General features: G+C 33.9%; 5 protein-coding genes, 1 long non-coding RNA gene and 2 other non-coding genes across 12 annotated transcripts; 2 read left to right on the top strand and 6 right to left on the bottom strand.

The window, feature by feature from the left end:
- Nucleotides 1-5,186: 5,186 nt before the first annotated feature.
- On the bottom strand, nt 5,187-7,685 carry LOC107889749 (transcription factor MYB1). Its single transcript, XM_016814300.2, has 2 exons — nt 7,230-7,685; nt 5,187-6,420 (listed from the first exon to the last, which is right to left on the bottom strand). Exons 1-2 carry the CDS (start codon nt 7,555-7,557, stop codon nt 5,552-5,554), a joined length of 1,197 nt encoding a protein of 398 aa, XP_016669789.2. The 5' UTR covers nt 7,558-7,685; the 3' UTR covers nt 5,187-5,551.
- Nucleotides 7,686-23,312: 15,627 nt separating this feature from the next.
- Nucleotides 23,313-24,881, top strand: LOC107889751 (L-type lectin-domain containing receptor kinase VIII.2). The gene has a single exon (XM_016814301.2). The coding sequence runs from the start codon at nt 23,662-23,664 to the stop codon at nt 24,733-24,735; it is 1,074 nt and encodes a 357-aa protein (XP_016669790.2). The 5' UTR covers nt 23,313-23,661; the 3' UTR covers nt 24,736-24,881.
- Nucleotides 24,882-25,752: 871 nt separating this feature from the next.
- On the bottom strand, nt 25,753-27,530 carry LOC107889752 (tubulin beta-2 chain-like). Its single transcript, NM_001326766.2, has 3 exons — nt 27,060-27,530; nt 26,709-26,978; nt 25,753-26,621 (listed from the first exon to the last, which is right to left on the bottom strand). Exons 1-3 carry the CDS (start codon nt 27,451-27,453, stop codon nt 25,948-25,950), a joined length of 1,338 nt encoding a protein of 445 aa, NP_001313695.1. The 5' UTR covers nt 27,454-27,530; the 3' UTR covers nt 25,753-25,947.
- A 483-nt stretch (nt 27,531-28,013) lies between these two features.
- Nucleotides 28,014-31,366, bottom strand: LOC107889754 (uncharacterized). Of its 3 annotated transcripts, none has more exons than XR_001681841.2 (4): nt 31,254-31,366; nt 29,621-29,677; nt 29,429-29,546; nt 28,014-28,601 (listed from the first exon to the last, which is right to left on the bottom strand). It is a non-coding gene; the product is annotated as an uncharacterized lncRNA (long non-coding RNA). The 3 variants fall into 3 exon arrangements; XR_001681843.2 differs by having other exon boundaries at nt 29,429-29,567; XR_001681840.2 differs by having other exon boundaries at nt 29,429-29,567; nt 29,621-29,720; nt 31,254-31,323.
- LOC121206954 (small nucleolar RNA snoR27) lies at nt 28,952-29,045 on the bottom strand. The gene has a single exon (XR_005902122.1). It is a non-coding gene; the product is annotated as a small nucleolar RNA snoR27 (small nucleolar RNA).
- Nucleotides 29,244-29,331, bottom strand: LOC121206952 (small nucleolar RNA snoR26). The gene has a single exon (XR_005902120.1). It is a non-coding gene; the product is annotated as a small nucleolar RNA snoR26 (small nucleolar RNA).
- LOC107889753 (fructokinase-like 1, chloroplastic) lies at nt 31,307-34,007 on the top strand. 3 transcript variants are annotated; one of them, XM_041076852.1, is made up of 3 exons: nt 31,438-32,278; nt 32,530-33,248; nt 33,695-34,007. In XM_041076852.1, exons 1-2 carry the CDS (start codon nt 31,529-31,531, stop codon nt 33,220-33,222), a joined length of 1,443 nt encoding a protein of 480 aa, XP_040932786.1. In that variant the 5' UTR covers nt 31,438-31,528; the 3' UTR covers nt 33,223-33,248; nt 33,695-34,007. The 3 variants fall into 3 exon arrangements, with proteins under 3 accessions (XP_016669792.1, XP_040932786.1, XP_040932787.1); XM_041076853.1 differs by having other exon boundaries at nt 33,756-34,007; XM_016814303.2 differs by lacking the exon at nt 33,695-34,007 and having other exon boundaries at nt 31,307-32,278; nt 32,530-33,469.
- Nucleotides 33,763-37,293, bottom strand: LOC107889755 (O-fucosyltransferase 19). The gene is made up of 8 exons (XM_016814304.2): nt 36,514-37,293; nt 36,226-36,298; nt 36,081-36,151; nt 35,875-35,963; nt 35,663-35,795; nt 35,335-35,567; nt 34,776-35,252; nt 33,763-34,697 (listed from the first exon to the last, which is right to left on the bottom strand). Exons 1-8 carry the CDS (start codon nt 37,033-37,035, stop codon nt 34,436-34,438), a joined length of 1,860 nt encoding a protein of 619 aa, XP_016669793.2. The 5' UTR covers nt 37,036-37,293; the 3' UTR covers nt 33,763-34,435.
- Between the last annotated feature and the right edge of the window lie 17,075 nt (nt 37,294-54,368).

Below are 54,368 nucleotides of genomic sequence, written 5' to 3' on the forward strand. Positions count from 1 at the left end.
AAGAATTCAACAAGAAATCAACTTGGAGCAAATTTTCAAGGGTCTCGCGACATTAAACCCACAGTCGCGACACCAAGCTTCCAAGACCGCGATACCACTACTATTTGTTAAAGTGGAGAAGTCATGGCCACTGATAAGGATGTCATAACATCAACCAGTCCATGTTGCGATATCGAGAACCCCTAGAGCTAAGAGTGTGCCACTGTTATGGGTGTCATGTCATCGTTGCTTGATGGGTTGAAAAATATTACAGAGGTAGTTTTATATCCAACACAAATCCAAATCAACCCATACACTCCAAAGGCAATTTTGTAAATTTTAGGGTCGAAATTTCTGTTATACAAAAGATACTTTTGGTTGTCAACCTTAAAAGATGAACCTTCATCTTTATATCTTTTTAGCTAAGTAGTTATTCTCTACACCATTTTTAGGTTTTAGTTCTTTACTTTCTTAAGCTAAGTAGTTTTTCTTTTCTTTGCACTGAAATACACAAACTTTACTTTGTATTTTGATTTCTCTTTGAACCCTTTAATATATTTCGACTTTGTTAACCTTCAAAAGTGTAAAAATCTCTGCTTTAGATGTGTTTTCTTCTTCATTATTACTGTTGTCATCTTCTCCAAAGAACTCATTAGGAGTCCCTAAGATTTCTCTAACATTCCTTTTTATACTTCTTTCGTGAATCATTTGACATGTATTTGACTGATGTTGTTGTGTTGATGATGGATAGTAGCTAAACTTCATGTTGTTGGTTGATGGAAATGTTACATGATTAGTTTTTGGATCAGGGACTAAATCGTAAAAACTAGACTAAATTGAATAAACTTCAAAACCTAGAATTTACGCTTTTAGGTGAACAATTAAATAGGTGAAACTAAGAGGAGAACCTATTGGGAACCAATTTGATTGTCCCGATTTAGTTTAGTGAGATTAAGAGATAAATCAGACGAAATCGTTAAATTAGATAAAATGGTAACCGAAATGTAAAATTGAACCAATTAAGAGTTTAAACCTTTTAGATTCCTAATCCAAGAATTAATTAGCAACATGGAAGTCAACCGATCACTTTAACTCTTTGAATTATTTTTTGTGCACTTTTGATTATTTTGCAATTTAGTTCTTTTAGGTATTAGATAGCTTAGTTAATCCTTGATAATGATTTTTCGTTAGCTGGACTTTTTGTTTGTATGCATTTTTATTGTTAATCACCTTTTCACTAAAACTCTCTTGAGTTCAACCCCATAAATACTTAATGTTCAGTTGTAACACAAAAATATTACAATTGGGCTATCACACTCGCAGATAATTGCTATATTTCTGATTATTTTTGTGTCGATTCTCCTTACCTTGGTGCATGCAAGTCGAGATGTGGTCAATGACTTGCAAACGCTTCACAACACGAATTTCCAACTCCTCGGCCTGGAAAAGTAAGGAACTATAATAGGAGATGGGAAACGACTAGGCTACAAGAAGAAACCGAAACACCATGCAGCTCCCCGTGAAGTTCCGCTTGCCTAAACAAGAAACTAAACCCTTCCACGCATAAAATGAACAAAGAGAGAGAAAGCAAATCAACTTAACGGAGACCCCGATAAGGAAGAATTGGACCCATCTCATCGCCATTAAAAGCCACAGAGTATTGAACAGTAGTAACGCACATCATAACCCATTTGACCCAAGAAAATTACAATTAAACAAATAAGAATTAGTAATTTAGTGATAAATTATCATTATCATATTATTATATATCAATTAAAATTAAAATTAACACTATAAATAGATGCATCACCATCTTAACACTTTCAAGCAGCACTTAAAAAAACAAAATTTAGTATTATTTATTAAATTTCTCAGAAACATCTCAAAAAGAATAAAATATTAAAGTACAAAATACTGAGTCATGTTGAAATGGAAATAGGATAGGAGTAAAAGGTTAGTTGAATTGATGCTGAGGCAATTTTAATATATTTATTCTTTAAATTTAATTTATATTTATATTTAAATTTTAAGGAATCAAAGTTCAAACTATGAAGTTTAATGTTGAACTAAAATGATACATTAAAGTAAATTATTAAAATTTTACATATGCAACATTAATAATAATATTAAAATATCATTTTTTATTAATTGAACTAAGAATAAATTTATGTATTATTTGTAATATTTATAATACATAATATTCTAAATTAAATATTTTCAAATTAAGGGTATGTTCGATAAATCATTGAAAATAAAAAAATTTAACATTTAATATTTTTAATATGTTTGATAATTATTATAATTTTTTTACTAAAGCATAAAATTTTCAACAAAAAAGTGTTGAATAAAATAAGTAGGTATGTAGCTACTTATCACTTAATGTAGATAATATTAAATTGATTTTATTTTATTAAAAAAATTGAAATGCATTAACTTTTTTTTTAAATATTGAAATATTTCAATTTATCATATTTATCTTTTATCCAAAATTATCCAAAATAAAAAAATTTAGATTAATAAGATAAAAATTAAAAATAAATAATATTTTTAAAATAAGTATTTATTTTTATCAAACAATAAAATTATATTTTGTACTTATATATTATATTTTCTAAATTACTAAACAATTTTTTAAAATAAATTTAGCACTTATAAACTTTAGTATTAAATATTTAGAACCTAAGTTTTCAACACTTAAAATTTTAGTTTATTAAATATTTCCTAAATTTTGAATAGGAGAAAATTGAACTTGTAGAAAGTTTAAAACCTTAATGCTTTGGAATAATTAATTGCATCAAATTAAAGTATAAAGATTAAATTTTAAAATTTAATATAATAAAAGTATCGGGACCAAATTTTACTCATTTAAATTTATACTATGATCTGCGTTTGCGTGAATAACACAAAAGCTAGTGTATGAAATTTAGGATGTAGGTAAGTATATATATACGCAAAAGAAAATGAGGAATAAATAAAAAGAAAAAGAAAGCCACAAAAATTAGAAAAGAAAGAAAAAGAAAATTCCAAATGGAAGAGTTTTGCAATAAAGTAACTTGAGAATGTAATGACAATAAGAATATGATAAAGATAGGAGTAGAGACTAGCCGACGCCGTATTAAGAAAACGACAGCTTATTTTTATATTTTTAAATATAAATCAAGAATAAGTATCATTTTAATAATTTAACCTGTATTTCAATATAAGAAAATATATATATCAGTACTTTGTAGTTGAATGAGAATAATGCCTCATTTATCTACCAATTGCTAATGTAATTGTGGGAATTCTGGAATTGAGATTTGGGGATATTGTCAGAATTAGATTAAATTAATAGGATGAATGGAATGAATTGAAAAATTAAAATTTTAACCAATAATGTACGGTTTTGAATTGATAAAAAATAAAAAGTCTATTCGATGTTGGATTCCATTGTTGAAAATTTGGGTAGTGCCTACTTTGGATCCAAAGGCACATGTTTATTTGCAAATAAAGGCAAAATGGGTCAGTACAAATATTGCAATCTAAGTAGAGGTTGAAAGGACTATTTTTTTTTTCATTTTTCAATGTATTTGTGCTGCAACTGAAAATTATTTGCACTCAACAACCCCCCAAAAGTAACAAGAGTCAAGTAAAAACCGTTTTGGATTGCTTTCAAGTGTCAAAAGTTGAATCTGCCATCCCAATTCTGCAATTTCCACATAGAAACCAAAGTGGAGCAAGTGAAAAAACAGGGTTGGGGGGGGGGGAGGGAGGTGGTGGGGGCTGGTAACCCTGTTGTTGTTCAATCTGCCATCTTTGTTTTTCCTTATGTTTTCTTTTTTATATTTGCTTCTTTTTGTCCAGGGAATAGTTTCTTTTTGAGCTGTTAAAGTAGAAGACAAGCATCTAACAAATTGACCAAGAATTCTCTCCCTTTTATTTTTTGGTCTTTAAATCAATAATATATTATAATAACTCAAAGTTGTACCTCAATCATCTTGAAATATTTTAGAGCTTATGTATGAACATGTGTATTGGTTTTGGTTTGATGATGAATCATTGTTAATCTATTATTTCCTTAAAGGTATTCCATGGTGGTTTTGTTGAAACACAGCAGAGTAGGCATAATCCATCAAGTTTGATGGGGTCCATTATAAAAACAGGCAAATATTCAACTCATTTTGGTTAAACAAACGCCAAATAAAGAAAAAGGATCCCTTAAGTGCATAAAGTTGAACCTTTCTATTCAAAAACCATCAGAATAAGCACTAAAATGGACTTGATAGGTATTTAGAGTTTGGCACCACATTCTGATAATTCACATTTGGTTTCAATCAGAAAGCAGCTCTGCAAATGCAATACCACATGTTTCTCTTTCAAGCAGCCCCCTAGCATGTGTCTTTTTCAGGGTTTGAATCCTGGAAAGATTAAAAGGGCATTCCCTTTTTTGCCCTTATTTTTTCTAGTTTAAGGGTTTCTGAATCACTGAAACCTGAAAGGGTACATCAACATGTTTCTTTCACTAGCGATGGGCACTCGTTATTAGTGAACCAGATGTCTTCCACATCTATATCAGCTCCCTCACCACCTTTAAAAGCCATTCAATCTCATTTGCTACCAAAGACAATAAACATAACTGGCCCTGATTACCTGTTTCAATCTAACATGACTAAAACATCAAAGTAGCTTTGTCCTACACCCCATGTTAAACTTTGGTACCCAAGGTCATTCAAGCACTAAATACCATCAATTCACCTAGGTGACTACTTGTTATGTCCCATGTTCTCATCAACTTTCTGCAACCTAAATGCCATAGAGTCCTAGTTCAATATGAATCACAATTAGGGGCTTTTGCCACTATGACTCATTCTAGGATAAGCCATGCCTCTGCCACATACTTATCAGCCAATGAGTTATTTATTTGGGCAGGCTTAAGTATCAAAAATAGTCCTCATTAGTAGGCAGAGATGTCACCATTTATTGTTCTAACAAGATTAGAAAATGAGATGGGTGAAAGATATATACATATAACATATTAAGATTGTTTTGAGGCTCTCAAAACAAACTATACAAGATCTAAAAGCAGGCCCAACAAAGCTGATAAACGAGGCTTTAGTTTTTCAAGAAGGGAATGGTAAAACAGGATTATAAGGCCAACATGGATACTTGGAAAGATATTTAAGATGCTAAGAAAGTTAAGGGAAATGTCAACAGAAAACAACTACATAGGAGCAAAAACGATGAATAGTAGTAATTAGATTGTAAATCAATATTTTCCAAGCTTCATCATCAATTCATGCTGGTACAAGGATGTTAATAGGCATTGTTTGTAAAACGAATACGTAAACAAGCTCCCCTGCATCAAACTTATCAGCCACTATGTCCATTTAAGCATCTAGGTCAAGCATAGCAGTGAACATGAAACAATTGAGCCCTTCTTATAATTCAGTACCATATGGCGATTACCTTGAACACAGGAAATCAGGATCCCATTCCAGCATCACTCTCTAGCTAATTTGAAGGCCAAGACTACCATCTTTCATAATTTTTTTGACCACCTTCTCTCGACTTAGAAGTAGAGTTGCCTCATATTCTATGTTGACAGCAGGTTGGTCATAGTGCCCATAAACTTGCTGTTTCTCTCTTCAATACGTAAACGATCACTCATTTGGCTCTCCTCAAAATGTCCCATGTGCACTTGAGATCTATGAGATGTACCAGCAGTTGCATCATCCATTGCCCTGACGCTGTTATTTTCCAATCCACTTTTCAGCCATGCAAGGTTGCTTATATCAGTGGCTATTGCAGCCAACTCGTAATTTGGAAAAGATGGAGGTTCTGAAAATTCCACAAATTCTGGCCCCAGCAAAGACTTATTTTGACCATTTTGAGTTCCACAACAGCCATGACCACAATGCAGAGGTACTAAACGATCAGTGTAAACTCTTTCAAGCAATTTGCATGTCCCAACATCTGGCTTTGATGTTTGAATGGAAGGGCCTAGCACCGGAACTGACCTTGAACGTGGTGAAACAAATTCAGGTGCATCCATGTTATTATAAACATTAAAAGCACGGATACGGGCCACAGGACGGAAAAGAGTTGGTGGTTCAATTAATTCATGGTCAGATTGAGTCCCTGTTAGTGCTTTGCCCTTTGATTGATTATCTAACTTTTCCGAGGAGCTTGCGTCTTTCCATTCCAGGGATCTGAAAGAACTGTCCTCCGCACAAGACAGAGTTTCTTCAGATGATGCCTTGGTTTTGTCCAAGCAGCCACCATCTTCCATCATATTTGCAGATTCCGTGTTTATTCTACCAAGATCCATGTACCGGCGCCGCAATGTGGAATTCCAATGATTTTTTATAGCATTATCTGTTCTTCCAGGTAGAAGCCTTGCAATCACAGCCCATTTGTTCCCATGTACTGCATGTGCTGAAATAATCATCCGATCCTCCTCATCTGCCACAGACATGATGATCAGTTCCATTTATCAGAAAGAAGTAGATACATTCTTGTTAAAATTAAATGTTTATAAACCGAAATGCACAAGCTAACTAAAGAAATGAAAAGTTATGTTTAAAGGTAAAAAAAAACTTATAAAGTGAAAGTTGCAAACTAATACTGACTGCTGCCATGTGAGTATGAGTAGAATGTTCATTGACACTTATATGTAATGACACTTCCCCAAGTTACAAGCAGTTTCTCTAATGCTCACCAAAATTACTGCCATTTCCGAACAACTAGACTTCTGCCCAATTTCAATAAGACACGTGTGATTCAAGATTTGACATCAAAAGGCTAGCTACTTTGTTTCAATTTGAACATTATCATCTCTGTTTCTCGATTGAACCAAAGGTAGGGTGGCAAAGGACTTGTGTATAGGTCTTCAATTGACACCAGCCCTAAGTCCAACCCTTAGTAAAAGGAAAAAAAAAAAAACATCTTTGTTTCTCTCAAACATTTCCCTAAAATCTCCCAAAAGTACAGCATTGAGAAATTTTGGGAATTGATATGATTGGTTACTTGAAGCATAGTTCTTAGGAGATTGTGGGTTCTAAACACATTTTAAGAAAAAAGACACTAAATTTTGCTAATCATTAGATGGCATAACTTGAACATCCAAAAGCAAAGCAGTCTAAAGTCTAAACTTGAAACTGTTACACAAATCTAACATGCAAAAACATCCGAGCAGGTACTAAAAATTAAGAAAAATAGATAACCAGATCGACAGATCGAAAAAAAACAAAACAAAGGTGCAGACTTGGTACCAGTAAATGGCTTGCGCTTAACGGCCGGGTCAAGCTGATTACACCAACGAAGCCGACACGACTTCCCAGAACGACCGGCGATTCCACGCGCAATCAAGCTCCAATTCCTCGCCCCAAACTTGCTCACAAGTTCACTCAGAATCGCATCTTCCTCAGGGGACCAGGGCCCCTTCACTCGCTGTTTACGAGCTCGCCCTCCCACCGCCGAATCGTCGCGGCTTCCACAATCGCCCCCTTCGCCGCCATCTAGGGGCGGTGGTGATGGGACGTTGATTTCAGCAACAGTGGTGCCGTTGCCGTTATCAACGGCTTCCACTTCTGTTTCCATTTAGTGGTGAGAGTGATGACGGTCCCCTCGAGTACCAGACTTAACGGCAAAGAGTCTTTGTTACGTGAAAAATGAAGTGACAACTTAGAAACAGATTTTATCGAGCAAAATGTTGTTGGGATCCTTCTTATTTGACAGTTTTATCCTCCAAAATTGTTTTATCTTGACGAATTTGTCCTACCTTCGATTCACTATCAAATTCAAAATCAAAAATTGTTTTATCTTGACGAATTTGTCCTACCTTCGATTCACTATCAAATTCAAAATCAGGGTATCCTTTTTCTCAATTGCACTTGAATTTAGAAATCTCTAAGAATTAAAAAAAAAATTGTTCCCAAATTTTACATTACTTGAACTTCCTCTTCGTTATAGCAACATGCTTTTAATTCCTTTTTTTTTTTGACAGAAAACATGCTTTTAATTCCTTGTTAATGGCTTGAGGGACAAAAAAAAAAAGAGGAGGATAAAAGGGAGGGGCGTTTTGTAATTTCAGTCTGATAATTCGGACAGTTCATTCATAAAACATAGTAATAATAAAGTTGACCCTGGGCTGGACAAGCACAGCACAGCAGGGTTTTATTATATTGGCGGGAAAACGGAGAAGGTAAATGGCAATGGGCCAAGGTTCAAATGGGTTGATCATGGGTCAGTGAGCTTGCTTCTCATCATGGTTAACCACACCTTCCATGCCCATTTCTCGGATAACCTTAGATTAATTTGTCAATTTTATTTTGATATAACCACACAATATACCATTTTTTTTATTTTGATACTTAAATTTTTTTTTTCAAGTTGGTACTTATACATAGTTAAACTTTAAATTTATTTAAAAAAACTTAACTCATAAATTAGTATCTAAATTATACTTTTAACTCATAAATTAGTATCTAAATTATACTTTTTTTTCTCAAATTGATACCTACATTTTTTTCTTTTTGCCATAAGTGGTACCTAAATTATCCTTCCATCAACCATTTTACACCTAACTGTTATATCTATTAAAAAAGTTTTCATTGAATAATAGACTGTCAGATCATATAACCTTTTAAAAGATGATTTTTTTTATTATTTTCTTTTGCATGATTTATCTCTTTATTTTTTCTTCCTTTATAATGTCTCACAATATCAATAATGCTCGAAATTTGCCCTCTAAAGATCGAGATGTCAACAACTAATTATATTTTCGAACTTCACCTCCTAATTCACTTGTTAGGATAAAAAAAAGTTATTTCATCAATCAAAACCAATGTTTTTTCAAACAGAATCAGCTAGTCGAACTGAGGACTGACAAGGTACCGATCAAGAGATTGGAATTGAACCAATTGATTCATAAGCCTATACAGATAGGTTGAACCGGCTAAAAACTTGGTTGAACCGATTCAATCATTTTCTCTACTTTTTAAATATATATATTTAATTGTTTTGAATATTTAATAATTTATTTAATCAAATTGGACGAATTGATCAAACCAAAAAGTGGTTACCTGACCAGTTCGACCAATGGTTCGATTTTGAAAACCTTGATCAAAGCATGAAGCCCAAAATGCTTACACTTAGTGAAGAAACCATGCTTTAGTGCTTATAGTATATATTATCTTTCCAACTTTGATCCTTAAAAGGTTTTATCGGCCAACTTCACTCCTTAATATTATCAGACATTCCCGATTCAATTATTTGGGTATTAAAAAATCGGTCAAGATAGCCAATTAATCCTAAATTGTCACATGTCACATCGTCATTAAAGAAAAATCTTTAAAAAATCTTTTAAAATATAAAAAAATACAAAAAATAGAAATAAATTATAAGAATATGAAATGATCTAAAAAAATATTTAATTTTTTTTAAAAAATGATAAAAAATATAAAAGTATTAGAAATTGTAAAAAATATTATATATTTTTTTTAAAATAGAAAAAATTATTATATTTTTTGAATAGAATATACCTTTGCTAATCACGTTTAAAATATAAAAAATTGGTTTAAATATTGTATACACATAAAAACACAATTAATTTTTATAAAAATTGTACCAATGTTTTTTAGAATGGTCAAGCACTAACGAAGGTTTTAACTTAGAGAAAAAATGTAGTTTAAGTATCACTTGTGATAAGAAAATGTTGGATACCAATATGAAAAAAAGAGAGAGAGTATAGTTTAGATACCAATTTGTGAGTGAACTTATATATAATTAAAACATTCACATAATACTTTACTGGTATCAGTAGCGGAGGGCAATTTTCAGTTTTAATCGAAAAAATCAACTCATTTAATTTTTTTATTTTGATTTTGTCGAGTGGAACGAGTTGGTCGATTTTAACCTCGGTTTAATTGGTTAATTCAATTAATTATTGATTTTTGAATTTCGAAATCAATTTGACAAAAAAACTAACTTATTTTTTAATGTTATTAAATTATTTAAAATATATTTATAATTTATAATAGATATATAACCATATAAACCTATCCTAATGACTCATAAAATCTAATTAAACCTAAATCAATTAAACTCAAATAAAAATAAAAATAAAACGAAAAACTTTAAAAAAACTCAACCAAAAAAAAAAAAAGCTCTCAGCATTCATTCCCTTCTCCAAAACATCCCTGACATTTCTAGCAAAAAGAAAACCCTAAAAATCATTACCGTTCATAGTCATTCTGTAGGAGCTTCACTGTTGTTCAGCTCGGGGGTACATCTTTCTCTATTTTTTGCTTGTGGTTTAAAAAAAATGTTATATTGTACCAGCTGTTATTTGTTCTCTCTAGTTTTTTATTGTGGGTTAAGGATAATGTTGCATAACCGTTCTTGTTATACTATATGTGAAGAATAGTAGTAGGAATTATCATAAAATAATAAAAAATAAAATAAAAATACATAAATTTTAAGTGGAAAACTTTTATCGAGAAAAATCACGAGCAAAGATAAAAAAATTCACTAATATTAAAAAACAATAATATTAGAGGCTTTTATCTATGTACAATTTCGAAGGGTTAAACAAGTTTTTTTTATTATTATAGATTGTCTAATAGAATAAGTATAGTCCTATACGGATTCAACTTGTGTGGCAATGTTTGTACGGGTAGAGGTGTTCGGCCCTTGGACCTTCACCCCCACATATCCCCAATTTTGCCTCTTTGTTTTATTTATTTAATAAATGAGTTACATATCGAACTTTTTAGGTCAGATCAAACGAGATTCGAATCACACAACTCTAATAGCTCTTACTTGCAAGAGCTTCCCCGCCGTTTAGCTTGTTTGTTCATTATAAGGAAACAAAAAAGGAAAAGAAAAAAATTGGGCCAGTTAACTCAAAAAACTAATCGTATCGACTGAACCAAAGTTTGTTCCATTTGATCGATTTTTTCAATTAGAATTGGTCAAATCAAATTTTTCTTGTTAAAATCGGTTTAAAAAACAACAACCAAACTAATCAATTAACCTAATTCTTCTCTCTTAAGAATCAAAACATCTACAAATATAAAATAAAAATAAAGAATATTTAATTTTTATAAAAAAATAAATTTATAGTTAGAAAGTTTTTAAAATTGTATTTCACTCAAAAAAAAATCATTAACCACGGTATATATTATATAAAGTGTTGTGATAAAAGAGAAAGAGAAAAAAAAGAAAGTGAAAGCCGGTAAGAATAATAATATATTTTTTTAATAGTTGTTTATGCTAATAAACAATTACTATCTATATTTTTATTACTTTTAAAGTATTTAAGTAATTTAGTTTATTTTGTTGATATTATTTATGTTATGTTTGGTACAATTATTATTAATTTTATATGTTTTAGTCGTGGATTAGTTATAAACTACATTCACATAATTTATTTGTGACAAAGAGAATAAAAACCCTTTACTTATTTTTAAGAGTACTTTCTTTCTTTTTTTACAAAAATTATTATCCATCCTTCTAATTTCAAATTTAAATTCATACAAATTATTTTTTTATTTTATCTATTGTAAAATATATATAATAAATAATTTTTTTATATTATTACATTAATAACCAAACATAGTATAATTCATACCATTCAATTCAAAACAATCAAAATTTATTATATTAAAGATAGAATATACGTTGCGGTCAGATATATATGCAATAAAGTTAGTTTATATATGAAAAAAATTTATTTTTACAGAAAATGTACATACATAAATACAATACTATAGCTAAATGTGCTCTTTAATTAGGAAAAGAAAGAAAATATTAATGGATGTAGGTAGCTAAGTGTGTGACATCAATGGGCTTCAGTGGCTGACTGTCGGTTGAAATCTAGGTATAAACCAAAGTTTAAAATTTTGGGTAGAAAATAATTTAAATATGGAATTGACAAGTCACTGAAAAAGAGCCGAATCATCATCTAACTAAACACTAAATGGTCCTGGTGGTGGTTCATTTTCATCTTTGCTTCCATTTGATGCCCATATGATAATCTTGTAAATTTTCTTTTACCCATGAATAGGAGTAGCTATCTCCCTTCCCCTTCATTGTCTGTCTCTATCTCTATGGTTCAACATTGCAGAGGTTATTTACTTATTTGGTTGTCACATACATTTAGCTTGGATGAAAATTATTTGGGTAAATTGTATTAGTGGTTATCTAATTAATAGTAAATTTATTTTTTAGTTATTTAATTATAAAAAGTTACAAAATGATTATTCAATTATTGATATTTTTTTTAACACTAAGCTATGAAAACAATTTTATCTTTTTTCATCACCAACTAGCTAATGATGTAGCTTTTAAAATTGACATAATAGTAACTTTAACTCTCAATATTTGTATATAATGTCCATTTAGTCTTGATTCTAAAAAATTTAACACTCAACATTTACACATTATGTAATTTGGTCTTGTTGTAGTTATGTTTTTTTCTTGACACTTTCACTTAAAAATCTAAAAAATAAATTTAACAACTAAATTTAATTGAAAATATAAAAAAAATAGAAACACCCAAAAATTCAAAATAATAATATATTTTCTCATTCTTTTAAAATTAACCCTCAATATCACAAAGAAAAACAAAACTGAAAGAAAAAGAGAGACCGAATTACATCATGTATAAATGTTGAGGACTATTATTTTTAGAATCAACATAATTTATAGTTATTAAGGGTTAAAGTTACTATTATGCTCATTTTAAAAGTTGCTATCTTTAGTCAGTTGGTGATGTAATAGCCCGATTTTAGGCTTAGTCGGAACAGTGGTTTCGGGACCACAAATCCGACGAAAAAAAAAATGTAATGGCTTGAATTTTCAGAGGTGTCAGAACGGTGATTCGAGATCACTAAATTCGACAAATGGGTAGAAAATATTATTAATTTAGTAAGTATAAGTTAAATATGAAGTTAGGAAAATTTTTGAAATAGTGAATAGTGCACTAGAAATAAATATTAAAATAATTAGAATCGAAATGAGGTATCAAGACCTCGGGGATTTTAAACTGAGCCATAAATATTTTTATAAATATTTATGGAGTGTTAAAAAGTTAGTATTAAAGTTTCGTTAAGAAATTTTAAAGTTCCGATAATTAATTGAACAAAAAGGACTAAATTGTAACAAATGCAAAATTTTGGGAAATGATTAAATAGCTTAAATGATAAAAGGAAGAGGGCTTAAAAGGCAAATAGACCCAAGGTCTATTTGGGCTGGACGGCAGAGGCATGAAATCAGCAAGAAAGTAAGGAGAATTAAGGGCAAAATTGGAAAATTGCAAAATTTGCTTAATAAAGTTAGGACCCAAGTGGAATTATCTAGATTTCTCTTCATTTTTTCTGAATTCTCATCAGCTAAAACACCATGGAAGGGCTTCTTCAAGCTGGTTCTTCATATTTTTATTACAAGTAAGTTCAATTCTTGACTATTTCTTGAAATTTTTGTATTTTTATGACTTTTACAACTAGGCCCACTTGTTAAATCCATTAGTTTTTGATTTTATGAAAGAAGTTGAAAGTTGATATGAATATGTGCTGGAAGTATATGATGATTTAGCATGAAATTAGAGCTTTAAATTGTTCATATGCTGATTTTATTGAAAGAATTGAATAGAAAGTGAATGTTTGGGACCTAATAGTAAAAGAGTTTGAAGATAGAGTTATATGTGGAAATTCTGAATTTCAATAGTTGTGTAACAACTTATAATGTCTAGTAAAGTACTAATTGAGAAAATTAGATTAATTGAGGGGTTAATTGAGAAAGGACCGAATTGTATAAACTGTGAAATTTGGGGCAAAATGGAAATCAACATTTTGCACTAAAGCAGTTTTGGACAGCAGCAGTAGTGTAACTTTGAAAAATCACCAAAAATTGTATAGATTGAATTAGAGGATGAATAAAATATGAAACTAAAGCTTATTGAGTCTAGTTTCTTATAAAAGAAATGACGTGAGCAATGGAATTGTAAATCATGAGATATAATAGATTTTGTGAGACAAGGTCAGAATGAATTCGGGTTCCCCTGTTCTGACTTTGGAAAATCATTAAAAATTGTACAGAAATGATTATGATTTATAGTTTATATGGTTAGAATCCTTAATGAGTCTATTTTTAGAATAAACAAGCTAAAACATCATCCGAATTCTGTACAATGAGATAATTAATTTTTAGTGAAGAGTGGTCGGAACTGTCAGACAGCGAAACAGGGGAAATTTTAAAGAATAAACTGTACTATTTGGCTGAACCAAAAATTATGAAAATTTTATGGTATGAAGATATGTGAGTCTAGTTTCAGGGAAAATTAACGGATCTTAATTTGGAGCTCTGTAGCTCCGGATAAAAATAATTTAGTGACTCTGACTTGGATAAACAGCTTTGAATATACATGTTAGTGAATATTGAAATTATGGTTAATGTTGTTTAAGTGTGTTATACACATTAAGGATGTGGAATGGAGAGGAGGAGGAGGAAAATTGGGAAATATATGAATGATTCGTGTATAAATGGTCATATGTTTGATTATAACTCATAAACGATGAAATATGAATGATGCTTATTTTTGTGCATTATTGGTCATGGTTTAAGCTCATGTGTGAAAATAAAGTTTCATAGTATGTGTGTATGGTATATTCAGTATATGATTTGGCATGAAATAATACCATGAATGGTTTATGAATTAACACATGTTGGTAAGCCTGATATATGAATAAATGATCAAATTGAGCGGAACGCCGGATTTGAGTACTTCTGATCAAGTGACAAAGTGATAAGTGGTAGCTCTAGCTACACTTATCTGATCAAGTGACAAGTGGAAAGTGATAAGTAATAGCTTCGGCCATACTTATCTGATCAAGTGACAAAGTGATAAGTGATAGCTTCGGCTACACTTATCTGATCAAGTGACAAGTGAAAAGTGATAAGTGATAGCTTCGGCTATACTTATCTGATCAAGAGACAAAGTGATAAGTGATAGCTTTAGCTACACTTATCTGATCAAGAGACAAAGTGATAAGTGGCTACACTTATCTGATCAAGAAACAAAGTGATAAGTGGCTACACTTATCTGATCAAGAAACAAAGTGATAGGTGGCTACACTTATCTGATCAGGGACAAGTGATAAGTGATCATACGTAAGACCATAGTTATACTATGGCAAAGTGAAAGTGAAGTACTCAATTTTCCGTGACCGTTCCCTAATTTGATTAAGGATGGTAAGTGACAAATGGGCCCAAAAGAATTAAAGTAAATGGATAAGTGGTAGTGTATTTATATCAGGACGATGTTGTTATTCAAACTAAAGTGATATTTTCATTGCTAAATTGAGAATTTCATAAATGTGTTATTGAATGGTATAATCAATAAACATTGAGTTAAATGGTAAATACGTATTAGTTTTGAATTTGATGTCATTGAATTGTACGTGAATTAAATGGAAATTGCTAGTGATATGATTTAAATTATGAGCATGAGAAATTGCGAATTGAATGAAATGGAAATGAAGCATTAAATTGCATGAGTATGTATCGGGTCTCGCAGGCCCTAATTATTATGATTATAATATTTTGAGGATATATTGTGAAAAGTTATAGAAACATGTTAATTATTTTGAAAGTTTTAATTTTGATGAAATTTTATAACTCGGTTAAATACGTTTACAAGTGTATGTGTTTTGGTAATGCCTCGTACCCTATTCCGGTGTTGGATACGGGTAAGGGGTGTTACATTTAGTGGTATCAGAGCTACGGTTTAGTCGGTTCTCGGACCAAACGTAGCATATGTGAGCCTAGCTATACATGCCACGTTATTACTCTTGATGATGTGATATCTCCGGGCTCTAACGAAATTGCTTTGTTAAGACAGAGATGATTTTCAATCGAGCTATTTTCGATAATGCTAAAAATGATATTGAGATAAATGAAATATGCTCACGTTATGTTGGAATTTGGAAAGGTAAGTATAAAAATTTGTGATATGGATGTGTTCATGTATGAAAAGAGATGACTATAAGTTAAAAAAAAAGTTTATGTTGTGACAAGCTCATCCAAGTATGTTGGTGATTATATAATGCTATGTGCTCAACATATTTGATTAAGTGAATATGATAAGCAAATTTACTTAAATAGATGGAACGTGTGTATGTACATCTGCTTGAATAAGTGAAATTAGTATGTTCATATGATAGAATCTTATGTTTAATTGTTAAATTAAAGATAATAAGATATTTTGTTTTATGTCTAAACCATGAATATTATAATAGTATGAAAAATTGAATTGGAAGTCAAATTGAGTAGAACGCAGGAATGAGTACTTTCGTTCAGTGATATGTGATGAATTGACGGAAAAGACCATGGTTTGACCATGGCAACATGTGAACATGTGATTATGTGATTCCGTGTAAGACCATAGCTGGGCTATGGCATCGGTAAGTGATATGTGTGATATGTGATTCCGTGTAAGACCATAGCTGGGCTATGGCATCGGTAAGTGATATGTGATTTCGTGTAAGACCGTAGTTGGGCTATGGCATCGGTATGTGATTTGTGATTACGTGTAAGACCATAGTTGGACTATGGCATCGAGAAAACGAAGTACTCAATTCCGTAAGACGTTCTCTAATTTGGCAAATGTCGGTAAGTAAAATAGAAGCCAAGTATTGGAATTTAATTAGATATTAACGTTGAGCTTGAGTAAGTAAATTCGTTGTGTGAAATTGTGAGTGACAGAAAACATTTGTAATAAATAGATGTGTTAATTTGCTTGGAATGAATTACGTGGTTATGATGGTATTACATTGATGATGAATACAAAATCATATATATATATGTATCTATGAGAGCAAGTTGAAAGATTTATGACTTCACCATCACCCCCTTATCAGTATTGTTCTATGACGAAAATTATCTTGATGAGACAGATATGTTTTTCAACTGAGTTAATTCTAATAGTATAGAAATAAATACTAAAATGTTTGAGTGAAAATGTATTGATTATGAGTTGAAACTCATAAAGGTATGGATCAAAGAATAAAACATTTTTTTTATTGATGAATGTTATAATTATACAAGCATATGAGTTATGATATTAGGATTATGATGCTATATAGAAATTTTGATTGTGAATTAGTGATTTGAGTTAGAATTTTGTGTTGAGAACAAAAGTGATTAAAAGCAAATGTTTATTAAATGCTTTGAGAATGTGAACTTAGTAATGAATTGGCTATTTGTGATGGTATGTGTTATGCGCATTTATGTGTAAGATAAATTTGAGGCTTTACTACACTCACCCCCATATTAGTAAAATGTTGCAATGAAATTTGTGAGATTTTGGTTGAATAAGCTTACGAGTGTAGTGTTACAGAAGTTCGTGTATGGGAGAATAATAATGTGGTCGGAAAAGTGAATGAATTAGAAAATGAGGACAATATAAAAAGAGAGAAATATTTGATAGTTCTGAAAACTACTCAGGTTATCAAAATGGATATCATTCTATATGGATTGTAATTTTTCGATACTTTGTGTAGCTTCAGATGCTGAAATATCGCTATCCTGATTTTCTTATGAATCTATGTGATTATCTGTAAAAGATATGAAAATCCAAAATCATGTGTGAATTTGAAATATACTGTGGAAGTAAATCATTAACCTACCATCTGGTAAGATTTTCGGGGACGAAAATCCCTAAAGGGGGGGAGAGTTGTAATAGCCCGATTTTAGGCTTAGTCGGAACAGTGGTTTCGGGACCACAAATCCGACGAAAAAAAATGTAATGGCTTGAATTTTCAGAGGTGTCAGAACGGTGATTCGAGATCACTAAATTCGACAAATGGGTAGAAAATATTATTAATTTAGTAAGTATAAGTTAAATATGAAGTTAGGAAAATTTTTGAAATAGTGAATAGTGCACTAGAAATAAATATTAAAATAATTAGAATCGAAATGAGGTATCAAGACCTCGGGGATTTTAAACTGAGCCATAAATATTTTTATAAATATTTATGGAGTGTTAAAAAGTTAGTATTAAAGTTTCGTTAAGAAATTTTAAAGTTCCGATAATTAATTGAACAAAAAGGACTAAATTGTAACAAATGCAAAATTTTGGGAAATGATTAAATAGCTTAAATGATAAAAGGAAGAGGGCTTAAAAGGCAAATAGACCCAAGGTCTATTTGGGCTGGACGGCAGAGGCATGAAATCAGCAAGAAAGTAAGGAGAATTAAGGGCGAAATTGGAAAATTGCAAAATTTGCTTAATAAAGTTAGGACCCAAGTGGAATTATCTAGATTTCTCTTCATTTTTCTGAATTCTCATCAGCTAAAACACCATGGAAGGGCTTCTTCAAGCTGGTTCTTCATATTTTTATTACAAGTAAGTTCAATTCTTGACTATTTCTTGAAATTTTTGTATTTTTATGACTTTTACAACTAGGCCCACTTGTTAAATCCATTAGTTTTTGATTTTATGAAAGAAGTTGAAAGTTGATATGAATATGTGCTGGAAGTATATGATGATTTAGCATGAAATTAGAGCTTTAAATTGTTCATATGCTGATTTTATTGAAAGAATTGAATAGAAAGTGAATGTTTGGGACCTAATAGTAAAAGAGTTTGAAGATAGAGTTATATGTGGAAATTCTGAATTTCAATAGTTGTGTAACAACTTATAATGTCTAGTAAAGTACTAATTGAGAAAATTAGATTAATTGAGGGGTTAATTGAGAAAGGACCGAATTGTATAAACTGTGAAATTTGGGGCAAAATGGAAATCAACATTTTGCACTAAAGCAGTTTTGGACAGCAGCAGTAGTGTAACTTTGAAAAATCACCAAAAATTGTAGAGATTGAATTAGAGGATGAATAAAATATGAAACTAAAGCTTATTGAGTCTAGTTTCTTATAAAAGAAATGACGTGAGCAATGGAATTGTAAATCATGAGATATAATAGATTTTGTGAGACAAGGTCAGAATGAATTCGGGTTCCCCTGTTCTGACTTTGGAAAATCATTAAAAATTGTACAGAAATGATTATGATTTATAGTTTATATGGTTAGAATCCTTAATGAGTCTATTTTTAGAAGAAACAAGCTAAAACATCATCCGAATTCTGTACAATGAGATAATTAATTTTTAGTGAAGAGTGGTCGGAACTGTCAGACAGCGAAACAGGGGAAATTTTAAAGAATAAACTGTACTATTTGGCTGAACCAAAAATTATGAAAATTTTATGGTATGAAGATATGTGAGTCTAGTTTCAGGGAAAATTAACGGATCTTAATTTGGAGCTCTATAGCTCCGGATAAAAATAATTTAGTGACTCTGACTTGGATAAACAGCTTTGAATATACATGTTAGTGAATATTGAAATTATGGTTAATGTTGTTTAAGTGTGTTATACACATTAAGGATGTGGAATGGAGAGGAGGAGGAGGAAAATTGGGAAATATATGAATGATTCGTGTATAAATGGTCATATGTTTGATTATAACTCATAAACGATGAAATATGAATGATGCTTATTTTTGTGCATTATTGGTCATGGTTTAAGCTCATGTGTGAAAATAAAGTTTCATAGTATGTGTGTATGGTATATTCAGTATATGATTTGGCATGAAATAATACCATGAATGGTTTATGAATTAACACATGTTGGTAAGCCTGATATATGAATAAATGATCAAATTGAGCGGAACGCCGAATTTGAGTACTTCTGATCAAGTGACAAAGTGATAAGTGGTAGCTCTAGCTACACTTATCTGATCAAGTGACAAGTGGAAAGTGATAAGTAATAGCTTCGGCTATACTTATCTGATCAAGTGACAAAGTGATAAGTGATAGCTTCGGCTACACTTATCTGATCAAGTGACAAGTGAAAAGTGATAAGTGATAGCTTCGGCTATACTTATCTGATCAAGAGACAAAGTGATAAGTGATAGCTTTAGCTACACTTATCTGATCAAGAGACAAAGTGATAAGTGGCTACACTTATCTGATCAAGAAACAAAGTGATAAGTGGCTACACTTATCTGATCAAGAAACAAAGTGATAGGTGGCTACACTTATCTGATCAGGGACAAGTGATAAGTGATCATACGTAAGACCATAGTTATACTATGGCAAAGTGAAAGTGAAGTACTCAATTTTCCGTGACCGTTCCCTAATTTGATTAAGGATGGTAAGTGACAAATGGGCCCAAAAGAATTAAAGTAAATGGATAAGTGGTAGTGTATTTATATCAGAACGATGTTGTTATTCAAACTAAAGTGATATTTTCATTGCTAAATTGAGAATTTCATAAATGTGTTATTGAATGGTATAATCAATAAACATTGAGTTAAATGGTAAATACGTATTAGTTTTGAATTTGATGTCATTGAATTGTACGTGAATTAAATGGAAATTGCTAGTGATATGATTTAAATTATGAGCATGAGAAATTGCGAATTGAATGAAATGGAAATGAAGCATTAAATTGCATGAGTATGTATCGGGTCTCGCAGGCCCTAATTATTATGATTATAATATTTTGAGGATATATTGTGAAAAGTTATAGAAACATGTTAATTATTTTGAAAGTTTTAATTTTGATGAAATTTTATAACTCGGTTAAATACGTTTACAAGTGTATGTGTTTTGGTAATGCCTCGTACCCTATTCCGGTGTTGGATACGGGTAAGGGGTGTTACAGGTGATTAGAAAAATAAAACAAAATAAAACTGTTGAATGATCATTTTGTAATTTTTCATAGTGAGTTGACCAAATTTTTTTACTAATAATTGAGTGATCAAAAAATTTTATTAATAATTAAAAGACTACTAATATATTTTACCCAAACAATTTCTCTTATTATAGGAAATAAATGTATTTACTAATGTATATTTTGTTAATCTAATTACAACCCCATAAACATATGTAAAGATGGTAGAATACAAGGATGTAGGCAAGTGTCTTGATTTTCAAAAATGAAAAATGTAATTTAGTCTCGTTACAAATTATTAAATTATAAATTTATGACAAAATTTTATTTTAAAAAGAAAATTATATAAAATTTTTTAACTATAAATTCATAAACGATAAAATTATATTTTAAATTCTTAATAATTTATAATTTAATTTTAATCCGTAAAGAGTTAATTGAAAACCAACAAAACCGATAGGGTTTTAAATAACAGCGAATAAAGAAGCAGTGGTCACAAGATTCATTTAAGACCTCAAAAGCCAATGGTCCCCTCCCCTTCCATGTTTTCAAATTCCATGCACAACCCTATCACAATGCTTCTAAACTTTGTTGCATTGTGCAATTCGTTTAATTTATTCTTAAAAATTTTAATATAAAATAATTTACTAACGGCACATTAAATATAAACTTATATATATATAAGAGTTGCTGAAATGGATGAGGCAGGAGAGTACAGGCGAGTAGTTTTAAAAGCAAGTACGATTAATGAATGCAAAGGTCCCTTTACCCACCAAAAATCCGCAGATTCTTTCTCACGAATCATATCATCCTAGGGCTTGAGTGATGTCATTAATGAAGGGCTCTTTAATGCAACAAGTGACTGCCAACCCTTTTACCCAGTCTCCTATTAAATGCTGCTGAGAGAGAGAGAGACAACAAGGGTCAATTTCCAAACACATTGTTCAACCTTCTTTCCAATTCTATGTTTCAAATGGATACTAAAATTCAACCTTACTTTCCTTCTTAATCATTAACAATGAATTCCATCAATAAGATTTTATGAATAAAATACCTATTTTCCATTTAATGGTTTAATTTAAGTGTACTTACCGAAATTTCAAACCAAAAAAGAAAGATAAAAAGTTTGTTTCTTTTTTAATGTTGGTTGGTGGGTTTATCGAAGCCTGACCCTTCGCACGTTAGAAAATGGTCCCTCTCTTCCAACAACAGAGAATCTCATTCTTTTCCTCTTGTTAAAATAAACGCTAAATTGTATTAATATTCATTTAATTATAATTTTTTTTATTTTTATATATTTAAAATAAAAAATTTATAATTTAAGCACATTACATAGTTTAGTAATTTTGATGACTTCTATTAAAATCACAAATGATAAGTTAATGTGATAGTACAATAATAATTTTAACCCTTAATTTTTACATATTATATTAATTTAATAATGATTTAAAAAATTAACCATCAAAATTTATAAATAATATTCTAATTCTAAAATTAAAAAAGTAAAAAAACACAAATATTTTCAAAAATATAATAATAAATTTTAACACACTTGTCTTGGTTTGTCAATAACCGCTAAACATATGGGTTGGGAGTCGAATTTGGCTTTTAAGCTTTTTTCGATTTTCCCATACCATAGCGGGTGGTGAAGCAGAGCAGAGAGGCAGCGGAGTTGTTTACAATTCCACTGGATTCGTCAACGGAATCAATCTTCCCTAACAACAAATTGTTGGGTATCTTCCTTTTGATTCAATCTGCGAGTTGCAGGCATTGGAGAAGATTGATGTTGAGAACAATTCTTTTCATGGCAAGATTTCCGAGGACCTGAAAAAATGTTATGGCCTATACTACTTGGATTTGGGGTGCAACGCTTTTTTTTTCTGGAGAAGTCTCTGATTTGTCTTCTCTAAATGGATTGTAAGTTCTTGAATTTGAACAACAGTCGATTCCGGGATTTTTCCATGGAAATCACTGGTGGGGGTGGGGGTGGGAGAAGGTCCGGTGGTGGGGCGGGGGATTTTTATTTTATTTAATATTAATATTAATATTAATATAAAATTTAAATTTATTATTATATTTTTTAAATATTTATTTTTATACAACAATATTTTTTATGTTTATTTATTTTTAAAATTTATTATATTTATGTATTTTATATTATAATATGTAAAAATTGAGCGTAACTGTCATATTAACTTTCCGTTTATGATTTTAACGTAAATGATCAAAATGATCGAATTATATAATGTAAATGTTTAAATTATAAAAATTTTATTTTAAGTAATTAAAATAAAAATTTTTGATAATTAAATAACTATCTTTATAATTTACCCTAAAATAAAACAAAAAAAAATCAATTTAAAACAAAAAGGGAAATTAAAAGTGGAGGGATTTTGCTTAGAATTGATAAAGACCTGAGAATTGTGACACTTACTTTTCACACGCATTGTCTATGCTTTGACAAAACATTTATCTTTCCTTTTTAACCTCCTTTTTTGTTGTTGCGCTTTAACACATTGGTAACTCTTCATTCCAATAAATTCCAAATTTATCCACATTTGTTTCCAAATTTTTTAATTTACGACCAAAATGATTTGTAAGTTGGAACTAACAAAAAATGAAATCTGGGTTTTTAGAAAAAATTGTAAATTGTGAAAATAAAAATAAAAATGAAGTAAAATTTGAGAAGTTAGAAAAAAAAGTAGCAAGTGCAAAACTGAAAAATGTTGATTATAATAATATTCCCTCAGTCAGCAACCACTGACAGAGGGAGAAAATGAAAAGGAGTTGCAGAAACGAGTAAAGTTTGTATTTAATTTTCACAACCTCCAAACCAACCTCTAGTTTCTTTTCTCTGCTGCTTCTTCACCCATAACCCTAATTTGTGAAGGGAATCATCAACCGGCAATTTCTAGCAGTCCAACCAAAACGAAGTTTCAGATTTAGCTCTAAACCTCTAACCCATTTCAGCAATGGCCTCATTCACCATTCCCATGTACTTCTTCACTGCCCTTATCCTTTTCCATTTAAAATTCGTTGCTGCAGAACAAAGTTCCTCCTTTTCCTTCAAAACTTTCGGTGAAGATCCCAACTTTGAGTCTAAGATTGCTTTATATGGGGATGCACATGTTGCTGATCATGGCTCTGTGATTCAACTCACTAACTCTGTGAAATGGAGTGCTGGAAGGGTCATGTATAAGAAACCTATCAAGCTTGTTGAAGGTAAAGTTAGGAACTTTGCTTCTTTTTCAACCTACTTTTCTTTCTCAATGTCACATGAGAAGGGTGATGGTTTGGCTTTTGTTATGGTTCCTAGTATTTTTAATGTTAGTGTATTGGGCAATAGTTCGTTTGGGATTTCCTTTGGGTTGAAGGAGAAAGGTAAAAAGGGTATTGTTGATGTAGAATTTGATACCTCCAAAGATGGCAAGTATGGTGGTTTGAATGAAAACCATGTGGGGATTGATGTGGGTAGTCTTGTATCAGTTAAAGTGAGAAATTTATCATCTGTCAATTTGGTATTAAACAATGGGGAAAAGTTGCATTCTTGGATTGATTATGAGGCAACTTCAAAGAGACTAGAGATTAGGTTGAGTGAATCTAGTAGTACCAGGCCTAATGAACCATGGCTTTCACACTCAATCGACTTGGCCACCCTGTGGAAGGATGAGGAAGTGTTTGTGGGCTTAAGCTCTTCAAATGGGAACTCTTCTCAGACATGCTTTATTCACTTGTGGAGCTTTAAGCTAAGGCAGGTTCCAAATTGGATGCATTCTCAACCACTTGATCCTGAGGCTATTTCAAAGAACCCCGAGCCTTCAACAACGGCACACAAGAGTAGCAATTGTTTATGGAAAGTGCTTGCCATGTTCATCTTCGGTTGCGCTTGTGGAGTGCTGACAGCTTCTTGCCTGCTACATCTATGGACCACACTTGGTGCTAGGCGTCCGGTAGCGCCTGAAGAGTGTAGTGTGCACCCTGTGGAATTTGAATACAAGAAAGTCAAAATAGTAGTAGACGAAGTTGTCAAAGATGACACGAAATAGATGTTTTATGTTGTAAATTGATCATCTTTTTTTTTTCTGTAATTGTAGTTGCAGGTTTTGTGTGCGCTTATAGCTGATGACCAATTGTGAAAAATGTAACTGTTTGTTAATTAGTGTTTAATGATGAAAGCATTGAGATTTACTTATCTTGCTTGTCGTAGCCTTAATTGTAAATGCATGATTTTTTAGCAAAGTTGTGTAAGAAATCTGTAACTGTGATCTGAATTGAGGAAACATGCATGAATTAGACAAAGAGTGTGGTGTGCACCTTGTGGATTTTGAATACAAGAAAGTCAAAACAGTAGTAGACAAAGTTGTCAAAGATGTTTTTTTTTTCTTTTTGGTAATTGTAGTTGCAGGTTTTGTGGTGCTTGTAGCTGGTGATCAATTGTGAAAAAATATTTAGCTCTTTGTTGAGATTTATCTTAAAATATAGATTGCAAAGTTGCTTGTTGTAACCTTAATTATAAATGCATAAATTCCAGAGCAAGTTGTGTAAACAAATCTATGAGCGTGAGCTGAATTATTGTCTCTGGAAGTATATGCCACATGCCTATCTCGTGGTTTAGGTAGGCTGACTTAAATATGTGCTTTATTTCGTATTGTTAGATGATTGATGCATTGATTTCACATTTAATAATAATGTCTTTGTTGGCATAGATGCTCTTGATGGAAGAAATGAGTGAAAAAATGAAAAGAAATACAAAATTTTAGATGTTCATTTGGAGGAAAGTAAATGAGGGAGAGGATAAATTTTCACCATAATGCATAAAAACAAGTCATTTCTATTTTATAAAAAAGTTCATTTTCTTTCCTCAAATTTTTTCTATTTTATAAGCAATGAAGGGTTCAACTTTTGCCTTCTCTTCACATACACACTACTGAATAAAGCCTTGGTGAAATTTGCAGAATAGTGAGCGATTTATAGCATTTTTGTTCTAATATGACAGACCACCTATGTTTCTGTTTGATAACATGAAAGGCTCCAAGGGATCAGGTAATTTGAGAGATTGTTTGCCAAGTACATAGTTTAGATTAGATTGGCTTATATATGCATGCATATGTCATTCGCACTTGAAGTTGGAATATTGAAAGAAGAGAGCTGTAATATTGGCACTTGACATCATATTGCATACAGATATCCAATCGGTAATTGGTATTTCTTTTAGCATTGTTCTACATTGAAAAAGCTAATATCTATATAGAACCGAATTAGTCTTGATACTCCTCCTCTTCCTCCTCATACTCTTCTTCATCGTCTGCAGTTGCATCCTGGTACTGCTGATACTCCGACACCAGATCATTCATGTTGCTTTCTGCTTCTGTGAACTCCATCTCGTCCATACCTTCGCCCGTGTACCAATGCAAGAAAGCCTTTCTCCTAAACATGGCTGTGAACTGTTCACTCACACGCCTGAACATCTCCTGTATCGAAGTTGAGTTTCCAATGAATGTTGATGCCATTTTCAACCCATTCGGAGGGATATCGCACACTGTTGATTTGACATTGTTTGGGATCCATTCCACAAAGTAGGATGAATTCTTGTTCTGGACATTGAGCATCTGCTCATCGACTTCCTTGGTGCTCATTTTGCCCCTGAACATAGCCGATGCTGTAAGGTACCTTCCATGGCGTGGATCGGCAGCGCACATCATGTTCTTGGCATCCCACATTTGTTGGGTGAGCTCAGGCACAGTTAAGGCTCGGTATTGCTGTGATCCACGAGAGGTAAGAGGCGCAAAACCGACCATGAAGAAGTGAAGCCTGGGGAAGGGAATGAGATTCACAGCGAGCTTCCTAAGATCGGAATTCAGCTGACCAGGAAACCTCAAACAACATGTTACTCCAGACATTGTAGCAGATATCAAATGGTTCAGATCTCCAACTGCACCAACAAGAAGACCAAACAGATCATTAGTTCAATCCACATTAAAGATTAAATGAAACCCAGAAAGGAAGAGCATGTTCTTACAGCTAGGAGTGGTGAGCTTGAGAGTACGGAAGCAGATGTCGTAGAGAGCTTCATTGTCTAGAACCATACACTCATCCGCATTTTCGACAAGCTGGTGTACTGATAAAGTAGCATTGTAAGGCTCAACCACTGTATCAGAGACCTTTGGAGATGGGAAAACAGAGAAAGTAAGCATCATCCGGTCCGGGTACTCCTCTCTGATCTTTGAAATCAAAAGAGTTCCCATTCCTGATCCTGTGCCTCCACCAAGCGAGTGGCAAACCTGAAACCCTGCAAACATACATACCAATAGAACCCTAAGAACACATACATGGAAAGAAAACAAGAAGAAAAGAAAAGAAGAAAGCTTACCCTGCAAGCAGTCACAGTTCTCGGCTTCTTTTCGGACAACATCAAGAACGGAATCAATGAGTTCAGCACCTTCGGTGTAATGGCCTTTAGCCCAGTTGTTTCCAGCACCGGATTGACCGAAGACAAAGTTGTCTGGTCTGAAAATCTGACCATAAGGACCAGACCTGACACCATCCATGGTACCAGGTTCAAGATCCATGAGGACAGCCCTGGGAACATACCTCCCACAACTAGCTTCGTTGTAATAAACATTGATCCTCTCGAGTTGAAGATCAGAGTCCCCATGGTATTTCCCGGTGGAGTCAATGCCGTGTTCAGCACAGACCACTTCCCAGAACTTAGCCCCAATTTGGTTACCGCATTGGCCTCCCTGGATGTGAAGGATTTCACGCATTTTCGGGATTGAATAAAACACGCTGTTAGAAACAGAGATTGAAAAGAAAGAAATGAAGAAAGAGAGCGGGGCAGGTTAGAAGGGAGGAGGGTGGGGGCGGAGGGACGGAGCTTTTATAGAAAAAAGTGAAGGTGTTAACGGTAAACAAATTTGTGGGGTTATTTTTGAATTTTGAATGACCAAGCGGGCTCTGTCTATACTTGCTTTTGTATTTTAATTTTCTTTTGCTTCTCTTTTCAACGGTCAGCCTTTATGTTTAAGGATGACTGGGGCTAGTTTTACAAAAGTACTTTTAGAAAAATTACTTTTGTAAATTATGGGAAAAAATGTGATTTGTTAAAAATTTCTGTTGAAAATTAAAATATTTTTTTAATATGATGGTAGAATATAAAAAATTAGTTAAGTTACATAATATTTAAATAATTTAATATAATGATACATGAAATATAAATTAATATAATGATAAATAATTTAATATAATTTTTTTTACAAAATTAATGATATATAAAACATTTTTAAAAAATAAATATAATAATAAATTTCGAGAGTTATTCCTAAAACACAAGGAAGAAATTGCAAAAATAAAATATCGAATTTCAAGTTTGTTAAATATCTTCGTTTCGAATTTTCTGAATAAATGGTCATGTTTATGAGTTGAACCATATGACCACACTTCTATTCTTATATTGTTTTGACATTATTAATTGATGGTGCATGAAATCAATGCATCAATTATTCTCCTAAATGCAGTTTAGTACAAGTTATAGTCCCATGTTGTAGAACTAACTATTCACATGACAGCCAGCTAAATCTACGTGCAACAAACACATGGAAACCAGCATTAGCCAACTGAGGCAATTTCTAATAAAGCTTCATCTTTATTCTTTTAGAGGAGAAAAAAAGAGAAAAACAATGGTACAGTCACCACGTTCCAGGTCATATTTGTTTTTGAATGTTATAAAATTTCAGTGCACATGGTGAAGGATCTAAATGTAGTACTCAACAGACCAATAATCATTCCAAAGTCAACATCCAGTTCCCCAGCAGTTAGTAAGATCGAAAAAGGGCTTCTCAGCATGCTGCATGCAACTGCACATGGTTGCTACAATTTCTTAGTTCGATAGTACCTGCAAAGCCTCAAACTGATCCTAAAACAAAGATATAAACAATGCAAAAGATAAATTCCATTTAAACAAGATATTGGTTAAATATACACTTTTATATCTAATCTTTAATCAAATGCAAAATACAAATCATGTCCAAGTGATTAATGCACCCGTGAATAATCAAACAAATCAAGTTTTGATGTAAATCTACAGGAAAAAGCAGGCATTGTTCATATAAAAAGTGAATGTCAACTGAGAAAAACACTAATTTTTCCATTAAGAGTGAACATGTTAAGCCTTACTGTAATTGGACTAATAAACATAGCTCTAATGCTATTGAACTTAACCTGAAAGAGACATATATATATATACAGTGAACATGTTACAAAATGTCTGGATCTCAGAATGGAACATCATCTTAAATCCCTTGAACAGGAAGTTCGGATAGATGATGCCAGTTTTGTAAAGTAGCATCATGGATCCAATGCAATCATCTCACTAACCGTTGTAACATAGATCAACACTCGCAAGGGTTTCGATTTTAGCCGACTACCATAACAAAAGAAGAAATTTGAAGTTATTAGTGTTACCATCATTTCCTTTCAAAGAAAGTATTATCAGATTGGTAAGACTATGAAAGTAGCATCTTTAATCCAAAGAAAGATTTCGGAGAAAAGAAAAAATGATCTCAGAGAGAACATGCCCATTTTATTTCTTGTGCGACAATCAAAGTGCAAGGATAATTTTTTTAGTATCTCCTTATTGATGCCCTGTTTTAAAATCTAAGTGCCAAAAAACAAAGAAAAACATACCAGTCATTCACAACATGCAACCATTACCCTATCATTACATCAGCTTGATTTGCCTACCTGATTTCTGGCATCATGTTAGGCCATACACACATATTTCTGTCTGGTTCACTTTTTGTTAATAAAGTAGTGTAGATAGAAGACTACAACCGCGACAAAGTTAGGCAAAGTTGAGTAACTGTGAATAAAAAAAAAGGACCTTCACATTAACATGGTAGACTCTTTCCTGAGAAAATTTTTAATAATAGTTACCTTTTATTGGTGGATGTCAAATGCCTCAAGTGTTGCACCCCATCCTATTAGCACAAACTGTCAAACAGGCAAAATGACATCCATGTATTAACCCAATGATCTGCCACATTAACCCTCGTTTAGTAAGGAACCTACCTTCATTCAGTATTGCTAACGCATTGCAAAGAACAGCACAAAATAAGGTTTCAGTTCTCAAATTCGGTACAAACACTGGGCCTCATATACAATAGTGAGAACTAAAAACTTCTTATTGGATTGGATAGGGGTATAATAATATCTTGCATTCCCTGTAAAATACTAGAAGGTGCTTGCAGTTGTTACTCCAATTATTGTGTCTACTTGTTGCAACATGATGAACAACAAGTAGTCGACAACCTGAGAGTCACTTGGAAGTTTCTGACTTTTGTATTTATCCATATGTTTTTCCGTAAAGGAAGCTTGATGCAGCATGCTTTAGAACTTAGAAGAGTCCCAGTTCAACTACATTTCAATCAATCAGGATCGAGTGTGACATTGGATAGGCTTTTGGATTGGGTTAATTTTTCTAGATAAATCATCTAGTAATTGATGATACGTCGAAGCTACAAACCCTATTTATCAAAGCTTCACTTGATTGAAATTTATGAAAAATAGAAACCATTTCCAGTATTAGGAACTACAGAAGTGCATTTATCATATACCTTTGAGTGTTTTTGGTTTTCTAGAGCTACCTTCAATTGGTAAGGTGAGTTGAGTGAGTGAATTCATTCTAAATGTACACAAGTGAGGCCGCAAAAGTTGAGTGATGGGTCGAGCTTAAATCATTGATTGTCTTGTGGTTTTATAGTGGATTTTTCTCTGGGCAACTTAGGTTTCCACACTGCGTAAACACTTGCCGCAATCCTTTAGTTTTTGTGCTTTACTTGTTACAAGCAGTTCTAGCGAACTCAAAATGCATATATGCTACACCCTTCCATTTTATATTGGATTCATCTCTAGGCAACTTAGGTTTCCGAACTGCGTAAGCACTTGACGTGTTCCTCTAGGCCCTTTTTTCCCACTTGTTTCTTTGTAAATCCCTATCGTTATCTAGCTTTAACCAGTATTACTGGAGGTAAGTTTCCCTAAATATTATGGCAGTGCTTTGAAATTATAAGATGTGAAACGGCAGGGAACACATTTTATACTTTTTCAATCATCTTGCAATCAGCTGAACTAACTAAATGTTTTAGCTCCTGCTTATCATATTTGCCTAAGCAAAGCACATACTCAAATCTTGAAAATCTATGAAATGTAAAGCAAACAGGTGAAAAGATCAAAAGAATCAAATCAACATATATTTACAGAAGCATTGCTGCTTTGAAATGTGACCCAATGTAATAATTTGTGCAAAGATTCAACCTTTGATTAACTTCCATTAAACTAACGAACAAGCAACAGAAATTATACCATTATAAATGCAAGAAACAGCATCAGAAGAAAAGATTTTAGTTCGTATCAAGTTTATCATTTCGAGGTTCAAGTGAAGTAAACCCTGGAGGCGTGGACATAAAAGATCTCAACTTATCTCCCGAAATTAGCTTGAAACAGAGCAATCATATTGGAGAACACAAAGAATAAAAAAAAAGTTTCTAAAAGATGGGAATTTTCTCACCTATGACAAGAAGAATGGAAACGAGGAGACCGAACCAACAAGAAAGTTGCAAAACGACAGACAATTTCAGCTTGTTGGTCCATGTCAGATTCAGGGAAAGGAAAACTTTGATCTAACGGATAGGATCGTCCTTGCTTACGTTGGATATGTCCTGTTGTTTCTTACATGACCCGAAAATTAAGGCCCATAAAACATGACCCGATAAAGTTTATTAGACGAAGGACAAGGAACGAAAAACCCCAATGGATAAACCCTACAAGATTTGAATCGGAAGAATGGCGTCACTTCTTCAACTTCCTCACTCTTTCTCACCATTTTTAAACTCCCAGAACCCAAGAATTCAGTTTCTAAGTTCTGCGAAGGTTGTAGCTTTACCAAGAGCCTCAGTTGAAACCAACGGAGCCGTTGAAACTCCAAAACCAACTCGTCGAGGCAGGAAAAAGAAGCCAACTTCATCTTCCCCAGAAACTCCAACAGCGAAGAGAACAGGGCGCAAGAGAAAAACCCAGACTGAAAATGGCTCAGTTGAATCGGAAAGTGAGGGAGAAGAAGAGGAGCTATCGGATTTCGACGATGGCATGGATTTTCCGTACGATGAACCTCCTTTGATCTGCTGCTTCGGCGCTGCACAGAAGGAGTTTGTACCCACAGTTCGAGTGAACGAAGAGCAGATGCACCCGGACAAATACTCCACCTGGAAAATGCTTCAATGGGACCCACCGGAGTTCGGGAGGGCTCCAGGTGGGCCACCTTCCAACGTGGCGATATCCCACGTTAGGCTTGGAGGGAGAGCTGCATTCATGGGGAAAGTTGGGGAAGATGAGTTTGGCGATGAGCTTGTTTTGATGATGAATAAAGAGAGAGTGCAAACTAGAGCTGTTAAGTTTGATGAGAATGTAAAGACTGGGTGTACTTATATGAAGGTTAAGTTTGATGAGAATGGGAAGTTGAGGATGGAGACTGTTAAGGAATCTGCTGAGGACTCTCTTCTTAGCTCTGAATTGAATCTTGCTGTTCTCAAAGAGGTAACTTTTTTAACTTTTTGTTGATCTTTATGCAATGAAATCCCACATTAATATTATAGGAAAAGTTCCAAATTTTGTTTTTGGAACATTTTATGATGAAGTGAAATTGATTAGGCTGCTGATTGAATAGTGGGCACTTGATATTTGAATCTTTTATTCTCTTAATGTAGAAACCAGTTTGGTCTTAGATGATTGAAGTGAAACATATGATTGCATTGAATTTCTTGATTGAATATCCAACATTAATGCAGGCTAGGATTTTCCACTTCAATTCAGAGGTTTTAACTTCTCCTTCCATGCGATCTACACTTTTTAAAGCAATTGCATGGTCCAAGAAGTTTGGGGGGCTCATATTTTTCGATTTGAACTTACCATTACCTTTGTGGAGATCACGTGACAAAACAAGGGAGGTGATCAAGAAAGCCTGGAACAAAGCAGACATAATTGAGGTATCAAGGCAGGAGCTGGAGTTTCTACTGGATGAAGAGTATTATGAAAGGAAAAGAAATTACAGGCCTCAATATTACGCCGAAAGTTTTGATCAAACCAAGAAACGGCGAGACTACTATCATTATACACGCGAGGAAATCTCTCCATTGTGGCATGATGGACTTAAATTTCTGTTCGTGACTGATGGAACGCTCAGAATACATTATTATACGCCTTTGTTTGATGGTGTGGTTGTTGGAACTGAAGATGTGCTAATAACACCGTTCACTTGTGATCGAACTGGTTCTGGTGATGCTGTTGTAGCTGGTATTATGAGGAAACTGACCACTTACCCTGAGATCTTTGAAAATCAAGATGTCTTAGAGAGACAGCTCCGCTTCGCAGTTGCAGCAGGAATTATATCACAATGGACAATTGGTGCTGTGAGAGGTTTTCCTACCGAGAGTGCTACACAAAATCTGAAAGAACAGGTTTATGTACCTTCAATGTGGTAGTTGAGAACCAGAAAACATGATATCAGGTTTTTACCCTTTTTCTATTAGATTATGAGGCTTTGTAACCAATGACTATTTATGAAAAGAGGAAAAGGCTGCATGAAATATTTTCATTCCATGTTGAGTGACTTGTCCATAGGCAAAGCCTTTGTTACTTGTAGAGTAGTATTGGTAAGGGATGGATTGCTCAATATGTTCTTGTGTTGAATTATATTTTCTGTAATCAGAAGTTTTCCATTTATGATCCCATATTGTTTAAGCCATTGAAAATAGTGTCTGCCCTAGGCATCAGACAGTGGAGGCTGCCCAAGCCAAATTACTTTGGTAATATTATATTCAATCAACTTTTGTCTAGGTGTCTTGCTATTGATGAACAACCACATTTTCTTTTGGCCTTTTGCCGTTAATGTTTAGGCAATTTGCTTCATCTTCTGTTGTTTTCTGATTATCTTATAACTTTCTGCAATGTTAGAACATCTATGAAGGTGACAAAAGCACAAACTGCTGGTTATAATAAAAACAGAATCATGCAGGCCAACGAAAACGTCAATTCAAGCTTTCTGCCATTCAACATGCAATGAATTACAGCTATAATGAAGAAGATGCTTCAACATTTGAACGTTGGTTCTTCAGCCTTTTCTCACTCCAATAATACTACTGGATAATATGAGCTAAAAATTATTGTATATCAGCTGTTTGCCGGATTTCAATTCCCTTTTTCATTTCTTTAAACCTGATATTGCGGCATAATCAATATGGAAAGGCAACTGCTACTTCTGAATTCATCTGACAGACTGCTTCATTGCATTGTAGCATTATTTTTGTATGAAAATGGAATATCAGCTAGGGAAAATCGAGAACTAGTCTCCGTTATGTAAGAGACTAATTTGGCAAATGTTATGTTTCTACAATCAATTATTGAAAGAATAACGAATAAATCAATATCATGATTCCAGTGTGACATATATGGTCGTATGCCTGTAGAACTAGCCTGATTTGCCCCAGAATTATACATCATCTTCTCTGCTTACCTAAGTTGCTGGTTTCGGTCCTCTAACAAAAACTCAAATCGCTACTGTATAATTCAAGTGAGAAATCGGAAACCACAAGATTTCACAGCCTAGTAGGTGATTGCTGCAAGTCTCTTTACCAGGGGAAACCACCAGAATCAAAGAATTTAAAATGCAGTGTATAATTCAACTGACACGATTGACTACCTTAAATACCGTCTTTGAACTGAACTCAAGGTCCGCTCAAGCTTCAGGCTGCTAGTTTGCTTTTCCTGGGATCTTTTGCAGATGCATCCAGGAAGAGGATTTGCATAAAAATTCTCCTCCAGTCGTGGTGACTCCCCCGGCTGTCTTAGGTACGGCGCTCCAAGCCTGTCGAAATGTAAACTCTTTACTTCCAAAGAAAACTCTTCCCAAGATATTACACCCGCATCTAGCTGATCGATGAGTTTGACAAAATTTTGTCTGAAAGAAATATATTATTGTTATGTCAGCTTCAAAAAAGAAATTGTGCATGTATCCAACATCTTAATATGAACAGACCTGTTGGGGTTGATTGTCTTTCGAAATCCTTCAAACCTTCGGTGACCCTGCGTTGCTTTAGCCATATTCCCATCATATGTATAAACAAAGACATCGCTTTCAAATGCCACAATATAATCCAATGCAGCTAGGCGATTCTGGTATGGCTTGACCAATTCCAACTCTTCCTCAGTTGCCAAAGTAGAATGAGAAAAGATATTTGGATACTCGGCACGTAATGTTGCCATGCTATTGATGCCATAAATTTCTCCGGCAACAATATAGACAGGCGTGGTGGAAGGGTAACCCATTGCCTTGAGAAACATGGCTGCTTCCCTAGGGGTCATTGGACATCCCCCTTGGCTTCGCCGTTCTTCACTATCTATCTCTTTCTCCTTCCAGTGTTTGACATTGTATCTCATTACCGTGAGTTCATCACCTTCTTCAGCAGTAAGGTTATGGATGCAGCCCGTGAAAGCAAGCATATCTTTCTCATACCTGCAATTAAGATTCGAGTTTGACTGTTTGGCTTTGACTCTTCATAAGGAGAAATACTACTAGATGGCAGTAATGACAATACCTTAAATGTAAAGCAATGTATGGCTCATTATTTTTCCTTAGTCTGTCAACTAAAGTCTGCCCAAGATCCTCTATCTCTATCGTATAGCGGAGAGCCTCATAATTGGCACGGCACCTTAGCCTTTGAATGGAGGTTGCAAGGCCATTATCAGCGAGCCTCGAATCAGTGTGAGTGAACTTGATCACCTTATGTCGCTTTAGTAACGGAAGCACCTCCCTTCTGTAGTAACTAGCCTGCAAATGAAGCCATCTAAGACACCATTCCACTAACAGAAAATCAAATGAAGAATTCATCATGCATTTAACAAATTTCAAGTTTTTTTCCATACCTGTGACCAGGAAACAGGAGCCATTACAAAGGGCTTCATTGTTCTGTAACTAAGGGGTAGATGCTCAACAATGTCAATGTCATCTTTCAGCACATTGATGAAGTGCTTCCAGTCAAAAATTTCCTTGAAATCACTGTGCAAAATTTACTATGAAAAAATTTAACATTTCTGAATCTCACGAAGAAAAAAAACTGATATCAAACAATTACAACCTTGGATCTTTCCAAAATGAATCATGATCAAGAGAAGGAAGAACCAAAGTGGCATTCATTATCCTGGCAACAGCAACCATATCACAAATCTGTAAATCAATAGAGCCAAAATATTATTAGCTAATGCAATTATTAAAAAGCTAAAAATAAAAACCAAAGGCATTGTTAAATCTAGGAAAAACAAAGTTGTTAAGAGTTAAACTTACTCCCGTTCTCATTTGATTTAGTCCACCATTGGCATGAACGATAATATAGCCATTAGTCTTTGATCCCGTCCCTGAAGCGAACTCATGGGTATTAATAAAAAATACATATGAAATCCTTACAAGTTGAGGGAGGAACATGACATACTTATCCGATTCTTAGGTCGGGATACACATTGATGATACTTTTCACTGTCTGGTTTCCTCCAAATTTCTGGGGTCTGCAAAAGAAAAGAAAAAAAGAGTAAGAATTTTACTGCGAGCTATAGATATCCATAGAAAGGAAGTCAAAGAGACATCACACATAATATTAATGTAAATGCACAATTGAACGCCATCGCAGAACATAACACCAAGTAAACAAAGGGTCAAGATGAAGTAAACCAAAGAAAGTGGAAATCAGCTGTTCAATATTGACTCAAAAAGAAATACGGACCCTTTCAATAACGCCTTTAGGCATGGAGTGTTCAGCTTGGGATTCGACATTGGTCTCGGCAATAATGTGTTGGGCCAAGGTCCGATCCTCTGTGAACGTTTGCAAGATCAACAAGCCGTTATCTCTTCCCCATTTGGCGTGATTACTGAGACGCGAGGCTTTGAGAAAAAACAAAACAACCGCCACCAACAGCAGAGCTGAGAGGATGTTACGGCCAGCATTCCTGCCGGATCTTAAACTGTGAGCCATAACAAACGCCCAATGACACGTATCAGAGACCCAAGAGAATAATGATAATAACTTCCTGCGAAGCAGCAGATTCCTTATCATGGATTGCAAGCCGTTGGGGTTGTCGGCCTCTTCATCGTTATAGGCGAGGGCGTGGTGGTCCGAAGACGAAGATAAGTTATTGCTGTCGGACTCCGGTGTTATTGGAAGATCTGAGACCCGTCGTCTTGTAGTGGAGGGACAACCTAATACTGGTTTCCCGTTTGCACAGTCGCTGGCAACTCCCGACGACATGGCGTCGCCGGAAGTTTATGGAAAAAGCAAAGGAAGAAGAAGAAGAAGAAGAAACAACTAGACGGAAAAGAAAAGGAGAGAAAGGATTGTTCCGCAATGTATGGCAGAAACAGAGGTGTGAAAAGATTTTGCTTTTTAAATATATTTTTTTCCCACTGCCTGCCTTTCTGTTTATAATCTATACCATCTTATTTTATTTCTTCACTGAGAGAATCGGATGTTTTTTTTTTTTCAGTGTGCAATCATGCCAAATATTTTATCGTCCTTTGAAAAAGAAAATCGTAAATAGGGTAGTGTTGATTTATGATCATATTTATTTATTTTTTACTGTTTATAAAATTAAAATAATAATAAATAAAACATTTTCTGATTTCTAAATTTGCTTGTGAATTTCTTTTATATCTATATAAATTGAATTATTTTTTTAAAAAATTAGAAATAAATGAGATTCTAAACTTTACATATTTATTATTGAATTTATATATATATATATTTTGTAGGTAATGAATTTGAATAATAAATATTTATTCTCCAAATTAATTTTAGTTTTACAGAATCAAATTTGAATATAAGAATCTATTATCCATTTTACTTTTAAAATTTTTATGTTTTAAATTTGTTTGTCTTATCAAATTTGAATAGCTTGCAAATGTAAATTTTTATTTAATTTATATTCATATAATACAACTCGAATATAATAAAATAATAAATAAATTTAAATTTTAAACTTTTTTTTAGAATAATATTAATTCCATTGTTAAAAAATACTATGGAATTTGCCACAAATTTAACATCAATATGTAAATGAAAAACAAAGTACCTAGAATTAAAAAAGATTAAATTTAATATTGATAAAATTTAGATTTAATATTGCTATTTGGGGAGTTGTATCCTAAACACTATCTTATTTACTTTCATATTTTATTTCCTAAATAAGCTTTCCCCCTTTTTAACCAAATCCATATAACTGTAACAGTTAGAGGTGCTGGGCGGTCTTGGATGGGTTTGTTTTTAGATTTAGATTGTTTTTGTTTGGATTTTTTAATTTTCAGTTTTTTCATATTTGAGTTTTTTAAGTTTAAATTTCGAGTGTAATAATTAATTTTATTTTTATGTAATAAGAATAAAAATTTTATATAAAAATTTTAATTTTAATAGAAATATTGCATATAATATAAATTAAAAAATACTTATTAGATATTAGACCTGACCATGAGTTAGGTTATCTGTCTAAGTTTGAAGACTCACCCGAAGAATGAAAAGGTTGGGGCAAAAATATAAGCTTAAAAATGGGCTTGAACAAAAAAATAAGACTCATTTTTTAAACGGGCAAGACATCGGATAAGATTTTTTATATCAGGCTTGACTCAGCTCGGCCAAATCAGCCTGAACTTCATGTTTTATTGTCATTACACTATTATATTGCTACTATTATTATGTTATTGTTGTTAATTTGGTGTATTATATTTTTAAATTTTATTTTTATATAAAAAATAATTTAAATTTTTTTTAATACAGACGGGTCAGATTAAACTCAAATTTAATATTTTTAATTTAGATCAAATTTGAACTCTTTTTTTTTATTAATTTCTCGATCAACATTTCAACTTCATATACTTGCGTTCAATACAAAGAAGAGAAGACACAGTTTAGCTAGGTCGCTAACTCATTCATACATAGACATTTCATGCTCTCACATCATTAACATTTTAAGTCACTAAACGCATTTCATCTGAGTTAATGAGTTGAATTGATAGAAACGCTTAGTTCTCCATGTTGTTTAGAAGCAGAAACATGTAACAGGGACCCTTCCCCAGATTCTTTTAGCTCTCCATTCAGTGAGATTGCCAGGCGTGGAAAATGAGGGGTACAAGGCAGCTGTTTAGCAACATTTACTGGCAGGTTCTATAAATTGCTCATGGAATCTTGGGATGGAAGTATGAATAAAGCACTAAACTTGTTTGATGCAATGACTGAAAGGAACATTAAGCCAAACATTGTACATATTTGAGAAATAGAATGTTGCAATTTTTTGTGTAAAGAACTGTTGATAAAATATAGTATATATTGATGGGGTTTTCCATTTTGGTCAGAGTATATATTTCAAGTTTATTTCTTAATATTTTAAAGAACCTTTTTTTTGGGTAACATTTGCTTTTACAATCGAAAAAGAAACATTGAAAAGAAGACTTATTACACTAATTCATGTTTTTTTTGCTATAAATTATATCTTCTTGTTTCTTGCTTTACCTTATTGAATAAGATACATACCCAACATCCTTGAACTTATCCCATCTAGGCTTGTCCCACTAGTTTAAAATTTTTGTTGCTTGATAGTGAATCAAAGCAGCTCCACCTCGTTAATCAAAACAATGTTACAATCATCCAAATTTACTGCAAGTTTGCTGCTGTTTCAGCCTTCAGTCTACGCCTTTTTCAACTTCGCCGATTCAAATTACCATAGGTTATTTTGTAACTTCTTGTTGGTTTTGACATTTTACTAAGTGATGTTATTTGATTTAATTTTTGCTTATTTCGCTATCTGCAAATTTGTTTTTAATGATCTAATGTAAAGTGTAAAATGAGATAATCTTTTCATGCTTGCCAAAACTAGAAAGAAAAACAAAGAAAAATTTTCTCATCCTTTGGTTCATCCTTGGCCAAAAATTTTAAGGAGGAAAGAAGAAGAAAGGTGAAGAGATTCGGCCATGCATGTAGCTAGGCTAAGGTATGTTTGATGATGTTCCATGAGAGGCATGCATGTTTTAGTTGTTAGCTTGAGTTCTACCTAACCCATGGTCTAAATCTTTTCAACCAAAATAGTACCCAAAAGAGCCTTTGATAGTGTGGGCGACTTCGACTTCAAGATCCCGAGTCCGATAGCTGGAGAACCAAAAAATCTATAAAACAGAGGAGCAATGTAACGAGTAAGCAATTTATGCTTAGTAAGTTTGAGCAAGGAATTCCAGCATAAACAAAGAATATCACACATTTAGCTAAACGGAATATTTCATAATACGCAATTTATCGATATTAAACTTGCTTCACAACATTAACAACCCTTATGCACATACACAATAGACTAACTTAGCCGAAGGCCGATAGCTCGTTTATCAACTGAGCGAACATTTATTTGTAAGGGCTCGATTAAATTCAACACATACGTAACATATCCCCATATTGGGATGTTTTTCGAGTATTCGCTGGAATTTTACAGCAAGCTCATTCATTACCAATAAATGTGTGTGTAGTGTTTGTCCCCCCCCATTGCCGTGAGCTAAAGAAGAGAAAGGGGGAATTTTGTTCATCCTTTTCTCATCTTCATGCTTGCCAAAACTAGAAAGAAAAACAAAGAAAAATTTTCTCATCCTTTGGTTCATCCTTGGCCAAAAATTTTAAGGAGGAAAGAAGAAGAAAGGTGAAGAGATTCGGCCATGCATGTAGCTAGGCTAAGGTATGTTTGATGATGTTCCATGAGAGGCATGCATGTTTTAGTTGTTAGCTTGAGTTCTACCTAACCCATGGTCTAAATCTTGCTATGTGATGGAAATGGCACTTGACCATGGATGCATCATTCTTGGTTGATGTTTGATGTTGTGGTGATGAGGCATGAGGATGAGTTAAGATTCGGCCTAGGTGGAGGTTGTGTTAATGCCATTGCATGCAAAATATGAAGCTTGTTAATGATGCATGTGATGATGGCTTGATGATTCTTGAACCTCCTTTTTAGCATTTTTGTGTGAGCACATATGTGCATTGGTTGCTAAATGGAGAAGAATCGGCTAGCAAGATGTGTGCTAAGGCCGAATGTAACTTTGCATGTTAATGAGCAATGCATGTGTTAAATTGATGAAAAGGGGGAGGATGCTTTACTAGTGTGTATATGTGTGTATTAAGTGTTGAAATCGACCCCAAAAATGGACATGCATATTCGGCCAAGGGGAAAGAAATTAGCTAATATGTTGTGTTGATGCATGATTTTTGCATGTATGAGACTTTAATGTCTAATGTATAAATATGGGCTAAGTGCCTTGTGTTCATCTTTTGATGCCTAAATGATGAAATCAATTTATTTGTTTGATTAAGCTCAAGAGCAAAGGGGAAATAAAACCGATAAAGGGAAGGAAAAAGTGGTTGAATAGCTAGCGGAATCGTTCGACAACACCCGAGGTAAGTTCTTGAGTAAGAGAGCTTAAATTTCGATGTGATTAAATCATGCTCTATGTGTGGCTATTGAGCCGAATGTGCAAGGACAATATGTGCCTTGTGTTTGAGTTTCGTAAACGAAAATGAAATATGAATGCGCCATGAATTATTGTTAGATGTGCATGATTAATTGAATGATGTCCGGGCTAAGTCCCGAAGGCTTTGTGCTAAGTGAATATATCCGGATTAAGATCCGAAGGCCTTTGTGCGAGATACTAAATCCGGGTTAAGTCCCGAAGGCATTCGTGCGAGTTGTTAAATCCGGGTCGGGAAGTGGTTTCGGGACCGCTAAACCGAGTCACCGAAATGTTTGAATGTGATACTTATTGTCTAGAATATGTAATTATGAATGTGTGAAAATTTCAAGCTTCAATTTGGTTGATTTCATGTGAATTTAGTCAATAGGACTTATGTGAGAAAATTCTAAAATGTGATAGGTCAATGTGTGAGGACCTATTAGTGCATGTGGACAAAGGGGGGACTTGCATGTCAAATTCCCCCCTAATGAGTAGTGGCCGGCCATGACAAGGAATGATGGGCAAAACATGTCATGAAACATGTTTTGTTAATGGAAGAATAAAATAAGGAGTATGGGTAATAAAGAAATGGAAACAAAAGAAAAAAAATGTGTAGTTGCCCCCCCATTGCCGTGAGCTAAAGAGAAGAAAGGAGAAAAATTTGTGTTCATCCTTTCTCACCTTCATTTTAGCCTAAATTAGAAAGAAAAACAAAGAAAAAAATTTCTCATCCTTTGGTTCATCCTTGGCCAAAAATTTTAAGGAGGAAAGAAGAAGAAAGGTGAAGAGATTCGGCCATGCATGTAGCTAGGCTAAGGTATGTTTGATGATGTTTCATGAGATGCATGCATGATTTAGTTGTTAGCTTGAGTTCTACCTAGCCCATGGTCTAAATCTTGCTATGTGATGGAAATGGCACTTGACCATGGATGCATCATTCTTGGTTGATGTTTGATGTTGTGGTGATGAGGTATGAGGATGAGTTAAGATTCGGCCTAGGTGGAGGTTGTGTTAATGCCATTGCATGCAAAATATGAAGCTTGTTAATGATGCATGTGATGATGGCTTGATGATTCTTGAACCTCCTTTTTAGCATTTTTGTGTGAGCACATATGTGCATTGGTTGCTAAATGGAGAAGAATCGGCTAACAAGATGTGTGCTAAGGCCGAATGTAACTTTGCATATTAATGAGCAATGCATGTGTTAAATTGATGAAAAGGGGGAGGATGCTTTACTAGTGTGTATATGTGTGTATTAAGTGTTGAAATCGACCCCAAAAATAGACATGCATATTCGGCCAAGGGGAGAGAAATTAGCTAATATGTTGTGTTGATGCATGATTTTTGCATGTATGAGACTTTAATGTCTAATGTATAGATATGGGCTAAGTGCCTTGTGTTCATCTTTTTGATGCCTAAATGATGAAATCAATTTATTTGTTCGATTAAGCTCAAGAGCAAAGGGGAAATAAATCCGATAAAGGGAAGGAAAAAGTGGTTGAATAGCTAGCGGAATCGTTCGACAACACCCGAGGTAAGTTCTTGAGTAAGAGAGCTTAAATTACGATGTGATTAAATCATGTTTTAAGCAAATTAAAATCATGCTCTATGAGTGGCTATTGAGCCGAATGTGCAAGGATGGTGTGTGCCTTGTGTTGTGTTTTGCTAATGAAAAAGAAATACGAATGTGCCATGAATTATTGTTAGAGGTGCATGATTAATTGAATGCTGTCCGGGCTAAGTCCCGAAGGCTTTGTGCTAAGTGAATATATCCGGATTAAGATCCGAAGGCCTTTGTGCGAGATACTAAATCCGGGTTAAGTCCCGAAGGCATTCGTGCGAGTTGTTAAATCCGGGTTAAGTCCCGAAGGCATTCGTGCGAATTGTTAAATCCGGGTTATGTCCCGAGGGCATTGTGTGAGTTACTAAATCCGGGCTATGTCCCGAAGGCATTTGAACGAGGAGCTATGTCCGGTTGCGTATAGATTGATTTTACCCCCGGAGCTTGAAAAGATTCATGACGTCTTTCATGTTTCGATGCTTCGACGCTATCGATCTGATCCATCGCACATAATTAGCCCATCGGAGGTTGAAATTCAAGTCGACATGAGCTATGAAGAAGAACCGATGCGTATCCTAGCTCGTGAAGTGAAGGAGTTGCGAAACAAAAGAGTTCCGCTAGTAAAGGTGTTATGGCTCAAACACGGGATCGAGGAAGCTACTTGGGAGACCGAGAGCTCGATGAAAGAACGATACCCAAACCTATTTACCGGTAAGATTTTCGGGGACGAAAATTTCTTAAGTGCGGGAGAGTTGTGACAGCCCAAAGTTGACCCTAGTCGGGAAGTGGTTTCGGGACCGCTAAACCGAGTCACCGAAATGTTTGAATGTGATACTTATTGTGTAGAATATGTAATTATGAATGTGTGAAAATTTCAAGCTTCGATTTGGTTGATTGCATGTGAATTTAGTCAATAGGACTTATGTGAGAAAATTCAAAAATGTGATAGGTCAATGTGTGAGGACCTATTAGTGCATGTGGACAAAGGGGGGACTTGCATGTCAAATTTCCCCCCCCTAATGAGTAGTGGCCGGCCATGACAAGGAATGATGGGCAAAACATGTCATGAAACATGTTTTGTTAATGGAAGAATAAAATAAGGAGTATGGGTAATAAAGAAATGGAAAACAAAAGAAAAAAAAATGTGTGTGTAGTGTTTGTCCCCCCCCATTGCCGTGAGCTAAAGAAGAGAAAGGGGGAATTTTGTTCATCCTTTTCTCATCTTCATGCTTGCCAAAACTAGAAAGAAAAACAAAGAAAAATTTTCTCATCCTTTGGTTCATCCTTGGCCAAAAATTTTAAGGAGGAAAGAAGAAGAAAGGTGAAGAGATTCGGCCATGCATGTAGCTAGGCTAAGGTATGTTTGATGATGTTCCATGAGAGGCATGCATGTTTTAGTTGTTAGCTTGAGTTCTACCTAACCCATGGTCTAAATCTTGCTATGTGATGGAAATGGCACTTGACCATGGATGCATCATTCTTGGTTGATGTTTGATGTTGTGGTGATGAGGCATGAGGATGAGTTAAGATTCGGCCTAGGTGGAGGTTGTGTTAATGCCATTGCATGCAAAATATGAAGCTTGTTAATGATGCATGTGATGATGGCTTGATGATTCTTGAACCTCCTTTTTAGCATTTTTGTGTGAGCACATATGTGCATTGGTTGCTAAATGGAGAAGAATCGGCTAGCAAGATGTGTGCTAAGGCCGAATGTAACTTTGCATGTTAATGAGCAATGCATGTGTTAAATTGATGAAAAGGGGGAGGATGCTTTACTAGTGTGTATATGTGTGTATTAAGTGTTGAAATCGACCCCAAAAATGGACATGCATATTCGGCCAAGGGGAAAGAAATTAGCTAATATGTTGTGTTGATGCATGATTTTTGCATGTATGAGACTTTAATGTCTAATGTATAAATATGGGCTAAGTGCCTTGTGTTCATCTTTTGATGCCTAAATGATGAAATCAATTTATTTGTTTGATTAAGCTCAAGAGCAAAGGGGAAATAAAACCGATAAAGGGAAGGAAAAAGTGGTTGAATAGCTAGCGGAATCGTTCGACAACACCCGAGGTAAGTTCTTGAGTAAGAGAGCTTAAATTTCGATGTGATTAAATCATGCTCTATGTGTGGCTATTGAGTCGAATGTGCAAGGACAATATGTGCCTTGTGTTTGAGTTTCGTAAACGAAAATGAAATATGAATGCGCCATGAATTATTGTTAGATGTGCATGATTAATTGAATGCTGTCCGGGCTAAGTCCCGAAGGCTTTGTGCTAAGTGAATATATCCGGATTAAGATCCGAAGGCCTTTGTGCGAGATACTAAATCCGGGTTAAGTCCCGAAGGCATTCGTGCGAGTTGTTAAATCCGGGTTAAGTCCCGAAGGCATTCGTGCGAATTGTTAAATCCGGGTTATGTCCCGAGGGCATTGTGTGAGTTACTAAATCCGGGCTATGTCCCGAAGGCATTTGAACGAGGAGCTATATCCGGTTAAATCCCGAAGGTAAGTGATTTGGTAATGAATGAGCTTGCTGTAAAATTCCAGCGAATACTCGAAAAACATCCCAATATGGGGATATGTTACGTATGTGTTGAATTTAATAGAGCCCTTACAAATAAATGTTCGCTCAGTTGATAAACGAGCTATCGGCCTTCGGCTAAGTTAGTCTATTGTGTATGTGCATAAGGGTTGTTAATGTTGTGAAGCAAGTTTAATATCGATAAATTGCGTATTATGAAATATTCCGTTTAGCTAAATGTGTGATATTATTTGTTTATGCTGGAATTCCTTGCTCAAACTTACTAAGCATAAATTGCTTACTCGTTACATTGCTCCTCTGTTTTATAGATTTTTTGGTTCTCTAGCTATCGGACTCGGGATCTTGAAGTCGAAGTCGCCCACACTATCAAAGGCTCTTTTGGGTACTATTTTGGTTGAATTTTGATATGGCATGTATAGGACTACCCATTGTTGTTTTTCGAGTACTTTATGAAATGTATAAGTGTACAGCCATGCGAAAATGGCTTGTAGAAGTGGAGTATGGCATTAGACCATTCGTGTTTATGAATGTATAGATGGTTTCATGATGTAACTATAGTTGGAATGGAAGTGTTGAGCAAATGATCAGCCACTGGAATGGCTAAGTATGATCACATGTGGGCTTATGTATGACAAGGCCCTAGTTGGTCCATGAAACCCCAAATTAGGTAAGGTTTACTTTGAAAACAGAAGCTGATAGCAGCAGTGGTGTGGATTAGAAAAATCACAAGAATTCGTAGGAGTGGAATTAAATAGTGAATAAATTATGTAATCGAACCTTGATGAATCTACTTTCATATGGAAGTAACGAAACAATCATAGGAACAGTACAGTAAGAGATATTCGGGTTCTTGTGGAACAGGGCCAGAACAGTTTCTGGATTCCCTGTTCCGACTTTGGAAATTCACTATAAATTGACCAGAGATAATTAGGGGTCATACCATATATGTATGGATTCCTCTCTGAGTCTAGTTTCCATAGAAACAAACGGCATCAGTATTGAAGCTCTGTGCAGAGAGATATCCAAGTCGTAATGGGAAAAGGTCAGTGTAGTCGACTCCTGTAACATGGGAGACTTTGACTAATAAACTGTACTAATTGGCCCGACCAAAAATTCTAGAAAAAAATACATAGGTGGGGGCATGAGTCTAGTTTCAGGGAAAAATCACAAAACTGATTTTCGAGTTGTGAAACTCAAGATATGATTTTTGAAGCGACTAGTACTCAGACTGGGCAGTGTCTGGAAAAATTTTTCAAAGTTTGTTAACATCTCGTGTCCGACTCCGGTGTCGGTCTCGGGTTCGGGGTGTTACATTTTTATTAATTTAATTAGGAAGTTTGTTGTTACTCGTACAAATCTGGCGAACAGTCCAAGAAATACAAATACTTGATATCTCTATTCTAACACCCGTGGATAGTTGCCACCTAATATCTTTGTTTTCATACTCACAAGCGGTTACACCCCATGGACAGTAAACACATGATATGCTTATTTATACTTGCTTATATATTCATATCTATATGAGTTTGAGAAAGAGAACCTGCGAAGGGTTCCCACAAGTGGTTATACTTTGTTGCATATATGTATGTTCATATAATGTATATTGTTAAGGAGGGAACCTGCGAGGGACTCCTGCAGATAGCCGCATCTATTGTTTACATTTGTGCCGCATCTATAATCTACATGTTATATCTAAAATCCTACTTTCATAGTGTAATTTCAGGCAAACTTGACAAATGCTTGTGATTCAACATGACATTCATCACAAAAGTCCAAGTGGAGCGGCTCTGGCTATTAGCTATGATTCGACACAATTTCCATCATATAAATCCAAGTTGAGTAGACTTGGTTGATGGTTGTGATTGGACGCAACATGACCTACTCTCCACATAATTTCGGGTTGTGAGAGTCCCGATAGTGTGGTCGACCAATGATTTATTGCCGTAAGTCTTCCCCCATGCGTCTGGGAACAGGATTTATCATAAGTCTTTCGCCACATGCGGAAGCAACACCACGATCTTTTTCATAAGTCGCCACCAATGCGTTTAGGAGTAGAGCCATCTTATTACCTTATGTAAGCCTCTTCCCATGCGTCTGGAGCAAGGTCACTTTACTACTTTCTGTAAGTTTCCCCCGTGCGTCTAGAGCTGATAGGCGTCGAAACCATTAAAAATAATTCCTACAAAATAACTCTAAATAGTAGTAAAGAGTGGTAGTAGGGTCGAGTCCACAGGAATTGGATGTTATAATCAACTTCTGCGATTATCTTGTGAACAGAATGTTTGTCATATCAAAGGTCGTGGCAAAGGTCGTGCCTACAACTCCTACAAAAAAATTAAGAAATAAATCTAGGGGTTTTGAAAATGTTTAGAAATTAAATAATTAGAACAGCATAAATAAATAATTAAATAAATTCGAAATTAAATTCGAAATTAAATTCAGATTTTGTAATAAAAAATAATAACCTTAGCACTAGACTCGGTAGATCCCAGTTTAAGAATCGATCCTTGAAAATTGATATTCTCCTCCAAACGATAAGCTGGTTATAGCAGTTAAGAATGTCCTAACCACCAATTCTTCCTCTCATAACTGGTCCCGGTACGACCTACAAACCAACCCTTATCGATTATCTAACTGAGATACATGTGTTCCTGATTTAAGATTCCGGCAGCCTTGTGCTTTGAAGAACCCAACTCGAATCAATGGCCTCAACCGCGTGGGTCATTTAAACTCGATCACTTTTTCCTTGATTTGTTCTCAGAGATTCAAATACAGCACGACTGACTCGTTTCTCCAACTGTCAGCAAACACGAATCCAACCCAACATGCAATTTGACTTGAAATCGAGTTTAACTTTAAGGGATGATTTGTCTATCCCGATACTTAAGAAAAAAATAAATACCTATTGGAAGGATTTTAAGTATGAATACATATCTCACAGTTCCCGACCGGAAAGAACACCAACCTAAAAGCTAAGTTGGAATTTAGTGAAGCATGGATTTAATCATGCTTTTCAGGTTATGAAAGATGGTTTGATGATAATGGAGGAAATTAGGGAATGAAAGGACTTGGAAGGCAATTGGACGAATTTTGAAAGAACAAAGAAATTGAAATGAAAGTAACAGAATTCTCATGCCAAATTGAAAGAAAAAGGAAAATAATTCTATTCAATTCCAAATCGAAGTCAGAATATAGAATTAAGGGGTGCCTTTCCTAAGTGCATTAAAGTTCTATTTATATACATAGAATTTACTATTTTTAGCCTTAACTAATTTAACATAAAAATAAAATAAGAATTTTTTTCTATTTTTGGCTTTTACAAAGTTAAAAATTCTGATGAGTTATTAGCTTTCTCCACATTTTTTATTCGGCCTCATTTCATTGTTTGTGTTTCAATTTGGTCCTTTTCTGCTTGTATTTGTCTCTTAATGTCTCAATTGTGTCCCTCACAAGATTAAAACATGAAAGCACTAATTTCGCAGGGTTTAATTCAGAAATAAATCAAATTAAACACAAAATATCTTGCAAATTAACATGTTATCAGGAGCAGTGTCACTTTACGACTTTCCATAAATAGGGCAACTATTACCACCTTCCGTAAGTCTCGCCCTATGCATATGGGAGTAGGTCATTTATTATCACTTTCCGTAAGCCCCCTCCCATGTGTCTGGGAGCAAGGTTTTTATTACTTTTCGTGAGCCTCCCCCATGTGTCTAGGAGTAGGGTCATTTAAATACCTTCTATAAGTCTCCCCACATGCTTCTAGGAGTAGGGCCTTAATTACCACCTTCCGTAAGCCTCTTCCCATGCGTCTAGGAGCAATGCCTTTATTACCACCTTCTGTAAGCCTCCTCCTATGCGTCTAGAAGCAGAGTCATTTTAATACCTTTCGTAAGCCTCCCCCTATGCATCTAGGAGCAGGACATTTTTTACTCTCTAAGTAATTATAAGCTACGAGAGCCTACGGTAGTGCGATCGACCTATATTTTGGTCATTTCGTGAACCCTTTGGGCTCTTAGTAAAGGTGAGACGTATTTTTTTCATTAAAATCAGAGTTAGGTTAACGAATAAATTTTATAACTACAAGTACACATACTTTATTTCTTCAGGTCAACAATTATTTTCATTCAACATTATGGTACCTCTTTTCGTAAGCATTTAACCAATATTACTCGTCAAAAACTCATATCTTACATTTTATATCATCAAACGGATAGTATGCATTTCATACATTTCATATTACCAATGAATGAGTTGCATCTCTTATATTTTATATTGCCAACGAATGGCTTGAACTTATTTTATTTTACATTTCCAATAATCGCATCCGCGATATACATACTACACGTCTCCATTGTATAAATTTGGATCCTTTAATTGACAATTGCACCACTCGAGTATACGTTATACATTTTTAGATTATCGAGGCAATGGACATATCACTCGTTAAATCATAAGGCAAAATTTATATGAACCAACCACGAATAGAAACATCATCTGCCACAACATTATTAAGGGTATAAATGAATTTCAATAGCCTCGCAAGGCATCATATATTCTTAGGTAATCCGACCAACAAATTGCACCCTCTATCCCATTACTTTATTTACAACAGCTACCACCTGTAGGAGTAACTTGCGGATGTTCTTGAGGCAATGTCATTTTATATCCCATCTCTCGATTGGAAAGGACTATTGTTATATCTCTACCTCAATTTGGACCTAGTTGGACACTCTTGGACCCTCCATTAAGCCACTTAGGGCTCAATAAATAACATAATTAGGTAGGAACTCTCACTTACCAATAAATACCAATAGGTGTCAAAATTGTAGGGGGACTCTTATCTATAAAAACACAATCCTAATACATTGAGCATTCATCGTGGGTCCTTCTACTTTTTCCCGCTCTCGATCCAAGAATGAGTGAACTGGCCTTCCTCAACATCACCCCTATAACAGCCTAATTTTCAGTGGTATTAGGAATAAAGATTTGAGATCACTAAATCCGATGGGTGAGTTGAAAATTTTAATAAATTAATACCTATGAGTCAAATGTGAATATAAAAACATTTTTGAATTAGTGAATTTGGTGATTTAAAAGAATTAATTAGCTAAATTGGGTCGAGAATGAGGTATCGGGACCTTGACTTCATAAATCGAGCCATAAATATTTTTAGAAATATTTATGGAGTGTTGGTGAGGTAGTAATAAAATTTAGTCAGAGAATTTTGACGTTTGGGTGGTTAATTAAATAAAAAGGACTAAATTGAAATGGGTGTAAAAGTTTCTAAAAGGATTAAATAGCTCAATTGTCAAATAAGGAAGGACCTAAAGTGCAAATAAGCCCAAAGGGAATATTTTGGACGGCAATAGCTGAGAAAAAATCAGGAAATGGGTGAAATAAGGGCAAAATTGGAAAATTGCCAAAATTGGCTAAATAAAAATGGGACTAAATTGGAATATCTAGAATTCTCTTCATTTCTCTTCATATTCATCAGCTGAAAAATATCCAAGGAGGAGGGTCCAAGTTGGTTTTCATACTCCAGCTTCATGTAAGTTTAATTCTTGCTTTCTCCTTGAAATTTTTATGTTTTTGGACTTTTACAATTGGGTCCAACTTACTATTTCATTAGTTTTTGATTCCATGTCTAATTTTTGAAGTTGTTATGGATGAGTGCTGGAAGTATATGATGATTTGGAATGGAATTAGAGCTTTAAATTGTTTATAGACTGATTTTATTGAAAGAATTGAATAGAAAGTGAATGTTTGGGACCTAATTGTAAAAGAGTTTGAATTTAGAGTTTTATGTGGAAATTATGAATTTAAATAGTTATGAAATAACTTATAATGTCTAGAAAAAGTATTAATTGAGAAAATTATCTTAATTGAGGGGTTAATTAAGCAAGGACTGAATTGTATGAATTGTGAAATTTGGGGTAAAATGGAAATCAACATTTTGCACTAAAACTGTTTTGGGCAGCAGCAGTAGTTTAACTTTGAAAAATCACCAAAAATTTTAAAAATCGAATTATAGGATGAATAAAATATGAAATTAAAGCTTATTGAGTCTAGTTTCTTGTAAAAAAATTTATGTAAGCAATGGAATTGTAAATCATGAGATACAATAATTTTTGTGAGATAAGGTCAGAATGATTTAGGGTTCCCCTGTTCTGAATTTGGAAAATCATAAAAAATTGGATAAAAATAATTAGAAGCTTAAATTTATATGTTTAGAATTCTGAATGAGTCTATTTTTAATAGAAACAAACTAGAATATCATTCGAATCCTGTACGAGAAGATAATTAATTTTTAGTGAAGAAGGGTCGGAACTATTAGACAGCAGAAAAGGGGAGACTTCAATGAATAAACTATATTAATTGGCCCAACCAAAAATTATGAAATTTTTATTGTAAGAAGAAATATGAGTCTAGTTTCTGGAAAAATTTATGGATCTTAATTTGGAGTTCTGTAGCTCAAGATAAAAATAATTTAGTGATTATGACACAGATGGATAGCTTGAATATTCACATAAGTAGATAGTGAAAATTATGGATAATGTTACCTACAAGTGTGTTGTTTATACTAAGGATGTGGATGGAGAGGAGGAGGAGGAAAATATACAAAAATATATGAATGACTCGTGTATAAATTGATCACATGCCCGATTATAATCGATAAGTGTTGGATTAGAAATGATATAATGTTTTATTTGGAATATTTATTATGAAATTATTATTATCGTTATAATACAAAAATTGAACTTGTGAATTTATATGGCTAAATTTTAGTGATTATTTGTTAATTTTATGAATTTCATGATGTGTTATTTCATATGTATTGATGATAAAATCGTGAATAATGTAAAAGCATGAAAATTGAATAAATGATCAAATTGAGCATTTCAGTTCAGTGGCAAGATGAATTGAAGGAAAAGACCATGGTTGGACCACGGCAACAAGTGATAAATGATAGCTTTGGCTACACTTATCTAATCAAGGACAAATGAAAGTGATAAGTAGTAGCTTCGGCTACACTTATCTGATCAAGGACAAGTGAAAGTGATAAGTGATATCTTCGGCTACACCTATCTAATCAGGGACAAATGACAAGTGAAAAGTGGTAGCTTCGGCTACCTGATCAGTGAAAAGTGGTAGCTTCTGCTACCTGATCAGTGAAAAGTGGTAGCTTCTGCTACCTGATCAGTGAAAAGTGGTAGCTCCGGCTACCTGATCAGTGAAAAATGGTAGCTCCGGCTACCTGATCAGTGAAAAATGGTAGCTTCGACTACAAGTGACAAGTGATTTCCGTATAAGACCATATTTGGGATATGGTGTAACACCCCTAACCCGTATCCACTGCCAGAACAGGGTTTCGGAGCATTACTACCATTTACAGATCACTAAAAAAAATTTAAATACTTACCGATTCAATGCATCATATAAATAAATATATTACCATTCAATCAACACTTTGACACTTGTATAAGCATCAAACAGCAACATTGTTAGTATATCAACACTTTGACACTTGTATAAGCACCAAACAGCAACATTGTTAGTATACTTGCACATATCTCATATAAATTCAACATTGATATATCTATTTTCTCGACATATCGCACTTGAGTTTAATAATAGCCTCAACTTACATAATTTCCTTATATCAACATATCAAAGATAATCATATATGTACATGTCATGAAACATATCATGCTCTTACCGTTTCTTCATTAGCATATATCATTCATTTCATTATATCAATATTTCATGCTCCATCATTTCCATATATTTTATGTATATTTATTCTGGTAATAGCTTATATCAAACTTAACATAAATTATATTCCATGTACTTATACTTATTTCGTTTATCTATCTTCATAATTATTTCATATAACCATTTGTCATCTGATACATATTACCTGAATATCAATTGTTCAACAGATGTTAGAGCGTCTCCATCCACAGTCTTATTTATCTTTGACATGATGCCATAGTGTCTTTCAACTATGGTCTTACTCATTTTCTGTCATGTTGCCATGGTATCTTTCAACCATGGTCTTGTTCATTTCATATCACGTTGCCATGGTATCTTTCAACCATGGTCTTACACATTTCATATCAGGTTGCCATGGTATCTTTCAACCATGGTCTTACACATTTCATATCAGACTGCCATGGTATCTTTCAACCATGGTCTTACACAATTCATATCAGAGAGCACACTCCCGCGAACGTCATCCTTACAGTGGGATTACCAGTCCAGGCTAAATCCACTGCAACGACAATTACTCTAATGAGCTTGGATCTGAATTACCAGTCCAGGCTAAATTCAGACCCTAATTCGGATTACCCGTCCGGGCTAAATCCATTTTACACGTATTCTTCGGGAGGGCTATATCAGAATAGGATTACCCGTCTGGGCTAGAAGCTTTTTACCGTCAATTCCTTTTCAGAGATCCATCGAATTTTCCTTTCATTCAACTGGGATTTATTTTCAATTTATATCGAGTATTATCAATATTTTATCAAATATCATGAATTGAACATTCAAATCATATTTTCATCACATAACCACATATTTCAAGTATTTAAAATACAATTCAAGTTACAGAAACTTACCTCATTGCTTGTTTGTGTTTATAATTTCATTAATCCGATATCTTTTCTTTTCCACGATCAAGTCTCTTATTTGAGTCGTCTGGATCTTTATAAATAAATTTGATCATCATTTTAATTCATTTCATCTTCTAATGCATTTAATTAATGCTCTAGGCAAAATTACCATTTTACCCCTAAACTTTTAATTAATGGCGATTTCGTCCTTAGGGTCAAGAAAATAAATTCTTGCAATTTAATCCTTATTTCCAGCTATTATTCTCATATATATTGATAACAGTCCATGAATTCTATAAATATCAGAATTTTCCATAATTTCAACACTTTTCAATTTAATCCCTAAAACATGTTTTCCCCCGATCTTGAACTAAATTAATAATTTAATTCA

The sequence above is a fragment of the Gossypium hirsutum genome, chromosome A09 (assembly GCF_007990345.1).
Source record: "Gossypium hirsutum isolate 1008001.06 chromosome A09, Gossypium_hirsutum_v2.1, whole genome shotgun sequence".
Taxonomy (NCBI): Eukaryota; Viridiplantae; Streptophyta; class Magnoliopsida; order Malvales; family Malvaceae; genus Gossypium; species Gossypium hirsutum.

Excerpts from the sequence above, each read along its gene's own strand:
- LOC107889749 (XM_016814300.2), bottom strand. The coding sequence starts at position 7,557 with ATGGAAACAGAAGTGGAAGCCGTTGATAACGGCAACGGCACCACTGTT. Across the intron at positions 6,421-7,229 it reads TAAGCGCAAGCCATTTACTG|ATGAGGAGGATCGGATGATT; the intron begins GTACCAAGTCTG and ends TGTCTGTGGCAG.
- LOC107889751 (XM_016814301.2), top strand. The coding sequence starts at position 23,662 with ATGGCCTCATTCACCATTCCCATGTACTTCTTCACTGCCCTTATCCTT.
- LOC107889752 (NM_001326766.2), bottom strand. The coding sequence starts at position 27,453 with ATGCGTGAAATCCTTCACATCCAGGGAGGCCAATGCGGTAACCAAATT. Across the intron at positions 26,979-27,059 it reads GAACTGTGACTGCTTGCAGG|GGTTTCAGGTTTGCCACTCG; the intron begins GTAAGCTTTCTT and ends GTATGTTTGCAG. Across the intron at positions 26,622-26,708 it reads CAAGCTCACCACTCCTAGCT|TTGGAGATCTGAACCATTTG; the intron begins GTAAGAACATGC and ends TTGTTGGTGCAG.
- LOC107889753 (XM_016814303.2), top strand. The coding sequence starts at position 31,529 with ATGGCGTCACTTCTTCAACTTCCTCACTCTTTCTCACCATTTTTAAAC. Across the intron at positions 32,279-32,529 it reads ATCTTGCTGTTCTCAAAGAG|GCTAGGATTTTCCACTTCAA; the intron begins GTAACTTTTTTA and ends ACATTAATGCAG.
- LOC107889755 (XM_016814304.2), bottom strand. The coding sequence starts at position 37,035 with ATGTCGTCGGGAGTTGCCAGCGACTGTGCAAACGGGAAACCAGTATTA. Across the intron at positions 36,299-36,513 it reads CTAAAGGCGTTATTGAAAGG|ACCCCAGAAATTTGGAGGAA; the intron begins GTCCGTATTTCT and ends TTTCTTTTGCAG. Across the intron at positions 35,964-36,080 it reads TAAATCAAATGAGAACGGGA|ATTTGTGATATGGTTGCTGT; the intron begins GTAAGTTTAACT and ends ATTGATTTACAG.